This window comes from Wyeomyia smithii, chromosome 3 (genome assembly GCF_029784165.1).
Source record: "Wyeomyia smithii strain HCP4-BCI-WySm-NY-G18 chromosome 3, ASM2978416v1, whole genome shotgun sequence".
Lineage (NCBI taxonomy): Eukaryota > Metazoa > Arthropoda > Insecta > Diptera > Culicidae > Wyeomyia > Wyeomyia smithii.
In genome coordinates this window covers 264,955,136-265,016,083 of record NC_073696.1, presented here as the reverse complement: position 1 = coordinate 265,016,083, position 60,948 = coordinate 264,955,136, and the positions used below count along the sequence as shown (strand labels likewise).

Below are 60,948 nucleotides of genomic sequence, written 5' to 3'. Positions count from 1 at the left end.
ACGATGTCAAACATACGAACCTTCAATAAGTCGGAACGGACTCCGGTTCTGCCCAAGAAATTGAAAAACTTGCAGTTCCAGTCTTCAACTATCCCAAACTGTATTTAGTTAACCATGTTGTTGTTTAAACTAGATCTCGTCCGAATTCCCTCATCTGTAATTTGGCTTCATTGCTAACATTTTCCAAGCCACTCTAACGGGCACTGTAATTCACCTAAACCTACATGCAATCACACTAGTATTATTCTCTGTGTTTACAAAATTCCAGAAGATTGCAAACTAAACGGAAGTTTCTTACAATTCTATCAGCAAGTAACGAAATCTTTTTCAAAGAATGCCTTCGCATTCGTCAAATATACTTTTAATACATGTCGTCGTCACTGTATCGACTATTTAAAAAAATTACACAGTAAGAGTTTTCCCAGTGAAGCAAACGCTATTGATTTCCCAGGGTCCAATAGAGCTACTACGTTTCATACTTACTCACAAGCTGGGCTGAACGAAAAAAAAACCTCACATCAGTATGCTTTCCTCTACGAGCGCAATGCGGTAAACTGATGGAACACATCTAAAATGTGTGGATCGATATCCGACGTGAACAGAAGACTTTCGAGTGTACTGCTGTATTTCTGCACTTGTTCGTGATGCTAAAATGTCACAAGAGTCCCATTGAAATTCGACCGATTATCACTATTGACAACAAAACCTACCAGCATGAAAACCTGCTGCAATCGCCCAACCGTCCAACGGTACCAGTCGGTATCGTAGTCCCGGCCGTCAGTGTCACACTTAACCAGATGTTCGGACAAAATCATGATGAAACGCTGGAAAATAATCAGAAACAGTCGTTTCTGGTCAACGTAAGCTGCCTCCAATCGCTCTTCCATCCGTTCTACTTGCTCCTCCGTTGGTTTGTCGGAATCATCCCCAGCAGTCTTCTTACGACGGCGTGCGGGTGCCGTTGCCCCCGGTGTTGCTTCTTCCTCAGATTCACTCGAAGAGGACTCGGCGTTCCGATCTAAGCGGTCTTTTGCGTCACCAAGTTCCTTGCCTACAACAAAAATCAATTACCTCTACATTTAAAATGAATGAAATGTGATCGCTATTACTAAGTTTGGTGACATGTTGATTCATCTTTTTTATGGTCAAATGCAAAATCTCCCACAAGTACATCTTGGTGAATTCTCCGACCATTTCCTTTGAAAATACCCATGTTGCGACCGCCGAACATTCGACAATCTGTGTCTTCAGAAGCTTGTCGATAATCACCACCATCATCTGCTGATGGTAGCTCCACAGCTCGTAAACATTGTGAAGAATGCAAATTTGCGCTTCTTCGGTTTCTGCCAGAGCCTGAAAGTTGGAATAGTTGATAACAAAAAATTCACCCATGGGTAATAGTAGAACTAACCTTAAAAACCTGATGAAACTTCGAGATGGCTGCGAAAGTATGGGAGAAACTTTTCGAGCCGAGATTAAGTAACGTTTGAACGAATGCATCAATCTTCAGCGGATTGAACGTCGACTCGACCATATCGTTTTCCGAAGTCTCTCGCGGATTAGGTAAATCCTTCAGCTCGTTCAGCACATCCTCCGGAGTGCACTTCTGACGGATGGCAACCACCAGCTTGTGGGCAGTAGCCGTCCCTGGTAGGGCCGCTGAAAATAGAAACGAAAGAGAAGAACAAAAACATAAGTACATAAATCTGCCTCCGGTATCCAGTAACTACAACCAAAAGCTTAACAGATTATACGGGTAAAAGTGAAAACATACAGGCCTTGCACATCAGCCAGTCGCTGGTCCGTTGCATTTTCGCGCATCAGACCAATTGGCGCTAGATGCCGCAGGAAAGGATAGCAGAGGTGTAGAAAAGATGGTGCTAACAGCAACCGCAGTTGCCGAGAAGAAAGTACACACTTCACTTTTACTACAAGATCATACCGTTCAACATAAAGGTGGAGAAATTAACTTTTCACGTGAACATAAGGTACAAAGCTAGTATTTCGAATTTCGCTTCTGTGTAACACAGTGATCAGTTGCGTTTTTTTGCAAATCATATCTTATAATCAGTAAAGCTACTACTTGATCTTCTCTCAGACACTTGACCTTTGTTATAACGTAATTAATAAATCACGTTGAAAACTCAAAAAAGGATACACTTGAGTTTACGTAGCGCGATTAAAAACCCCGTAAACTCCGAAGCCATTTCATTAGCTTTTCCTATATCATGAAATCACATGAACACAATCCCACTAGAAAAAAATGGCTCGCTTGGATATGAAATTTAATTATACATTTCAATCTCTGTTTTCACTTTATATCAACCATTTAAACATACAATTAAACTCATCTTCAGTAGAAAAGAGCCAACTGAAGGTTGAAATCCTCGCTAATGAAAAAAAAAAATAACAATGAAACTAAACTAAACTTCTGAAAGTCGATAGTTAGGATATGCACCCAATTATGTAACACCGTGTTTTCATAATCGAACAGCAAGTAAACCCCCTTTTTTCAAGTTAATTTCCTTACAAAAAGTCCCCCGCCAAATTTGCAATTACAAATTTAATTACACGTGTGATTGCATAATTATCCACCGCCTAACTGCTGCACATATCATGATGAACCATATCCGGGAAAACCGCGGCAGCCCGTAACAATGGTTCACCGAAAAGCAGAAGCAATTTGTCATAAAGGCAAGCACCTTCCGTCAAATAACAGCCAACACTCGACAGTAAACCCCCCGGTGCAACAAACATACCTTCGACTATTCTTCTACTGCCGCCGCTCCAAATGAGCGTGTTCGATGTAAACAGACATAATTTTCCGCTGTTACAGTTTCCCCCCCTCGATAGCCAACGCATTTATAACAGTTCGCAAGTTCGCATGCAGGTATGCATTTTGCGAGCTTGCAATTGCTGCTCTGTCCATTCAGCAAGTATTTTGTTTTTATGATTCGACTTAATCGACACAAGGCCGTTGCAATTTTTTTTTTCGTAATCAATCTCACAACGCCCAACAAGTCACGAAAAGCCTACGAGTGATACGAGAGATCGTTCACACTACGATGAAATACGCTTGCGATTGATGGAAAAAAAAAATACTGCAGGATTCAAAGCCCCCCCGGTCGAATGAAAACTGACCGGATAATCGGCTCTACCGCGGTGGTGTGAATGCTTTCCGAGAAATGCTGATCAGGAGCGGCTGACGAAAATTCAACGCACGAAGAATTGGAAAGCTTGTGCTGCGATATGGCACGCGATTTGTGTTCGCATCGAATGCACGCGAGGTATTTCGTATCAATTCTATTTTTATACTTTATAGTCTCAACGAAATGTCTTCGGTTAGTTAGAATTTAAAGTAACGAATTGTTTATCCTTCAACATTCATGGAATGTTTAGATACGATTTTAATCGAGGAAAACATACAAAAGTCAGTTCCGTAAGAAGTGAAAATTACCAAAAAAAAAAATTACCATCTTTTTTCAATTATCTTAATTCCACATGCTTAAGATTGCAACGAAATATTTTCAAAAATTCATTCGAGCTAGATTTGAAATCTCTAGACATCCAACCAGCAGAAGATTATCTCGAAGAGCCATAACTGTCGCATTAATTGGTTTCCGGCAAAAATTGATTAAGCCTTCTTGCAAGGTTTACTAGAAAAAATAAAAACTTTACTGTAATTGAAGTCAACACTGTATAATCAATCAAAGAAAATTTTTGTCTATAAAAAGAAAGTTTGATTAGTAATAGTACAAGCATGTCAAGATTCTAATTAACTAATTTAATCGATTTTTTTTTATTTGTGGTTCTGCAAAGGATTGCCCCTATAAGATCCATGATGAAAAGTCATTACGCTGTCTCGTCCAAAAATGCCATCTGACCCGAAATTCCTCAATATTTTTCTCTGTCAACTAATGGAGTCTCAGAGACCAAAAACCATTGCCATACGCACGGCTTTGCTGTTCGTAAAAAAACACATATGTGAGTGTTCGTTTAGGCTAAGTGTTATTGAAGGGCCTTGCAAGCTTTTCTCAATGAAATTGGATTATATAGGGTAGGGAACGGCTTAAGCAGTAGCGCCTATTTTAATCAGTCGAAGGAAACAGTCCTCAAACTCCTGAATTTTGATCAATATCGACAATTTCAATGATGGAAACGAAAACATAGATTGTCTAGCTGTCTTACGAATATAAGAAATACCGTTAATCACAAAGCAATCTGTGAACAATCACCAATTGAAACAAATCGAGCTATATTGCAGCCATTCAGGAGCCACTTCGGGAGCTGGAGAAAAACGCCTGCAAAACAGATGCAAACTGCTTAAAATAGGTTCGGGGTGATTGGAATAGTGTCCCTCGATTGGTAACTTCAATTGATTATTGTTAAAGTTTCCTAACTTAGTTTACAAACTGAAAACAAGTTCTGACAGAGAAAAAGATAGAGAGATGATTGATATACTTCTGTTTGAATTTCACCCAACACATTTCGAGTATTTCGTCTGAATACACAGGCGGTTCCTAAAGCTGCTTAGAATATGTTCCCTACCCTATGTTCTTTTAGATTAAACGAAGTTGTAGCCTGATTAGAAAAATAAGTTAAATAAGTAATGTGCGTAGGGCATTTAATTTTGTAGTGCTAGTGATTGTGTTGATGTTGATTGTTGCAATATTGTAGCTTACAAAATCCATTCTAGTTTTCGGAGTTTTTGTGTGGCAGTTTGTTGGTTGTAGTGATGGTAGTGACGATACTTCTCTTACCAGTTCTGTTCTACAGATATCGAAATAAACATTCCCGATATGGTTGGTGAAACTTGACAATTTCATTGACCGAAACAACCTCGGAGGAGTTTCATCTCTTTCGCTTCATCCTCCATGCGCGGACGCAATCTGTAGAGTTTGCCATCTGCAGTCAGTTTCGTCGACTATGCCTTGTGCTATTTCATGGTTGATCGTCTTAACGAAAGTCCGACCTAAACTTCGGTTGAGGGCGTTTAATTTTGTCGCATTTCATCACTTGAACGGTTGCCACAAATTCGTGGAGATTATCGAATGATGGTTTTCGCAGTTCATTCGCGTAATCGATGCAAAACGTATTCTGACAACGGTTGATCCCGCAACACTTTCGCGATTTTTTTTTAATTACGACTAATGTGCGGAAGAATTTAACGTTTGCATAAAAAAAATTGACTTCTTTTCGAATTAAGTTTCCCATGGGAGGTATATCATATTAGCATACCTGCAAATAAACTCTACGCCCTTGCAAGCAGCGTTCCAGCAGTTAATCCGACCATTCACCATGGCGAACTAGAACATGCGTGAAGGCATGTTTTTTGAGTTCTTTTTTGGTTTTATTCATCACGACAAAATTTTTGGAGTAGATCTTACGCTTCGGGTTTGCCCAGAAATTATCGATGGGACGTTGGGGTTCACCGATTTGGGTACCACATCGATATTCAGCCGCTCCATCTCCTTCAATGATTGCTTCGAGTGATGGAACGATTCAAGATCCGGCCAGAACACCACGTCTTCGCCCTTATGGTTTTTCTTGATGAACGACGCAACTTCCATCAGACACTTCATACTATAAATTTTCCTGTTCCTGTGTGAAAGGAACTTCACCTCTGAGCTTACTTCCTTAGTGGGTGAATTAAATTACGAAGTGCCCTGCCAATCGTTGCCATCCAAGATGAGATAGGTCTCGGCGTCCATCACCACCGCTACGTTGTGATTCGCCGGGAAAATCGACCTTACGATCTTACGGGACCATCTGCCACTTTCTGACTTGTATGTCCATGTTCGCCAGGTACTTTTCCACTGTTTGGCCGGTTGCACCGACCTCCTAGCCAAGCGCACGCAGCGATAAAGCCACTTTTCGCTTGATCTTCCTCTTGTTGTTTAATAGTGTTTAATAGTCGTTGTTTAATAGTGCCAAGATGTTGTAGATGCCAGAACCGGTGTATCCGACGTCCAAGAAGTGCTGCACGATGTAGGTTTTCGTCCAGGGTACCGGGCACACTTCTAAACGGAGTAGCTTCACTGTTTTCGCCATGACGGTAATAGTGCGACTGATAGAGTTGTCAATTGTTTTTTTTTTGCTGACTCATGGGTTACTATGATTGATGCTGCATGGGTAGTTTCATCAGTGCGTGTAAAAGTAAACCCTTGAAAAATCGACAATTTAGTAATTTTAAAAGCTCAATATAAAAATTTTCAATGAAAATCACAAAATATTTACTAAACATCATGGAGAATAAGAGAAAAATAAAGCAAAAACATCCCAAAAGAATTGAAAACAGAACCAGAGGTTTGTCTGATTTGTATTTTGTCTTCGGCAAAGTTGTTGACAGTATTTTGAGGGTAAGTAATTGTAATCTGATAACTAAAATACTAAAATATTATAGAAATTATTCATACGTAAAATACATATGCAAAATCAAGACTTTTTATGCTTAATTTGCTTTTAAATCAAAATCTATTTACATTACAAAAAATGTTGATGTTAAGAAACGACATGTATCCCAAGTAGCAATATCCGTTTTACGATGCACTTGAAGAAGTTTCAATAGGCTGTCCTTCAACTTAATAGATTCAGTAATGCTTTGATAAAATTATCATGAAACGTAAATAAAACCAATCCGAATTTGAATTGTTGCTTGGGATGGGAAACTTATCGTTTTCTGTTAACTAAAAACTGAGATATTGCAAACAAAACTATTCAAAACATGCAAAATCATGACTTCTTGTGTTTAATTCACTAGAACTCGAAATTCGAATTGATAACATATGGGTTTTTACACTAAATATTCGTTGATACCCAGGAAAAATATTTGAGGAGAAAAAATTCGAAACCTGATAAATAAAAATTGGGATATTCATGAAAAGCATGCAAAATCATGAATGCCAATTATGGATGTTAATGATAATCATTTCAATCACATGTTATACCAATCTAACAAACTGTTCTGGCTTGAATATATTTTAAATAATTTCAACTTTTTCCTAATTTCTCTATGATTAGAAAATAATGTTTAACTAACGTTACATAGTTTTTATACAAGAAAAAAAAACATTTTTGTGATAAGTTTTTGAATATTTCCTACATCGTTAAAAAAAATTCTACGGCGTACATTTTTTTTCGGAGACAAAATCATTATCTACTGCGATCGAACTAACCGTGCTTACTCTAAAAACATTTGTAATCTTGGATACCTTTTTTTTTTACTTGAGTCCTTCTCAAATATGAGTCGTGATCCAAAAAAAAACTAATAGCACAAAATGGCATTTTTAGCTCATAGGATCATCTGTGCAAAGTTTCAGCTAGATCAAAAATGGTCATTTGAAATGGTTGCCCCCTGTTACGTGGAAATACTCCCTGGTTTTTCCCATTTTTTGAATAAGAAATGAAGAAAAGTTGTAGTGGTTGTATATAAGACACAGCCTGTCTTCTGTCAATGTATTTCCGGTGATAGGTTAGGGAATACATTCGATTTGTTAATTTGGTAATATTGAGCGGGAATTTTTAGTCCCCTTTTTAATTTAACTCTATTTTTTTTAATTACATACTGGTAATTGAATTTCGAAAACACTAGTATTTGGCCACTTCGGGCTGTTTTCTGTAAACTAGAAGACACAATCTTGGATTCGAAAATAACGTCTGGAGTCGATTTGCGAACTCTGAACCAGGCATTCCAATGGTACTGTCTTTTTTTTTACTGTCTGCTAAGGGTTTTCTTTCCTGTTGCTGTTTGTTCGTGATACCCACCCACCATGCTGGCAGTCCGAGAGTGACATTGAGAACGTATTGGCAACAGAGCACCACAAAAGGAAATGAAAAATGTACTCCGTGTTTCGATTCGGCATTATTTGGAGGATGTCTTCGGGATTGCGAATGTAGAAAAGAGAAGAATCTGTTTTTTATACAGACGTTAGTGTCCGCACTACACAAACAGCGCGTTTCGATAACAGCACGCATCCACCGGAGACGTTTTTCCTCTCTTTTTTTTATATGCCTTTGATGGATGTCGGGTGCCGGCTGTCAAAAAAGGCTGTGGGAAGAAGAAGCGTAAGGACTGCTCGGCAACAACCGGCAGCCTTCGTGCAAAGAAAAGCAAACTCGGCAATAGAGCGGCTGTGCACTGAAGGGTTTGTGTATCGCATACCGAATATTATATACAACCACACATGCTATATCGACATGGGAATAAGGTGAACATGGGGAACTAGACGGCAACGTTATAGTCCGGGTCCGGATACTGGGTGGTATTTCGTTATTTCATGCATATTTCCGAAAGCCGGAAGTTACAACCATGAATTTTAAAATAACGTCTGATGTTTATTTACCGCCCTGGGCATCATCTCGATTCAACACAACAACAAATTCTATGCATATTTTCAATGAATTTGCAGATACAAGCTCAAGCAAATGTCAAATTACAATTTCATAAATTAATATGCCCCAAATCTGTCCGCTTCTACATTTTCACATTTTTTTTATCAGAATACGCGTCTTACAACTCATTTTCAGATTTCGTGTGAATTTCCAAAATTCGCGTAAAAAACGAAGACGTAAAGACTTAGAAGTACCTCACAAAAGCATCTATGGCGTATTGATTCAGTGTTTTTCGATTTTTTTCTATTTTGTTATGTAAGAGTTTATCGCCACCTACAAACATTGATTAGGGTGGCGAAAAACATTTCAATACAAATTGCCTGATTTTCCCTGACTTTTTTTTTTGTAAGATTTGGACCACTGCAACCATTATTTTGATCTTTTGTGGTTTCTGAAAAAAAAAGAAAAGCAAATGTTCACAACCGCAAATAAATATTTTTGAATGAGTACTAACATGTATTGAGCAGAATCCTGCTGTTTTAAAATATGCTTCGAAATCTTCACACCAATCATAATTCCGGGGTGATTTTGATCATTTTATTGTTTTGATGAATTTGGAGTGCCTTAACAAAATTCAAATCTTAAACGACTTTAATGAGATTTTAAATAAGAAAAGCAATTCGAGTGCTATTCACATTCCACATGATCAGTTTATGTTGGTGAATTCTAAGCCTGATACAAATTTTTTTAAATATATATGAACGATTGTCAGCGGAGAACAAAGGGGCTCTAAAATCATCAAATCTAGAACACGTGCAATATGGCTTATCCAAAAGTCCAAAGTGGCATGTTACGTGACGTCGTCGGTTGTCGTTAAGAATAAAACTTTTAATGCGCTATTGAGATTATTGGGACTTTCAAAATTAAACTCCCTAATTTTCCCTGATATTCCCTGAAATTGGGGTAGCGAACGACTTCGGCAGTGGTTTTCTGCAGCAATCTTATGCAAAAACCTGCCGAAGAAAACCACTGCTAAAGCCGTTCGCTACCCTATATCCTCAATTTCCTCGGTATTTTTCAGCATTCAGAACAAAAAAATGCAACGTATAAATTAACGCAACTTTGATATCCCAATGAAACAAAGTATTTGATCAGATACAAAAACAAACAGTAGATATTCAATATTGGACTTTAACCCTCTAGTGCCCAAATTAATTTCTAAACGAACTTCGATAAAATCATTATAAACCATTATAAACACTTTTTAAGTATTTATTGAAGCTTTTCGGGACTTCGACTGAAGCCCGCCAAATGGCGGCATTGGGCACTAGAGGGTTAATGCTAAAAAATCCGTTTTAGTGCTGAAAGCTGTTCAAAAAAGAATCGTAATGTAAGAAGTTTTTCCCCGATTGTTTTCCAGTTTTCAGTAATATTCCCTGATTTCCCTGCTCGAAAATTGAATTTTCTGACATTCCCTGATTTTCCAGGATTTCGGATTTCTGAACATTGCTTTTGAGAGAAACATTACAAAAATTATAACTTAAATCGTTGAATAAATATCTATCGTTTATCGTCTATATATCTATCGTTTATCTTAAGAACTATTCTGGGAACAAAATTAAAAAAAGTACGTATCGCAGCTTGATGTTTTGTCTCTACTTAAACCGATTGTTTATATGCAGTAAAAATCGCTAAAAATCCCCTTCAGATCGAATTTATATTTTACCATGAAAAACACTCTTTAATTAGCAGAAAATGCATGAAGAGTAGCTTTGTAGATATATTTTAACAAAATCGGTGGAGATTACAACATAGCCCAAGCTCTAGGAGCACTTTTTTTCACAATTTCAAATAAAGAAGTAGAATGATTACAAATCACCCCGGTTATTCTTACAAAAGGAAAAAAGAAACCGAACAGTTTTGAGAAAATCAATATTTTATGGTTTTGAACAAAGTTCTTCAAACTTCCAATTTAAGCGAATGAAAATAAAAAGAATAAAAAATAAAAAATGTTGGAGCAAACTTTTTGATCATTGTGCAAAAATTTTCTTCTGTGGAAAAAAATCAAGCATGGAGTTTTACGTTTTGAACTGGAAATGTTGGAAAATTTTTTAAAATTAGGTGTCCCATCTATACCCAAAAATATTACCAGTTATGGCATGAACTATCCATTGAGGGTAATGAACACGCTGACTACCTAGCAAGACAGGGATCAGCTCAGCGGTTTATTGGCCCTGAGCCGTTTCTGGGTACGTCCAATTCCGCTATCAAAAGCGAACTACTAACTTGGGAAAGGCTAGAAATAGCATCCCAATGGCAACAGGTACAGGGTTGTAGACAAGCCAAACAGTTTATCTATCCGAACCCTGGAACCGCCAAAGAGTTACTTAGTCTAAATCGTAGTGAACTACGGATAATCACGGTACTCCTCAGCGGACACTGTCCTGCTTTTTAAAATCATTTAAAGAAGATCGGTGTAGTGTTGAACGACACCTGCCGATTCTGCAAATCTGAACTAGAGAGTTCAGAGCATTTACTTTGCTCTTGCGGAGCCCTTGCTTCCTCTAGGTACAACTTCTTAGGAAGCTACCTTTTAACTCCATACCAAGTGTGGAGCTCTTATCCCAAGCAGGTTATTAGTTTCATCAACTATGTTGTACCTAATTGGGGTACAGGTTTACAACAAAACAGTTCTACTCCGTCAATGAGTACGAGCAATCCGTAACCTGTGCACAGCAATCGGGGCCTGCCACAAAAGACAATCAGCAAGAATGTCGCAGTGGCATTTCAGTACCCAGTCCCCTTCAGGCATACAGGAAAAAAAATGAACCATCCATGGTCGCATGAAGTAGTGCCATAAGTGATAGCAGTGCGCTTATGCGGTATGGCCATAACTGGGGTTCTTGCCATGACTTGTTTATCTACTCTAGTTAAACTATTGTTTTAGCTACTTGTCGATGAAAATTTTTACATATTCTCGCGTATTTATTTTAAAATATTTTTTTTATTCAACCGATATATTTGCTTTTTATTAAACTATATTAATATAAAAAGGAATGTTTTATCGAAATAAATTTGGCAATCATCAATAAAAAACTTAAAATAATAAAAATAAAAAACTTCGTTAATAATCCCTATGCTAATGAAAAGTATCTAACTGAAATTAGCCAGGTATGAAAAATACATCACAAATAAATTAACCGATAAAAAATATTTCATTGCGCAAACCTCATCAAAACGTAAAACTTGTTCGATATCAAAAGTACTCAGCAAATGAATGTACATACACTTTCGAGTCGGATAGGCATCTCGCCTCCTCCGAAAACAAACGAAACGATTTCCAGACGAGTTTTCACCAATTTCTCACTCGACTGATCCTTTTCACTGATCCGCAGCGGGCCTGCCAGCCTGCCTGCCGTAAAACATTAGATAGAAATTAAACAAATTTTTCTCGAACTGTGTTGTTAACCAGCAGAGCACATTCACTACCTCCGTCGGGCGGGGAGGGCGTTTTGCGCGTTCACGCAAAAGAAAAAGTAACATCGTATCACCTGCACCATCCCCGAGATGGAAAGAATGTTCACTTTCCTTGCAGGGCTGTGAGGCAACAAAACTGAGAAAAATAGACTCGGTTGGTGAAAAATTTCAAACCTAACATTACGAACAAAATTTTTCCTCGCGAAATAAAAACATACCGAACATATATTTACAAGAGCCTGAGCTCTAAGCTGGTAGTGAAAAATACACCCCGTATTAAGCGGACAGCAGTACATGAAAGTTATCACGCGATGATCGATTGGCGGCTACTATCTATCTGTTCAATGTACTTTCCATTGCTGCATGTTAGATGCAGGCTAGATAGGAAGGAAACAAATGCACGTACTTCTTCTTATGGTAATGCGAGGTGGAACTAATTCAGCGGAAGCGCCCTCGTCGAACTGCGGTTATGTCAACAATAACAATGCATATAATTTCGAAGCGAAACGAACCATACCTAATAGCACAGTCATAGTGCACAGTTCGATGATTGTTTGGATGACATGACCCGAGGCAGAGTTAAGAGCTACTCAGATACCGCGCTGTCGTCACTCGGCAATTGATTAGATCAACGCATGCTTTTGGTATGGATTTGTAGATTACCGTGAGAAAGACTCGCAAACGAAACCGTTAAATTAGGTAGCATACGGTGTGTACGGAAAACTCCAGAAGAACTCATCAGCCAATTGTCTTTTAACTCTCTGCATGCGATCGCAGTTGACTTCCATCGCGTTGTTAGATTGCATAACATCCGTACACGCGATTTTGAGTGCCGTTCTGCGATCAACTGCAAGAATTGCACCGAATAATTTATGCACAGAGAAGGCCGTCACCCATAAGTCAGGTTTATAATTAAATGATTATAATAAAATATGCTCACACCTCACAGCTTGTACTGCTGACCGAATTATGAAGCGAAGAAAATTGACATAAAAATGCGATCGCATGGAAAACCAAAAAAAAAAGTAACAGAAGACCGACTAGAGGCCGGCCTTTGACCTTGCCGTGCGGTGCCAACCAACAGTCGTTCGTGGGGGTCTCGTTCGACGACGCACTGTCGGTCGACACCATACAAATGCTGGTCAAGCAACAAGAGAAGAATGTTTTAAAATTGCACAATTTCATATAACTTTTGATAGTCTTTTTATAATCTTAGATATCATCCTGAAAACATTTTTTACTACTTCGAAAAAAAATGTAGAAAGCTGATATTCACTTTCAATTCGTAATCTGAATTCCAACTCTCGTGAAATCTGTAGCGAGTTTAAAATCATGCATTTGTTTGAGAAAAATACTAGAAAAAAGTTATTTATATTTTAATCAATGATCAGCGACTCCCCACTGTGCGGCGGTAGCCTACCGTGCACAGAATGAGACCCAATTTTCGCCCCCTAATAATCGCCAGATTGTGTCACACGAACAATTAATATGATAATGGTGATATAAAATCAAGTGCGATTCTTACAACATAAATCCAGCAAATCTTCGACTCCCGCGACGGCACTTGGGTTCGCAGTGAATTTTTGAATAAACATTTGCAATTAATAATTATGACCCCCCACCGTTTGACCCTCTACAGTTGAAGCGCCATGGCGCCATAAATTAATTTGGCCTTTGCGAAAAATCTTACTTTTTTTTCTTCGAATATAACAAAATTAACACCATTTTACATTTCGAGTTTTTGTGTTTCGTCTAATTTATACAAACATAAAAACAGTATGTAACACCTCCTAATTAGTGCAACAGTTTGCTTACCAATAATTATAATCGATAAAAATGTTGCTTTTCCCTCAATAGTTAGCACATCACCTTAATGGCAAACAAACGCAACACACATACGAAAAAAACGCAAAAATTGAATCACCCATCAAAAAGTACACAAAAACAACGCAAACAAACACACCATTTTTTCCTTATTCATTATACAACCCTATGACACAGTGCAACATAAGTAAAGCACTCGCGACGATAGTGTCAATTACGGCAGTGCGCCATGTTCTGTTTCCCAAACTACCCATTTTCACTTATTAAACCGCCGACTCATTGCTTATCGATAACACAGAAAACAAAAACTGTGCATAATCCGATCACTCAACTGCTGCTAATGGCACCGAACCACACTAAAATGTCATCGCGCCTCACTAATCCTACGGCGGTACGGCAGCGGAAAGGTGGAGTTCTGCGCGAAGACTTTAACGAGTGGGTGGCGAACGGAAAAGCAGCGACGAACCTCGTCTGTGTTGGACGGGCGCGCGCGATCGCAGAACCGCAACCGTGCATGCCACTTGTTATGATATGCATTTTCCCGCCAACGCTCTTCGTACTGGGCTGTACGAGGGAGGCGTCCCGACGGCAACGACGCTAACCGATGATGGTTCCAAATCGCCCATGCGGTTACATGATTTAGAAAATGCTTTTCGCTATTGTTTTCAGTTGATGAAAAACGCTCGCTCGGAACGGTTTGCAATCGCGGAGACCTCTCCGGTAGTCGTTACTAATTTAGTTGTCTAATATATGCGCGCAGCGAAGGAAAAACGGATCAGTCGCGGGGCCGAGATGAACCGCGGAAAGTGAAAAGTGTACTGCTGCAGGGCAGAAGACCACAAGTTAAAATTAGTGAAAGAACCACACTGCGACACAAAATGATCAAGTGAAGAACGCGTTTTATGTTTGTGCCTCAGTGAACAGAGAATAAGGTGTTGTTTTTAGCTGTAAGAAACAGACCCCGCTTAAATGTTTTGTGATTTACTGGATTTTATTTGTCCGCCGACCACGAAGCAGTTGTCAGCAAAGTCCGAGAAAGATTCGCAACCGCAGCGAGAACAGGAGAACGCCGAGGCGATCCGCGACCAAATCCATCACTGTCAGCAGCCAATCACGAACCGTCATGGATTACATCGGATATACAATGAACATTTGTTTAATTCTTTTCATGGTAAGCTGACCAGACGATTGCAGAATTAGCCACCCGAAGAGGCAATCTTCGAGAGGTGCGATATCTGGAGATGCCATCGGGGGTTGTGTCGCTATGCGCCGTTACGTTCTAAACGGGGGTTGATTGCGCAGAGACAGACGAACATAAGCGACAATGTAATTGTTTGACAAGGTTTATTAGGGGTTGCTACAAGCCGAATGTCACTAAACATTACGGTGTAAAACATTTCGGCCTATGAGAACAAGTTTGGTTGATGAATTTCAAGTAACTTGGTTAGCTCAAACCGTTTTGTTCATTCCATTGGTTTTCCGACAGCATAAATGCTTAATTTAGCAACAAACAAGTCAGGTGACAGCGAGAGTGTCGTCGAAAGGCGAGCGAAATAAATAATAATAATAATAAAGTGTTATTTTTCAACATTTATTTGAGTGCAAGTTACAAACGTCATAACTTGCACACAAACTTTGAGATATTTCTTTTTTTTTTCGTCTCGGTGTTATTTATTTTTTGCCACCCCCTTTGCTAACTTTGATAACCTTGGACATAAAAAGAATTCGAAATTTGTATCAGCCTGACTTACATTTTAAGTTTAGTAAAGCGGGCAGTGTATGTAGTTTTTCGAGAATGCGAAATTGAACGGGAAAAGAAGGTGTGACTTTTAGGCTTAGAAAAAATTTTCCCTCGTCCAGACGGGACTCGAACCCGCAATCTCCGTTGTCTCCAGCAAGGTGTTTTGGCCAATTAAACTACTGGGAAAGGTATAACTCATTCTAAGCCAAAGTCGAATCACCCTCTACTATTGTGTTCCCGTATCCCAGCACGCCACGATGAACTGTATTTTGTATTTCGAGCTAATAAAATAAAAACATATTCATATTATGCACGAAACACCAACAATAAAATCTTAAGCAAATCGAATTATTCTTGACACTAAAAAATTGTTTATGATGCTTTCAGAACACACGCAATATTTGCAATTAGCAGACGAAAATAGTGCATGATAACACAGGTCAACACAGGTGTGACCTTGAAAGCTTCAACTGGAAGAAAATGAACAATTCCTGTTTATTTTGGAATCCCTAGCCACCAACATCTGTCTAGAGCAACTATTTTGAACTCTCGGCTGCATTTTTTCGCTTTTGTCGACCATTGCAATATACGTTTTCAACAATAGGAGTCTATTCTATATCAAATTGATAAGATTACTTCTTGTTCTGAAACATTCATTGTTTAAAAACTTGTTGTCCTACCCAAAGCTTTTCGAAAATTATTACATGAAAAAAAAACCATAACCGCAAATGTGAGCAAAAAAGTAACTCAAAGTTATTGCCAAAAAGTATTTGAAAGCTTACATTTTTTCAATGTGTTTCAAATGCTCGGATTAGAAAACTTTACTGCAGCTTACAATTACTGTATTATTACAAGTCATCACTTAGGTACAAGCTGGTTTCTTTTTCAACACAATGGGTAGCGAATTCCTAAAGAATAAAATAAATCAAATCTTCAAACTTGCTAAATAATTTTTTTTATTTTTTTTTTATTCTATTTTTTATTTTTATTCTCCTTTTCTTATTTTTTTTTTATTTTTTGTTTTTATTTTTTTTTGTTTTTATTTTTTTTCCTCGATGGGAAACTTCACTTTTCAGAAAGAGTCGAAAAACACTATAAGCTTGTTCCTAAAACGCACGCGAGAAATGAGATATTAGAAGTGAAATTTTGTATATTATGGTAAGAGTATACATTATCCAAAGAATGAATTTGTTCTTAAATTTGTCGAATATTTGGATTGAAGCAATCCTGTTTGGAGATTAGATTTGTTTTTCTGTCTCTTGCTATTACCTTGATAGGAAAAACTAATTTAAATTCACTATTATTAGTAATGAAAAAAAAGAAAACACATGTTCAAAGCAGTGTGTATTTGTCATCATTACAACAAACAAGACAGTTTGTCAATCAAAAACTAATAAAGAATGCTTTATCACGCCAGGTTAACTTTGCACAAATCAAGAAAGTACAAGGCTAGCCTATAATTATATTGTTTTGTTAATCAGATACGTTTCAAACGTTTCAGATATCGACCATCTGTTGGAAATATCTTTAGAAAATCTAGTTCATAGAATAAAGTTGTAATATTTAATCTACAGAAAAGTAGTTGCCCCATTGTTGAAAAAAAAAACATAAGAAACGAATGAATACACCAAGTTATTAACCCTATCCCGACACACTGTTTCCAAAGCTGCAAAAACGTGATCGAAATTATTTCGACCCGAAAAGCTAGATTTTAGAGCCATAGTGCCTACAGGAAAGTTGAAATTTTAAGTATATTTGATAAACAGTTATCAAAGTTTATATGTCATGAGATGCCATATGGCATCACCCGCGGGAAATGGCTTAAGCTATTGAAGCTTTGACTTAAGATCAGAGTTTTACTGTTATGATTCAAAATGCATAAATTTAAATTATTTAACCAAATTTTTTGCTGTCAAAGCGTAAATGCTTATTGCTAGAGAACCACGAATAACTTACAAAACAGGTGTAATTTTGTAAAAAAATTCAAACCTAATACTGAAATATCTCAAAAACGAATTCATATTTCTAGTTGGTCGCCAAGAGCTTTATGATTTGAGATTGTTATTGAAATCACATTGCATTTAATTATTCCCGGAAATATTGAAATTGAGAAAATTCTTCGAAATTCAGCTTGAAAGCAAACAAAATCTTCACCCTGAACATTTGGTAAAATGTTTTGGAATTAAGTCAAGTTTCAAAAAAAAAAATTTTTGTTGCTCTATTGCAAAATTTAGTGTTTGTTGACTAGTTTTCAAAACTTAAATTCATTCAAGAAGTTAATCATTGGAAGCTCTCGATTTCAAATAACTGCAAAAACAATTCACATTCGAAAAAAGTTATTCCGTCCTGAACTTATTACCAAAAGTTTTGTCATAACTTCAAATTTTTTTTTTTAAATATGTTAAGAGAAACTTCCACTATCAGCTAGCAAATAAAATTGCTGTTGTTAAAAAAAAAAAAACAATTTTTACGGTGGATGATGCTTAACTCAGAGACCATGAAGTAGCGCATCATGCTCAGTGTGCAACTATTGGTGATCTTACTTTTTTATGATCAATAACGTAACTGGTCTCGACTAATGCAAGTCAGTGGAAGAAGAGATTTTAGGAACTGCAGCTTCTAGAGATCGTTTAGTTTTCTCGTACATACTCCACAAGTATCATAAGGATAAACTAGTAGGAAAGTACTGATCTGGATACATCGATGTTAATGGTGCGATCTTCATTAGGCGTCGTACACAAATTACGTGAACGCATGACGGGGGGGGGGGCACAGTGGTTTAAAACGCGAAAAACGTGATCGTCAGCCTTTTGAGTATCAAAATGGCATTTAAATGCTACAGTATATTCGACAAAGTTTTTGTAGATGTTAAGGGACATCTTTTGATGTAAATGAAATTTCGATTAATTCACCTAAAAGTGAGATAAAAATTTTATTTTTTTTTATTTACTTATCAAATCAAAACGAAGTCTTCAGCAAAGTTGTAGACAATCTTATGTAGAAAAACTTCTCTGAAGACACTTTGGTTCTATCTCTTGAAAATCGACCACATGCAGGTAGTTTTATACACAGACATCCTAAAAGTTTCTAAAAATCGAATAATACCAAATAACTTTTTCCGAAGTGATTTTAGAGGCCTACTATGTTCAAGACATTTTTTCATATTTAAAAAATACATCATTCGGCCGAACATACCTTGGGAAAATTTTCGACTTTTTCATAGGGTTTAGGACATTTTAGATAAAAAAATGCACTTTTATCAAAATAAAATTTCTCGAAAAGCTGCAAAAAGCTGCAAAAACAACAGTCTTCACTTGGAAGACGGAGATTAGTACTAGCTTCCCCAGGTGGTTTCACTAGGTTCTTGCAGTCTCTTAAAGACTTGGGCGTGGGTGAAAAAATTAGTTTTTTTTTGTTTTTCGGCGTTTTTTCATGTTTTTTTTTCAAAAGATGTACAAAATCGAAACGATTTTTGATTTTTCATTAAAAAGTGCAAATAGCATTTATATTTACGGCACTGTGCATTATTTGGAAAACATAATATATAGAAAAAAATGATTTTTTACGAAAATAATTGTTATGTCACTACTGTATGCAAATGCCAAGTTTTTTTTAACAAAATTAGCAACATTCTTTGACGTTTTTCCAATGCTTGAATTCTGAAAAGAAAATGTCTGCTCAGAAACAGATACCCTTATTTATTTTTTTAATTTGGACATACGGAGGTATTTTGGTATGGATTAGGTACTTCCGTATGGACAAAATTTAAAAAAAATAAGGATCTCTATCTCTGGAAAAACGTCAAAGAATGTTGCTTATTTTGTTAAAAAAAACTTGGCATTTGCATACACTAGTGACATAACAATTATTTTCGAAAAAAAAAACAATTTTTTCTATATATTATGTTTTCCAAATAATGCACGGTGCCGTAAATATAAATGCTATTCGTACTATTTAATGAAAAATCAAAAATCGTTTCGATTTTGTACAGCTTTTGAGAAAAAAACATGAAAAAACGCCGAAAAACAAAAAAAAACTAATTTTTTCACCCACGCCCAAGTCTTTAAGAGACTGCAAGAACCTAGTGAAACCACCTGGGGAAGCTAGTACTAATCTCCGTCTTCCAAGTGAAGACTGTTGTTTTTGCAGCTTTTTGCAGCTTTTCGAGAAATTTTATTTTGAAAAAGTGCATTTTTTTATCTAAAATGTCCTAAGCCCTATGAAAAAGTCGAATATTTTCCCAAGGTATGTTCGGCCGAATGATGTATTTTTTAAATATGAAAAAATGTCTAGAACATAGTAGGCCTCTAAAATCACTTCGGAAAAAGTTATTTGGTATTATTCGATTTTTAGAAACTTTTAGGATGTCTGTGTATAAAACTACCTGTATGTGGTCGATTTTCAAGAGATAGAACCAAAGTGTCTTCAGAGAAGTTTTTCTACATAAGATTGTCTACAACTTTGCTGAAGACTTCGTTTTGATTTGATAAGTAAATAAAAAAATAAAATTTTTATCTCACTTTTAGGTGAATTAATCGAAATTTCATTTACATCAAAAGATGCCCCTTAACATCTACAAAAACTTTGTCGAATATACTGTAGCATTTAAATGCCATTTTTATACTCAAAAGGCTGACGATCACGTTTTTCGCGTTTTAAACCACTGTAGGGGGGGGGGGGATTAGGTCTACGTTACTTATTGTTACATAGGGGGGAGGAGGGATGGAGGTAGTTGAGACCTTTACGTAACTGTGATGTTTGCTCACAATTGCCAATTTGGAGGGGGGCAGGTTGTTCAGCGTTACGTAATTTTAGAGGGGGGGGAGTCACATCGAACGTTACTTATCATTCCATAGGGGGGAAGGGGCCTGAAATCTAGGTTTTTAGCGTTACGTAATTTGTGTACGACGCCTTATACATAGGCTGACCAGACGTACCGTTTTGAACGGGACAATACCGTTTTTTCGACTGTTTTTAACCGTCCCGGCTTTTTGCCATTTTGTACCGTTTTCGGATACTCCTTGAAAAATCTTAAATAGAGCTTTGCATTGAAATTTCCCCAAATGGAAAATAAGTTTCCAAGCAGCCAGGATTTTCTTATATTACTGAGTACGTTTTGTGCTTTCCTGACAGTACCGCACCACTTGAAGGACATCCTCAATCGTGAATTGATGAAAAAGTCGCGATTGAAAGTTGATTTGTTAGTCAAAACCTCGATCATCATGTGACAAATTTTAGGAACTCATTGCAAAAAATCACACTCTTTAGTATCGGGCAAGTTCATCAAAGCAATGAATAATTGTTTGTATGATTTGGTTGGTAAACATTTTCAAAAATCAATTTTATCATGTGTCCCGTTTTTATCCCGAGAAAATCTGGTCAGCCTACTCATACAATTTCGTGCAGAACATGTGTATTTTACAGTCTCTGGGCATCCGGCCACCGTGAAGCAATGTATTTGAAACTGTATCAAAATTATTGAAAACCTTAGAACTTCATACAACATTCGTGCGCCTAACACGAATAATTGGACACAAAAATTATATCACGTATTTTTTTTTTTTTCATTAAATGATGGATTATGCACTCGCGGAACTAGTGAAGTGCAAATAATACGGAAAAAATCTTTGTTCGGACTGGACACAATCAGAATAGGTTGGAGAAATTTTTATCAATCTCCTATTCCTATGTGAGAGCAACGTTGTCTCGGAAGCATATGAAATATCTTCACCCTATCGCGTGAAAGCAGACCCAAAAGAGGTGGTGGTGATGAAGAGCCTGAAAATTAACCCATGTTCAACTCGTGTGATAATCAAAAATGGTGTACTTCTATAACAAGATTCGAACTCATGACCATCTGCTTGTTAATACGGACTCTGTAACCTTGCGGCCACCAGCTTCCCCCAGAATTAATGATAGCGGGATGTAGCAGCAAGACTTTGTTTTATTTCAGTATCCACCGAGAGTAATGCACTTTTTGTAGAGGTCATTTAATATTTCGATGTCAGTTTTGTAGTGCTACGCGTCTTTCAAAATAGGCGTTTGTTTGCAACTCCACCTCTTCATACGAGTGGAATCACTTGGAGGGGGGACTAAATCTTGCGAATATAGAAGGTGAGGTACCAGTTCGTGGCTCAATTCCTTCCATTTATCGAACGTATCGTAAACAGAATGTGAAGGAGCGTTGTCTTGATGAAAACGCACTTTTTTTGGCATATGCAGCCGTCTCACTTTGATTGTAACGTACATACAGTCCAATGATAAACAAAAATATTGTTTATTTGTTAAAGCAATAAATGAACAATATTTTTGTGTGTCACTGGTCCGTGTGGACGTTGCAATCAAGGTGAGACGATCGCATGTGGTGAAGAATAATATGTTCTCCAGGAAAGTCGATGGATATTATGCCTTGTGAATTCCAGACAATACTCTCAAAGAAAGACTCTTACCGCGAAAATTCCTTTTTCATTGCGCATAATCATTGCCAGGATCTTCGTTGATAGTTTAACACGCTGACCCTTTTTGATCAATTGTTGAGAAACGCGACACCCATTGCGCCAACTTTTTCAAGAACGATATGACCAACGCGTTCCTTTGAGATACCTATGGTCCTAACTAACTAGCTAATTTTACTTTGCGGTCACTTAGCACGATTTTTTTTTTGATATTTTCTACCTCATTTAACTTTTCACCGAATCTGCATAAACTTTATATAAGGAGGAGCTTTTCCAGTCTAACATCGGGTGATAGCTGAAGTTCTGGAATTTTTACTTCTCAACAAACACTCGGAGAGAAATGAGAATATGTATATACATGCTCTTTGTTCTATATTATTAATATATTGTTCAAAATGACATCGAAACAAGTAGCAATGCGCAAGCGCGTTCTAATTAGGCTTGTAAAAGGTCACGGTAGAACCCTTTTCCACTGCGATAATCGTCTTCTTTTTGCTCTAATCGAGGCAAGGCTCGCTGTCTAAATACATTCTTGAACAAACATGTCAAACGAGTACTCGCCACCTCGACGTTTTTTCTCACAAACGTATTTTGACTTTTTAGAACGAATTACATATCTTTGATGCGCGAGTGTTGAATCACCATCCTGTATTTTGTATGAGAGTCGATGGTTGTTCTACATTTACGAGCAAAAGCCTACTATGACGAACGCTAAGGAGGCGAGATCAAATAAAAGTGTTGACCGTTTACAAGCCTGGTTCTAACACACAAATCACAGAAAAACCTTCACGATAAACCATTAAAAAGCGAAAATTGTCCGGTTTCGATTGTGTATCATCCTGCAAACCTAGTAGAAGATCACCCGGAGTTTTGAACAAATAGAACTTTGTTACGTATACGCATAACTGAGATGAGATAAACATATGTAGGGTAGGGAACATATTCTAAGCAGCTTTAGGAACCGCCTGTGTATTGCGACGAAATACTCGAAATGTGTTGGGTGAAATTCAAACAGAAGTATATCAATCATTTCTCTATCTTTTTCTCTGTCAGAACTTGTTTTCAGTTTGTAAAACTAAGTTAGGAAACTTCAACAATAATCAATTGAAGTTACCAATCGAGGGACACTATTCCAATCACCCCGAACCTATTTTAAGCAGTTTCCATCTGGTTTGCAGGCTTTTTTTTCAGCATCCGAAGAGGCTCCTGAATGGCTGCAATATAAGTCGATTTGTTTCGAATGGTGATTTCTGTGTGATTTTTTTTCGTGATTAACGGTATTTCTTATATTCGTGAGACAGCTAGACAATCTAAGTGTTCGTTTCCATCATTGAAATTGTCGATATTGATCAAAATCCACTTCCCATAATTCAAAAATTGGCTAATATGCCATTCTTACCAAAATCGAGAAAACAGTTTCTCGTGATGGTACAAACCCTAAACAAGGTCCCTACGAAAGCCGATTGTCAAAAAATGCATTTGGGAAGGCAGTAAACGTGAAACAATTTTGGCTAATATCCAAAATAATTGAGAATTTGGCTAATATCCAATATCCAATATAAACCTGTGGCATGTCCACGAACCAGTGTATTATTACTGAACTGTGTTTCTTCTAACTTTCGAAAGTGTGCTGTAGCTTGGTGGTTACTGGCGACAGGTGAGCGATCGTAAGGCCCTTGCCTCAAATTTGACTTTTTCACGAAGAATATTTGATGCTACAAGAATTTATTTGTTGTACAGCGAAACCCAATGATCAAAACGTGTGACTGTTTTCTTCTGTCATAAATCTTTACATTTAAAAAAATGATATTTAGCTCTTTGATTAGGAGTAATAATAATAAAGAGAAGATTCAGATTTCATTTTGGATTTGATGAGAAAAAATAGGAAAGTGGATTGTGAGATTACCATGAATGATAATATTTTCGTTATATTATTATATTGCTGCACGTAACAATTGTCTCCTCGTCCTTTTCATCCTCACTGGTGCTTCCGTGTTGTTTTAGTAAATTTAAAACCATTTTCATCACCAACGAGTACGATATAATTCACATCGTATGGATATTAGCCGAATTGCACACCGGTTTGTCAACTGACTTTTCGTTTATAATTGAAAAAACGGCTACTGTGTTAAAAATACGTGGCGGATGGAATTTTTCTACAGATTTCTCTGTTTCAACTCAACGGCAAGGTTCCAGCATATATGAAGGGTGATATACTCAATAAAAAGTTGTCATGAACAGTCAAAATATGTTGTACCGACAAAAAACTTTCAAATGCGTTTTTTTCGATTTGATACCTATGGCATATTAGCCAATTTTTGATTTATGGGCAGTCCAGGAGTTTAAGGCCTGCTTTCTTCGACTGGTTAAAATAAGCGGCACTGCTTAAGCCGTTCCCTACCCTATTATGTTTTCTGCACATGATAGCTGGAAATGTTGGGTACAAAAAATCATACCCCAGTCCGCACAAATGACATGTTGGTGACCTTTCAGAGAAGATTTATATTCGTATGAAGAATATGTTCTGTAAATGGTCAGGAATGCTGAAAACGCGTCGAAAAGGCGGGGCTTAAAGCCTTATAAAAACTTTTGGTAATTGTCACAAAGTGGTTTTTTAGAAATATTCTGCTTTATCGTATTAACAACTTGGTGATATTTATAGGAGAAACCAGAAACTTTTCTTATTTTCGAATTATCACCGCGAGTCGTATTTTCATTAATACATTCATGAATATTTTTCGTGACAAAGTTCTAGAATAAATGATTATAATCGTGACAATCTATTACAAACTATGTTATGTTTTCGATGATGGAAATTAGAAATGACTGAATGTGTACATATAAACTAATGACATACAACAAGTTGAAATTGAAATAAATGCCTAAATTCTTTCCCAAATACAATTCCATTTTCGTGGTGAAAGTATATCGTCTACCCCTTAAAATTTTCATGCGCCCTTAGAAAAAATAGATTTAGATAATATCCAGAAAATCTTAAATATTCCAGAAACAAAAAAAATAATTTCATTTCTCTTTTTAATCATATTTCTGTTCGGATTCAACTTCTGGTTTAACATTGTTACAAAATATATAAAAATTTTCGAGGAAAATTTACAAATCATTATAATTTTATAACATTTACATATAATGTTTTTGGTAATCATCGCCTCCATCTTGATGAACCAAAAAACTAAAGGTATTCGTCACCAATATCATTTGGTGACCTCTCTAAAAAGATTAATTGTTTTCGAGAGTGATCATTTCTAGATCCTTTAATGAAGATCAATTAATACAGGGACTCTTGTGAGACAATACTAATCGAACGTTGGACTGAGGACATATACCCTCCATATTGAACTAATATTTTCTTTGTTACTTGATTGACAAAGGATAATTACTTGAATTCATGTGACAATGTTAATAAGATATTTTTAAAAAGGATCACATATTCTTCTTTAACAACATTCGACACATATTTCCTAACTAAAGTCACGGTGACCAAACAGTAACATTTGTCGGTCAAAGCCCAATGTTTACTTTTGCTAATATTTACTAAAACTAAAAGAGATAATTACCAAAGTCACCGTGACAATGCTAATAAGTTATAAGTTTTTTTCAAAAAGTCTCAAATTTTTTTAAACAAAACTCTTGATGCATATGTTACGTATGATTTCTCACGAAAGTCACCGTGACTAACTGAGAAAACTATTCCTATGATATGTCACCATGAATTTATTAGGAAAACATTCAACCGTACCTCTTAACGATTTGGTGACTATCCTAAGACAAAATATACTACCTTATGAAAAAAATACTTATGCTTCCAAAACAAAACAAATCTTTCTGTGACTCTTTAGAGAAAAATTAATAAATTGTAATTCAATTGTCACAGAGACAAAAATAGGAAGTATTAGTTTTTTGATCGTAGCTTTAGTGTATTCTGTAAAAAAAATTCATACAAGTTTTTCTATAAAAAATAATAGTTACTCTATTACAAAAACTGCCTTCATATCTTTTTCAAATCGTTTGGGGGACAATATTGAGACAAAAGGCTTATGTCATTTGTGACCCTCGTGCGGATTGGGACTGGGCACCCTCACGCCCCCAACCCGTAGTGACGTTTTGCACAAATGTTATTTTAGCATATTTTTTTTCTTGATTAGAGTAATACAAGCCCGCGTCACGAAAATCACTTTGGAGAAAAATCTGAATCTAGGTCCGTTCCATGATGAGTTAAGCATGAATAAAAACATTTTGCGATTTTAGTTATCCGTATAAGGTCCTATTCAACAAATTTACTCACTTCTTACTTATTTCTCCAGAACATCCTCGAATTTCTTCGATGAAATGAACCGGTCTGTGTGGCTGTTGGACACAATGTCAATACAGAACAACTTTTCGTCGGAGAACAGGACTTTTTTTTCTTGTTTCAGCAAAGAAAGCAACCTCTTAATACGAGTCCCTCAAAGTTCCTTCACCCGCTTCGTAATTAAGTGGAGCGTTTCACTCCACCTCTGAAAGATGCATGCAATTCTTTGATGATTCTATGGTATTCTTGGCAAGGTTTCTGATGGAACGTACCATGTTGCGAGCAATCTTTGCACGGACGGATCACGTTTTGCGTACGAAATATTGTCAGTTGTAGAACAGCGCCTCTACTGGTCGGATTTGGAATGTTTTGACAGTGTTTTGTCCGGAAGCTTTTCACCTTTCAGTGTTGAAAGTTTCATCTTTAAAGTTGTGCTAAATGAAAGACGAAAGAACAAAAATATTTCTGCACACTTCCGTCGAAAACCTGACGTGGTCCGCTCCGAAAACGGCAAAAACACCTAAATTCGTCAAATCAACTGTGAATGATGTGAAACCAACTGTGAATGATGTGTATTGAAGGCAACTCAGATAAACCCAGGATCGGGATATCGGCCAAAAAAATCTACAGTGCTAACAACAGTACTGTCCAGAGGATCCGTCTACGAGGAGGCTCCCTTTTTCCGTGTCTGCAAGCAACCCAACAGGACACTTAAACTAAACCTAGGGAATAAAACACTCCTTTGACAGTTGTACGAGAAGGTTTCGACAAAGCACTCAGGATGCTTGCTTATGGAAAAAGAAACATACGTAAAGATTGATTTTGGATGACTTCCCGGGACGAAACTATATCTCGTTCTCGCCAAGTTCAAGTTTCTAGCACTCAACGGAATACAGGAGAACAAGTGAACTCTATCGTTTATTAGGGCACACAGAGGTTATGTTAAGTTTTGGCCGGATTTGGCAAGCTGCCATTATAGCCAGGAGGTAGTTCAGTGGTAACGTGACAGCCTTGTGCAGAAAATGACGACGCCAATGCAAAGAAAGCTCACTATTTCATCCGACGGCTAACAGAATAGTTTTCTTATATTTTTTTCTCTGAAAGTACAATGAAATACCACCATTGTGAATAATTAGCATGTTTTTTCAAGTCAAAGCTCTGAGCTCTGAAATAGAGCCAATTCATTTTTTCCGGATTCTAAACGTAGCAGGCTTTACATTGTCGTTAGATAGTCTTTTTTGAACTTTTTTATGTTTGAGTCATCCGAAAAAATATGACAGCTCGCACTATCTTGCAGAACTAGTGAGCAACTACCTTGCAGTGCAAGATTCACAAGGGCAAAACTTTTTCGATTCAGTTCAATGATGCTGGATTTCATGAATCCGGGTAAGAATTTTTTCATGAAACCAAATTAGTAACGTACGTGTACGTCGGTGAATTTTTCACCAATATTACCTAACTACTCCAATGAATACTCAGCAAGTTATAATGATCTGCCGAAGACCTAATCGAAGTTTCTCAACTGAATGAATTTTTGGCAAATGAAATTTAATGTTGTTCGCTTTCACTTATGAATTATTTTTGAATTCCGAAAATTTCATTTTTTCGCACTCTTACTTATTACTTCCCTCTTTGACAAATGTATAAAAATACACAGGAGTTTACAGTCAGTCGTAGCTTTATCTTTATGCAGTAAGATTAGGGGAAAGTAGGTAAAGACGGACACCCTAAGGTTTAATCTAAATAATTACTTAGGTATTGCTATTTAGATCGCAGTAGTCATACAAATTGAAACTTAAGGTCATTAGTTTTCATAATCATTTTTGGTATTAATGAACTTCCTCCAAGTTTTATGTGTTTTGGGTCTTCAAAAATAAGACTACAAATTGCTGTTTTTTGACATGGTTGGGAAAGACGGACACTTGGGGTGGGTAAGATGGACACTACGAAGGTAAAGGTGGACACTCACAAAAAAGATGTAGTATGTTAAGTATTGTTTTGATTTATGTGTTAAGTGATGGCCATACATTACTCTACGTTATTAGTAGGGTGGTCGGTATTACCGACTTTTCGAAAAACCGGTATTTCGGTATTCATGTAAATAAAAACCGGTAAAACCGGTAAAAACCGGTATTTTTATATTTTTCGGATTAATACAAACCAGGGGTGACTCGTGGTCTTTGAACCTACTTTTTCAGCTACCAAATTCTTAATATCATAGTTTAGGGAAGTAATGATGATTGTCCGCGAAAAAAAAACGCAAGTCACTCTCTCTGTACTATTTAAAAATAAAACTGAAAAATAATAAAAGGTGTACGTCTCCGGTAGTGGTTTTCTTTGGACGGTTTCCTGCCGCAGTCTCATGCAAAAATCTGCCGAAGTAAGCCACTGCCGAAGACGTTGCCTACATAAATATGGATTTGAAATTTATATTTTGCTTTTAGGTTCAGCGTTTCAGGTTGCATCTATGCATGGACGTGTCGCTGAATGATTATGTTTTTGCATTTATGTGTATCTATGCTTCATTACGATCCAGATTTTTTAAGATTAGGACCTCTGAGACTATTGTTTTGATCTCTTGTGGTATACGATCCAGATACAACACTGGATAACAGTGTTTGAAAAACTCCAATGAATGAATCTAGTGATATGATTACGTAGAACATAATTCCAAAACTCATGTAATAACAAAAAAACATGCAGATTTTTATTTATAATATTTTCTTTCACATCGCAAAGCTTAGTTTCAAATTAGTGAATAACTTCAAAATTCGTAGAAAAACAATATTTTAAACTATTGAGAAGAGTATATGAATGGAGTAAAAAAAAAAGAAATCACGATCAGACCAGAATTTACTTTTTACGAATCCGAATGAATCGAAGGTAAATACTTTTTTATTCTGTTCGATGCTCTTTGAACAGTTCGTCCAAATTATATATTATTAACTTTAACTTATTTTATTAACTTTAGCTCCTGATGGAGAAACGAAAAATGTGGCATATGAACAAGTTTGTAACTGAAATCGAAATAAATATTTGAAATGAGAGGTTGGTAAAAAATATATAAAAATGATAGAAAAAGCATAAACTTTTACACGAGTGAGCCTGGGTACATTCAGCGAGTTGCTAATAAAAGCCCGCTGCGGTACGGGCGACGAAGCTTCGACCATGCTACAGCTATTTAAATTTTACTTTTTCAAGGAGCAGTAATTTTTAGGATGAAATTCTTCATTGGTTGATTATTTCATCCTGTGAACACTTTGTATTAACAAAAAATAAATTCTTAATCCAAATTTATATTTAATTATATTTTTTTTAGTTTTACTTTTAAATAGCACAAAATGAATAATGACTTGCGTATTTTCGCTTTTCGCTTTTTGATTTTTGCCACAAACTATGATTTTCTTAATTTGTATTTAAACTGTAGGTTCAAAGCCTACGCGTTGCCTCTGTGAGTATGAGTGTGTAAGGAGATTAGCTGTTCTACTTGAACAATAAATATTTTGCTTTGTTGATATGAAGTTTTTTGACATATAAGGGTAGATTAATAAGGATAAATTAATTTTTAATGTTGCTTCTGTCTAAATGTATTTATTATACAGGGTGTTAGGGAGCTCACATAAAATCCTTCGAGGGGCGATAAAGGATCATATTTGATGAAAAAAAAATCCTTCTACGCATATGACCAAAAGTCAACTACTGCAGAGTTATTCACTATTTTCAGTTTTCGGTTATGTTTGCCTTTAACGAGCCGAATTGTGAATTTTTGAGACACTATTGATTACGAAATTTTCTCAGCTCTCCTAGAGAACCAACAGAACTGAGCTAGCTATCATACTTCTTGTGATAGACCTCGTTTAAGGTGAACATAACCGGAAACTGGAAGAAGAGAATAACTCTTCAGTAGTAAAATTTTGACCATATGCGCAGAAAGATTTTTTTCATCAAATAGGGTCCTCAATCAGCCCTTAAAGGATTTGATTAAAAGTGAGCTAACACCCTGTATACATCATCATGTGATTTGTAACGCTTACTTAAGTGAGTAGCATTCATTAGCCTAACAATGGTTTATGAAAATTGTGAAGTTTTTTTTTTTTCAATATAAAGAAAAATACCGAAAAAACCGGTTTTTTCGCCTCTCCAATACCGGTATTTCGGTACTGAAAAAAATATCGGTTTTACCGGTTTTTGTTTTACCGGTAAACCACCCTAGTTATGAGAGTCCATCTATACATCACGTGAACAGTTTGAGAGGATGGGTTTCGATGAAGGCGAAAATTCTCCGCCTATGTTCCAACTGCGAAGTGATTAATATCTGCTGGTTTCTCTCGCGGGTGTACTTTGTGAACATCTGTAGTACACAACAGATACTACACGTGAAAATTCTTGGAAAACCCGTGTGTCCATCTTTCCTTAGCTTAGTGTGTCCGTCTTGCCCGACCTGGTTGTAAATTTTTCAAACGATCGTAGCTCTTCATCGAAACATCGAAAATCTGCTGGATTTTCACTAGAAAACCGAGGAAAGACTAATTAATCACTCAACTATTGTGAACAAATGAAAACACGTGTGTTTCACGAGTTTTTCACTATTTTCCGTGGAATAAAAATTACATCAAATTGCGCGTTCAAGAAAATATTCTTTGTTTTACTCAGAAATTTGATAGTTTGTTTGCTGAAAACTGATAATGCAACTCAAAAGCATTAACACACTATAAAGAAGGTATTCGCATCACTCAACTATCATAATACATTCTAGTTTGTGAAATATTAAAAGTGTCCATCTTACCCGCAGTGTCCGTCTTTACCTACTTTCCCCTATAAAGTTTGCGTGTTTTTTAATATGCACCTTCTAATACTCTCGAAAAAAAAGGAAATTACTGCGGACAGAAATTTTAGTCATTTTCAAATGACATTTGTTGAAAATTCGTCGATGACGAAACGATCTCCAATGAAGACCTTACTAGGTCTCGACCTGTTTATTTCAACAAAAACAACTCAGCGTGAGATCTTACGAACTTCGATACATTTAACTGAATATAGCAGTTCCATCTGTTAGGTTTTCGCATGACGAAATAGATTAACCGCGTTAATTCCTAAGGTGCGCGTATCTGCTATTCGATCTAATTGGTCACCACCATTGAAAAAAAGACACGATAAAGCCTTCTACGAAACAATGCCAAGTGCACCCTTTCTAGTTTCCAATCGTTTGCATGAGAACCGCCGGACTTGTAACGACGGGGCATTGTTTTCAACGGGCAAATTCAGTCAGTCGACACTGCGCCCCTGACACTGCGCGTCGGCACCAATTATCATCGGCTCAGAATAAGCCACCTGCGAAGCTCGCGTCCATTAGGTGTTTCCTTTTAATTTTATTGCCACAATTGATACCGCACTGAAGACAGGCACTCCCACCGTGAAGAGAAGGCACGAAACGCACTCGGCTAGCGCTAAGTCTAGTTCATACCTCCATCAGTAGCAGTCAGCAGTCAATGAGCATAAACGACTGTTTTGTATATGATTAGTGTGCACCAGTCAAGGTCGAACGCCGATGAGCTGCGTTCGGTAGTTAATCCATCGTGGAAAGCTCCGTGTTGATTGCGGTTTTGCGATCTGCGTTTCTAATTTTTCTTCTTTCCCTTTTATTCCACGCAGATTTCCGTCACCGGCAGCCACTGCCAGTACTACAGCAACCGTGATATCATTCTGACACCACACCAGCTTAAAACCTACCCGGGCAAGATTTTGTACTACCGACCCACCGAGTTTGCCACCGGTCCGGGGGTCCTGGACAATGTCGTTCCTGCACAGCAGGGAGGAGCCATCAGTACGACGGCGGTACCCTGGGAGGAGGTACTGAAGGAAACGGTTTTCCTAGCACTGAACGATAATAAAACTAGGTAAGCCCGGAAGGAGTTTGGGTCTGTTTTAAAAATGCAAATGAAAAAGACTGGTTGAATTTCGAACAATGGTCGTGGCACCGGCCTCGAGAAATGACATAACTTTCATTTTTGTTTGCATAAAACGGATTGAGTAATATTTTAATTAGAACTCGAATCCATTGAAAGTAATGGATTGGAACGTTTCGTTCTGTTCCTGACACCTCCTCTGTGGGGTGGCGTAAATGCAACCGTGACAGCCAGTACCTTTCTCTCTTGTTTGTTTTTCTTTCCTCTTTCATCTCGCCAGTGCCCAGTCAACCGATGGGAATAGCATGACCACCAATCAGCCACTGTATATTACGCGGCAGCAGAAGGCCATCTATGCGGCACCGTATATCGGTATGGTGGACTTGAGTGTGCCCCGCTTCGGCGATATTGTGGAGTTGGCCCATGGGCGGTTGGAAAAGGAGAACGATGATGCGTACTACTTTGTCCAAGATGATTCCGCTAATCCGCACGCGAATGGGCGCAATGTGAGTGCCTACTGGAAGGTGGAACGCATACGACATCGGGACGAACAGCGTGGCCATCGGTACGAATTGAAGTTTACCGTTGCACCCATCAAGGATTACTTGCTCGACGAGAATGCCATCGTAAACAGAAGTTTCGTTGTTCGTGATGAGGATTATCCGCGTTATTTCGGATTTGTGTCCCCGAATTCGATTCCGATGACGAAGAAGAGCGATCAGTTTATGGATCGAGCTGTGTTTGATCCGGTCATGCCGTATCATCCGGCATACAGCAACAGATTATACCGTCCAACGCAGGCCACAATGACCCTTGGCGAGTATCTGATTCAGTCGCTTTTCTCCAGTGGTGACAATGCACCGAAGCTAAGTAAATTCGCCCAAAAATCGTTCCGTTCGTTCAACAGAGTTAAGTTCCCGGACAGTGCCGTCTTCGACAGCCGAACATCTCCCAAGTATTATCACCACATCCACTTCCAGAGACCGTCGATTGCTCCCCTAGCGCCGACTCTTCCACCGAGTCCACCGTTGATCAAGGACCTTCACATCCCAGCTTCAAGTAATATCCAACAAGATCAAGCACAACTGGTAGATTTCCGAGGAACTACCGAAAGTCTGGATATTAAACAAAGCACTGAAAGCAATTTTGTAACCAAACCGCCCGTCCAGCAACCTCAAGTGATAATGCAAAATGCAAGATATCCTTCGCCCATGCTGGCTATACAACCGTACGCTCATCATCACCATTTACAACAACCTATTGCTCAACAGACTCAGCAACAACAGCAGCAGTTTCTACCACAACAACAGCAACCACAACAACAACCATTGATAGCACAACCATTCCCACCAAACATGAACACGAACGCCAATTTCAATCAATTGCAAAATAATCCCCCTCCCGCACTGCAACCACTCCCACCGAATCTAGTTCAATCGATCCCAATCTACAACCCTCAGAGTGGAGTCATGCTAAACCATATTCCCATCTCCCCGAACCACATGATCCAAATGCCACAAGCTCCAATCGCAATCCCAGTGCACGTCCAGTTACTGCCACAGCAAGGACAAGTTTATACCCCTCAACAAGACGGACAGCACGCCGTTCCCATTCGCATCATGCAACCGGCTCCCGTTCAGATCTACTCGCCAGTCAATCCTTTCCTTGCTCCTCAGCACTACCCTGCCTTCATGGTGCCCAGATATCACAACCAGACAACGCACTTCCCGCACCACACGCCCAACAGTATTCCGACAACACTGAAATACAGCACACCTAACGTGGCCTACCAGCCTTATAAGTACACTCCTCAGCCATCCACTAGTCCAGTCGGTAGCCCAACCGCCGCCCAGCATCGCTATTCACCACAGCCAACGGTTCAATCCTCAACGGTTGGTCAGCGGGAAAAGTTCACCCCGTCAGCTTTTCAACCCGTCACGAACAGCACCGCTTCGCCGTATAATTATAACCCGGACGCCGACACCGCCGGAAGCTCACCGATCGATTCTGCTTCGCCCAAATTTCAATCATTTGGGATAGAAAACGCAGTCACACCGAAAACCACAACCGTACTCCCAGTCGCCACAGCTAGCGACAGCTCGTTCACACCCTCGATCGGTCACACATCCTCGGTTCACAGTGGCTTCTTTAGCAACTTCCTCGAAGACAAGGGGAGCACCGGGGAGAGTGGCAAACTGTTCTCGGACCCAGATCCACTGTACCACAAAACCGCAGGAACCACAACGCCAATTTCCATAACAAGTCCTAGTCCGTCCGCGTCCTCCACCTCCTACTCATCCTTCTCTTCCTCTTCATCCGCTTCCTCATCCTCATCCTCCTCAGGAACATACACAAACACCGCAGGTCCCAGCTTTACGCCCAAATTCACCTCACAACACCCCTATAAACCCTCAGCAACGAGTGTTCCTCAACAGATAGAAACGCCAATCTCGTCAACGCTCAAGAGTTATCACTATCTGAACCACGACAGTTTCGATTTCGTACCATCCCGAGTAGTTGAACTGGCTCACGTCAAAAAGATCCCCAAGAAACAAGGTTCCAAACGAAAGAACCCTGCCAACCTTCACCAAGTGACGGTGACCAGCCATAAACCGTTAAAATTCAGTGAATCGCCCGACCACGCCTCTACTAATCGCCCAGAAGCACAGCTGAGCGTTCAGCTACCTCCGCCGGACAAAGAATACACCACCTACTACGGAACCCTCAAGCAAAGCCATAAGGTACAAAAGCCTAAAAACTATGTCACTCAACCCTACATCAGTTCCTCAACAACGCCGTTCCCCACATCACTGACCACGCCGGCATCTTCGATAAGCACTAGCACAACACCGAGTCCAGCGTCTGTCTCCGCTACCACCAGCAGCCTGCCGACATCATTAGTTTCTGAGAAACCATTCACTCACTACCAGCCGTACTTTAAAAACAAGAACGAGAAATCCGACGATATCATAACCACCATGCGACCCCGTCTAGTCATCAAAACCATCTACAAGCCCTACCCGAGCTCATCGTCCACCATTAACTCACTAGGTGCGGGTGTTTCTACCGAGAAACCAATCCTCAAGTGGGTCCCCAAGCGGCTACGAAACAAGACCAACAGCACCAGCACAGAACGTTCCAGTTCTAGCTCGTCTTCGGCAAGCATCGAGCAACTGTCTGCTTCCGCAGAGCACTCAACTACCATAGATGCATCCACCAGCAAACAAGCGCAAACATCCACCACCGCAGCAGGTATCTCCCGACCAAGCCTCGAAAACCAGGTAAACCGACTGCGAGCTTCCCGTGGCCGTTCCCGGTACACCCATCGTCGTTTCACCACTCCAGGAACACCAACGGCATCTCAAAACGCAGTTAAGGTCAAAAGAATTCGAACGACTCCATCGACTACCACCACCAGCACTACGGCCCCTACCATAGCATCCACGGTCAAACCAATCTCCGGTGTAACCTCATCGATCTTCGACAGCAGCCGACTGGAAAGTCCCCAACAACCTCCGGTCACCACCGAAAGTAGCCACAAGGAAGACAGTGGTGTCGCAGTTCCCCTCGTCAGCGAAAACAGCAGTAAAGAGAAATCGAAACGAGACGCGGAAACCGAAGAAAACGAAGTACTGGTTGCCGAACCGCTAGTCTCCAAACTGGCAATAACAACCGGCCCCGCGGCTGATTACGACATGATTCAGGCAGACATTAAACCCGTTGAAACCAACGCCACCAACATCCTGTTGTTCACAGCTAGTGATGCCAGCGTAGGTCCCTCCTCATCATCATCCCGATCCTTCCAATCCCCATCGTTTGACGATTTGACAATGTCCATCATCAACCATGCTCGAGCTTTGGCCAATCAAACGCAAAAGCCGGCGGACGCGGATGCAAATGCGGAGCAGACATCTCAAACCGAAGAAATTCAACACAAGGCACCCGAGATAACGGAGACCACGGTGCCGATGACCACGGTGACCAGCACCAGCGCGCCGTCAGTGGAAAGCACAGCGCACGACGGCAGCAGTGAGGCGCAGACGGAACCAACCGACGCTACCGCAGCGACTGTCGTCGACCAGACCGAGTCCGACAGCGACAGCGATAGCGGGAGCGAAACGACTGTTAGTGTAGACGTTTAGTGCGCGAGTGAGTGGATACCACTGAGTGTGAAGTCGAACAAGTTATTAGCTAGAGTTAAGGTGACCCCACCCGGGCAGCAGAGTAGTGTAAAGCGTAATTTATGATATTTAACATTAAAGGAGTAAGAAGAAACCAAAATAAGAAGAAGAAAAATCGTTATCTAGTGGACTGTGAAAGAGACAAAGAAAAATAGTAGACATGTGAAACCGAACAGAGAACTGAGAACCGCCGGATGCAGCCGATCCGAGAGCGACGAAAACAGAAGAGTGAGCGAGTAGAGCTTTAAGTCGACGAAGAGAGAAGAAGCTGTGGCGCAACTGTTGAGAGAGAAAATTGTGTTATTTTGTTTATGTCAAAATAAAACGATAATTTATGATTTCCTAGTTTGTGGTGCGCTTTGATTTTCAGCGAAAGTTGTTTTAGCTGATGACAAACTCCATGATTTTTGCCTTTCTCCTAGAAAGGTATAGCAATCACTTGCAAAACCGAAAGTATAAAAATGCTCCAAAGGGCCGAATGGCATATATCACTCGACTCAGCTCGACGAGCTTTGCATTTTCTATATATATATATATGTGTGTGTGTATGTGTGTGTGTGTGTGTGTGTGTGTGTATGTGCAGATTTTTATTCTCACTCATTTTTCTCAGAGATGGCTGGACCGATTTTCATGAAATTAATTGCAAATGAAAGGTCTTGTTGCCCCATAAGACCCTATTGAATTTTATTGTAATCGGATTTTTAGTTTAGTGGTTATGTTTAAAAATGTGAAAATCATGAAACATCAATATCTCAGAAACTACACAACCGATTTGAACAAAATTGGTCTCAAAAGAACGGGTTACCTAGAAAACCCTTAAGTTCTGATTTTCATAAAGATTGAACATATGGTTCAATCTGTTTAATCTCACTCATGTTTCTCAGAGATGGCTGGACCGATTTTCGTAAAATCAGTGTCAAATGGAAGGTCTAATTGCCCCATAAGACCCTATTGATTTGTTTTGCAATCGGACTATCACTTTGCCTGTTATGTTTAAAAATGTGAAACCCAGCTATGCAAAGGAACATATTCCGAAGACTACTTGGACTCACTCACTTTTCTCAGAGATGGCCGACCCGATTTTCACAAAATTAGTGTCAAATGAATGGTCTAGCTGCCTCAGAAGACCCTATTGAATTTTACTGTAATCGAACTGTAACTTCATCTGTAATTTACCGACTTGTGTGTACCGAGTCACGAAACTTCATTATCTCAGAAACTACACAACCGGTTTGATCAATATTGATATCAGATGAGCGGGCTAGTTAAGGGTTAACTGATGATTTATGATTGAACACGTGGTTTCAAAGTTCGGCTGCCCTACACGTTCCCATTGCATTTGATTATAATCGAACTTAAGCAACCGTTATGTATTAAATTGTTAATGTAACAACGAAAGTCTATTATCTCAAAGATTACATGACTTATTTGAACATAACTAGTGTCATACGAACGAGTCATCTCTCAAACTTACAAATAACAAATTTCATAACAATTTGATATGTGGCTAAAAAGTTATGGAAAGAAGAGAAATTCAAAGACTATTTAAAACTATACCTGCTTTGATCGATATATGTGGCCTCAACATAATTTAAATGTGGTGTCGTACTATTTGAACGTTCCAAGTTCATTGATTCCTTGCGGTTTGTTTGGAGTCTGCGAATGCACGACGAATCGGCCATAGGATATGATCAAAGTCAAATAACAAATCGTTTGAAATGATTGGTTTTATCGAAATGACAACATCCTCGTCTTTTGGCTTCTGTACATCGCCTTAATTCTGAATACATTCATATTGGGTGGTATTCTGTCATTATCAGCAGACTTTCTGGCATCAATCTGACACCGGAAATACCCATATTGGGAGATATTTTTGGTTGTTTTCCAGAAACTGAAAGTGGTCGTCTTCAAATTCAAAATAGTGTCCAGGGTCAATGTTTGGTTTCTATGCATCATCACGTTTACGGAAATATCCATATTGAGTATTATTCGGTCATTTCCGACTGTTGCCTATAAGTTGCCACTTAGCAATTAAAAATGGTGCCTGAGGTCAATTGTTAGCTCCTTGCATCATTCTGGTTCCAGAGATACTCATATTAGATAGTATTTGTTTATTTTAGGCTGTTTTTCACAAACCGGTAGTCGCCATCTTGGATTTCCAAATGGTATTTAGGATACTGGTTAAAGAAAAACTCATATTGGGTGATATTTGATCACTTTGGACTGTTTTCCAGAAGCCGAAAGTCGTCATTTTGGACTTTAAAATTGCCTGTGAAATCAATTTCTGTCATCTGGGCGTAATTCTTGTTCCGAAAACATTCATATTGAATGGTATTTGGTCATTTCCGGCTGTTTGCCAGACACCGGAAACCACCATCTTAAAATTCAAGATTGTGTCTGTGATCAATTTTTAGCTTCTGTGCATCTTTCTGGTTCCAGAAATACTAATATATAATGGGAATCGTCCATTTCAGGCTGTTTTCCAGAAACCGGAAGTTGCCATCTTACAATTCAAAATGTTGTCTGAAGTCGATTTGTGGCTCCAGTGCATAATTACGGTTCCGGAAATACCCATATTGGGTGGTATTTGGTCATTTGCCGCTGTTTTTCCGACACCGGAAGTCGCCATTTTGGATTTCATAATGGCATTTGGAGACAATTTCTGGATTTTGGTTAAAGAAAAACTCATATTGGGTGGTATTTGGTCATTTTCTGCTGTTTTCAGAAACCGGAAGTCGCCATCTTAGAATTTAAAATGCTATCTGTGGTCGATTTTAGCTCCTGTGTATTATTCTAGATCCGGATATTATTATATTGGGTGGAAATCGACCATTTTCGGCTGTTTTTCCAGAATCCGGAAGTTGCCATCTTACAATACAAAATGTTGTCTGAGGTCGATTATGGAACATATTTGCTACCACTAAAAACATTCACCTGCCAATATGGTTCCATTTAGTTGATTAGTTCGCGAGATGTGCAGAAATTTGTGAAGAAACATGTACTTCCAGAAGAGGGAGGGGCGTCAAACCATTATGGACATATTTGTTACCTCTAAAAACATTCACATACCAAATTTGGTTGTATTTTCTTGATTGGTTCTTGAGCTGTGCGAAATTTGTGTTTCATTTTCATGGGATCCCTCCCTTATAGAAGAGGGAGTTGGGTTTCAAACCATTATGTACATATTTGTTACCACTAAAACAATCAGGGGTAAGCGGGGTAAGACCGCCACCTTAAGCGATTTCGTTTATAGAAAAAAAAAATTCGGCTGCAATTTCATTTTTTCTTCGCTAAGAGGTTCTTTTATTCAATACCTGCATTCGAAAAATAAAGACTGAAATACTTATGCATATTTTCCAGCTTTTTTTTGAAAAGTCATTGAAAATGTGCAGATCTTTTTCATGCGGGGTAAGCCCGGTATAGTGTCTTTGGCAAAGTTGTAGATGGTATTTTTTTTTCTTTTTCAAAAAAATATACACTGTGAAAAATCTGAAAAAAAATCTAAGTTTTAACTTTGTTTTATTTTTTTATTATCCAATTTCAAAACAATGTTTAGGTAACTTATTGTGGTTTTCAAAATAAAAATATTTTTCATAATTTTTCAATATATTCAATTTATAATATACCTGTCTTAAAGCTTAAAATAAATACTCATTAATCCTGTCTGTATGATTTTTTTGAAGACTTATTATGTATAGAGTAACAAAAAAATAAAAATCTTAAAATTTATAAAAAAAATAACAATTGTAATTTTTTTATAAATTTTAAAATTTTTGTTTTTTTTTTTTTTTTTGAAGAACAAAATTACCAACGACTCTATACCAATCAAACAAACAGCCCAAAAAAAATTTTCTTTACAAAATGTGAGCTAATAATATTTCTATTACTCCACGATCCAACAACCATCAAATTTTAGCTACCTTTTGTAGATTTTGCAGGCTAAAACATGTTTTTTTAAACTTTTGAAAAATTTGATTTTTGGTTCTATTTTTTATCATTTCTTTCTTTCTGTGTATACTTTTTTCGGAAGGAGAAAACTACTATTTTTAACTTTGCCGGAGACGTCATACCGATCGAATAAACCGTCCTGGCTCTAAAATTATTTTTGTTCATTAATACCATTTTACACAAGATTACTTTTTTCAGAAATAAGTCTTGTTAAAAAAATATTACTAGAAAAGCTTCAACCAAATTGAAAATGGTCGATTAACATCGTTGTCTTATGTGGCTTGAAATTGCTTTACTGACCCTGTAAAGTTCCCTTTTGTAGTGTCGAGGCATTTGGGTCTTGAAGTAAAACAACAAACAGTTGTATACGTGGCGGCTTTACCCCCAGTGGAACATTTTCATATTCCACCGAAAAAGTAATCAAAATTACATGATTACTCACAACTTTCGATATTTACGAAAAAAGACAGGTTCAGGCAAGCGATTAAACGTATATTCACAAACAAAACAATAGATTTTTAGACAGAAAAACCTTAAGTCCCGTTGCCGCAAAACAATAGCGCATTGACTGGTTGCCAGCTAAAAGGTTGTTTTTGATTTTTTTTTTTTTTAAGGGGGGATTTGTTAGTAGCTTAAGTATTTATGATAAATATTAGTAAATAATGAGTATGTGTGTCCAATCACAAATGGTGACTTCTCAACACTGTTAGAAATTTGTAATTTTAATTGTTAGGATTTGTTTGCTTTCGCAGTTAAGACTTATCATTCGTAGGGATTTAAACCTACTTGTCAGAAAAGGGGAAGTAAACTTACAACTAACTTAATTGCTAACTTATTGGCTATAAAGAGAGCTTATCGTAGCAATTGAGGATTGCAACGATTTTTTTCGAAAATTGTTAATAATTTTATTTGACATAGCTTCTAATGGTTCAACACCAGTAAGTCTATGTAATTGGAGTGTACCAAACCAAGGAGGACGCTTCAAAATCATTTTCAGAATTTCATTCTGAATCCTTTGGAGCGTTTTCTTCCTTGTTGAACAGCAACTTGACCAGATCGGTACAGCATAAAGCATTGCTGGTCTAAAAATTTGTTTGTAAATCAAAAGTTTGTTCTTTAAACAAAGTTTAGAATTCCTGTTAATGAGAGGATATAAACATCTCGTATATTTGATGCACTTGGCTTGTATACTCTCAATGTGCTCTTTGAAAATAAGTTTTCTATCATAAATTAGTCCCAAGTACTTAACCTTGTCGGACCAACTTAAAATAACCCCATTCATCTTGACAACGTGATTATTGTTTGGCTTGAGGAAAGAAGCCCTAGGCTTATGCGGAAAAATTATCATTTGAGTTTTAGAAGCATTGGGAGAGATTTTCCACTTTTGCAAGTAGGAAGAAAAAATATCTAAACTTTTCTGCAATCGACTGCATATGACACGAAGACTTTTTCCTTTTACGGAAATGCTTGTGTCATCGCAGAACAATGACTTTGTGCATCCTGGAGGCAAATCAGGAAGATCTGAAGTGAATATGTTGTACAGGACTGGACCCAAGACTGAACCTTGAGGTACACCTGCTCTGACAGGAAATCTATCAGATTTTGAATTCTGATAGACAACCTGCAGAGTTCGATCAGTAAGATAATTTTTTAAAATTTTGATTAGGAAAATTGGAAAATTAAAAGTTTGCAATTTCGCAATCAAACCTTTATGCCAAACACTGTCGAATGCTTTTTCTATGTCTAAAAGAGCAGCTCCAGTGGAATAACCTTCAGATTTGTTAGCTCATATCATATTAGTAACTCTTAGCAATTGATGAGTTGTGGAATGCCCATGGCGAAATCCAAACTGTTCATTTGCAAAAATTGAATTTTCATTAATGTGTGACATCATTCTGTTAAGAATAATTCTCTCAAACAGTTTACTTATTGAAGAAAGCAAACTGATTGGTCGATAACTGGAAACTTCAGCTGGGTCCTTATCCGGTTTTAAAATTGGAGTAATTTTTGCATTTTTCCATAATTTGGGAAAATATGCAGTTTTGAAGCAGCAATTGAAAATGTTTACTAAAAATTCCATTGTGCTCTCAGGGAGATGTTTGATTAGTATATTAAAGATTCCATCGTCACCAGGTGCTTTCATATTTTTGAAATTTTTAATAATTGATTTAATCTCATGCAAGTTAGTTTCAATTATTTCTGCAGGTAAAAAATTCTGGGAAGAAATTAAATCAAATTGACGTGTGAGTTCATTTTCAATTGGACACACAAAATTCAAATTTGAGTTATGAACACTCTCAAACTGCTGAGCAAGTCTTTGAGCCTTTTGTTCATTGGATACAAGAAAACGTTCACCATCTTTTAAAACTGGAATAGGCTTTGAAGGTTTCTTAAGAATCTTCGACAGCTTCCAAAATGGTTTTGAATATGGTTTCAATTTTTCAACTTTAGTCTCAAAATTTTGATTTCTCAGAAGAGTAAATCTATGTTTAATCTCTTTCTGTAAATCTTTATAAATTGTTTTAAAAACAGGGTCACGAGAACGTTGATATTGACGTCTGCGGACATTTTTCAAACGAATTAGAAGTTGAAGATTTTCGTCAATTATTGATGAATCAAATTTCACTTGAGCCTTTGGAACAGAATAATTCCTGGCATCAACAATTGCACATTTTAATGCTTCCAAAGCGGAATCAATATTCACTTCGTTTTGCAAACCAAGCTCATTATTGAAATTTCTCTCAATATGAGTTTTGTAGCTTTCCCAATTAGCCTTGTTATAATTAAAAACAGAGCCCATAGGGTTTAAAACTGATTCATGTGATAAAGAAAAAGTTATTGGAAGATGGTCAGAATCAAAGTCAGCATGTGTGATCAAATCACTACATACGTGTCTTTGATCTGTTAGCACCAAATCAATTGTTGAAGGGTTTCTTACAGAAGAAAAGCATGTAGGACTATTCGGAAACAAAATAGAATAGTATCCTGAAGAACAATCATTGAATAAAATTTTGCCATTGGAATTATTTTGAGAATTATTCCATGAACGATGTTTAGCGTTAAAATCGCCGATTATGAAAAATTTCGAACGATTTCTGGTGAGTTTTTGTAAATCACCTTTAAAATAATTTTTGAGCTCGCGTGTGCATTGAAATGGTAAATATGCTGCGGCAATAAATAAAATCCCAAGTTCAGTTTGAACTTCAATTCCCAAAGTTTCAATAACTTTCGTCTCAAGATGGGGAAGAGCACGATGTTTGATTCGGCGATGAATAACAATTGCAACTCCACCGCCGGAACCCTGAATCCTATCATATCTATGAACCACGTAATTGGGATCATATTTTAATTTTATGTTAGGTTTCAAAAATGTTTCAGTAATAATTGCAATATGCACATTATTTACTGTTAAATTAAAAAGCTCATTCTCATTGGCCTTCAATGAGCGAGCATTCCAATTTAATATTTTAATTGTTTTATTTAAAATCATCGCTAAATTTTAAATTAGAAACAATTTTAATAGTAAAATTTGTGCCTATTTGAATGGCTTCAAACATTGATTTTGCCTGCAACATGGCGTTCATAAGATCGAACATTGCCTGTTGCAAAAAAGAAAGTTTTCCTGCCGTAATAGGCCCCAGGCAGTTGACATTAGAAAAAATATTTTCGGCAGCAATATTAGCTGGAGTAACAGGTGTACAATTATTTTCTAGCGTGTTTTGCTTACCCATATTAACGGTCATTTTCGAACTACCAACACTAGGCGGTATAATGTTCGAACTACCTGTAACCTGTGCATAAGTTAAACGGGTATGCAAAGGAGTAGGTAAACTATGCGTCACTGGTACGCTTGGAGAATTTTGTTTTGACGTTGGTTTTAATTGAGAAATTGAATTTTGTTTACCTTGCCTTGCCTTAACAATTGCTAAACGGACTGGGCATTGATAAAAATTTGACATATGGTTGCCGTTACAATTCGCACAGCGAAAATTTTTACTCTCTTTCACAGGACATGTGTCCTTTTTGTGAGAAGAGTCTCCACAATTAAGACATTTTTGGTCCATGTTACAGAATTTGGAACCATGGCCATAACGTTGGCAAGTACGGCATTGGGTGATATGCTTTTCACCTCCGCCATACTTCCTATAAGTTTCCCACTTTACACGCACATTATACAAAGCATGTGCTTTTTCAAAAAATTTTAAGTTGTTAACCTCATTGCGGTTAAAATGAATTAAATAATTAACAAGGGAAATTCCAGTTCTCTGACTGTTTTCGCCTCGTGATTTTTGTTTCATTAGAATTACTTGGGTAGGGGCTATGCCAAGTAATTCTGTTAAAGTAAGTTTGATCTCATCAACGGTTTGATCGTTGGTGAGACCTTTCAAGACAACCTTGAACGGCTTGGCGTTCTTGGTGTCATATGTAAAAAATTTGTACATCTTGTCAGTTAAATACTGAACAAGACGATCACGACCCTTTACTGAGTCGGCTAATAAGCGGCATTCACCTCTACGGCCAATTTGATAGGTAACTTTAACGTCAGAAACAAACGTTGAAAGTTCCTTTTTGAATATATTAAATTCAGAAGAAATAGTTACCACAATAGGTGGAACTTTCTCCTTTTTTAAAGATTTTATATTTTGTATAGTTTCATTATTAATAACTTCCATTTCACCAGCTTCTTGCTCAGGCAAAATATCAAAAGGATTATCACTACAGACACTCGATGTGTCAGAAAGAGATGCCTCTCTTTTCCTCCCCGCAGCGATGCGAGGTTTCTTTTTCCGTCCAGCCATTTCAGGTGATACGAAAAAAGTTAAAACAAATGTTAAATTCAAAAGTAGGTAGTCTTGAGAAAGACTGATGGGAAATAACTTTCAGGTAATCTTTAAAAGACACACTGACAAAACACAAACTTTGAAGCTATAGGCAGTCAAAGACCAGTCCACAAGCAACCGAAAAAACGTCTGATCTGTAGGACAGTTCAAGACGCACTGGTTGTTTTTGATTATTTCTGTGACCGTTCGCGCACTATCAAAACAGAAAGGGGTGCAAAATGTTATGTAATTATACTGTAAAAGACACGTTAAAGAAATTTTTCAATTATCATAAAACTTGGTAGTAAAACTACAGTGGGCGGTCTTACCCCGCTGGGCGGTCTTACCCTGTTTACCCCTACCTGCCAAATTTTGTTCCATTTGGTTGATTAGTTCTCGAGATGTGCACAAATTTGTGTTTCATCCATCTATTATGGAGATATTAATTACCCCTTAAAACATCCACATGCCAAATTCGGTTTCATTTGCTTGGTTTGTTCTTGAGTTGTGCAGAAATTTATGTTTCATTTGTATGGGACTCCTCCCTTCCAGAAGAGGGAGGGGTCTCAAACTATCATAGGAACCTTTATCGGCACCAAAAACCCCTACATGCAAATTTTCACGTCGATCGGTTCGGTAGTTTTCGGACCTATATGGATCAGACAGACTTGACTGCATTTTTATATGTAAAGATTACAACATCAATATTTTAGAACCTAAAGAGTGAATATACATTTATTGGATTGAAGCGTTCATGTAAATCTATTTTTACAAACAAAAAATTGAATGAGAAAGGCTGGGTCTGACCGCTAGGTGGATTAATTTAGGTTTTTCGACAACTCTTGCTTCCTGGTATCTCTCGTGCATCTGACAAGCCACACGGTTTGCTACGCCTAACGTGTTAGCGTAGGCCCGGTTCTTTTCATCCCTCATTTCTAGACACTCAGCATCAAACACCCCACTACGCGTGGTTCCTATTGCCATGCCTATCACGTCTCGCGCTGTTTCACTGACCGCGTCATGAATGTGCTTCCACTGCTCTTTCAGGTCAAAATTAATTCCTCTTCAATCGTTATTTGAATATGTTTGAATATATTTTTCGCTGTATGGACTGCTGGTATCTTTTGCAATATTGCTTTTACCCTTCTTTTTACGCTGACTGTTCTATTATACGTTCCTCCTGCCAATATTATCGCGAATTATAATTCCCTGGAGCAGTTTCAATGAAAGGTCCACCTTTTACTGGTTGTATTGTAAAAGGTTTATTTTTGTCAAGAGGAAGTCATCAAGGTATTATAGAATTCAAAAGGAAGTAAGTAGTTTAGTGGGGAGAGCCAGAGAACAAACCCGTGCTTAAGCTTATTGACAGCAAATGACCTAGATTCTATTAAGATTCAAACTCACAACCATCCCTTTCTCAAAACGAGCTCTGTAACCTCGCTGGCAAAACAAACGCATTGAGAAATAGAACAAGCTTTTTGCTATCATTAGAAAACGGTGCATTAGTAAACCCGAATTTGTTTTGGTTCATGAGATTTTTTTTCATTTTTTTTTTGCAAGCCAATCACGAGGAAAAAATATTCAGTCTTTCCTCGAAAACAAATTGCTGTAAAGTTTACATTAACATAATTTTACTCGCTATAAGTAAAGGAATCTCAAACCTATTTTTCCCTTACGATGATCTTATGTTTGAAGGCACCTGTCTGCTTGTAATTTAGCAATATTTTTAATCCATTAGTCTCTAGTGCACAAGTTGCATTATCGAAAACTGACTATTTGTCAAAAACCGCCAAAGAATTGTTGGATGTTTTGACTTTTCATACATTTCTATACTCAATATAAAAAGTTCAGCTACTCACCAGCTCCGTCCATCGTATATTTATATCTAGGAGTAGGCGGTTTCGGGATCAACTTCGCATAAGTCTCCGGCATCATTTCCTTGAAACGATCATGATACGAGAATCTAAAATAATTCCCCTATCAACTAATATCCAAAACAATTACCTACACACAAGCTCACCTCAAACATTTGAGCAACACTTCCTGAATAAACTTCGGTCTCGGATGTTCCATCTCCAGCAACAAACAGCTATCCCAATCATCCCAACTCCAACGGAACTGGAAGTTACTCAAGTGATACGAGAACCAATTAGCGAACCGATCGAAGCAACTAGTGTTCATCGAATCGATACGCATAAACAAAATTTCAGTTGCCTGAGCCAAAACCTGAGGCATTTTTGACGGCTGAAGTTTGCACAGTTCAATCAAAATCGATCCATAACAAATTTCCAAATAACGCGGCGTAGGCATATGGAACAGCTCGGCGAATATCACCTCCACGATGCAATACTCCAGAGGAATTTTATCCTTGTAGGCCAGATCCAACAAATGCGCCGCACAATCCTTGCGCTCCCAATGATGGGTCTCAATAATCGAATGCAAATGTTCTTCAATCAGAAAACGCTCGATCGAGTGAGCACCTGGAAGAATTGGTCCTGCCGGACAATCAGTGTAATCGAACATCCGATAGACGACCCACGGCATTGGATACTCGAACGAGTCCTGATGCGGAGGTGGATGAATTAGCGGCAAATTGTGCTGCAAAGCTTCACAAAGAACCGAGTCGAAGGCCAGATATGGTCGAGGAATGTGCTTCTCGGCCCAGTTATCTTGTCTCAGTTTTCGAATCTGTGCCCACAGACAATCCAGATACTCTTCCTGAGGATGCGGTGCATCTACTGACCATACTCTTAGTGCATTATGATGTTTCTTGGTTCGTTTGTTTAAAAATACTTCAATGCGTACCAGCAGATTCTCCAGAGCAGATTCTTTCTTCTCGTACAACTCTCGGCCCACCCATGGCAGGGTGGACAATACGGCAAAAACGTACCAATCTCGACGCACCTGCGGTACCGAATCTTCATTGGCAGCGTCTACCATATTATCCAGCAGTTGAAGTAAAGAATTCGTCGAAATAACATGGCAATTAACCAAGTCGGACAAGAAACGCAGCGCATACCGAGCGGCATCCCACTTACACTGTTTCAAGCTTTCCTTAAATGTCTTCACCATATGGTCAACAAACTCTCCGCCGAAGTTGTAGTTCTTGGCATTCATCAATCCCACCATCGTTGAGTAAATCGTACATTTCTCAGGCATCTTGATGGGACACTCGGACAAAATACGCAAAATCTTGTTGCGGAAATTACCCAAATCGGACTCAAGCACCGAAACCAACCCTTCCAGGTTGGATTCTAGCGAAGATGAACTGTTTTCGCCGACTCGCAATATCAGCGCCTCCAAACGTTCTTCCATCTCTTGGTTCTCCGAAACCCGGCGACGTTTACGGGAACGTTCTGCAATCGAAACGCATAGTTAATTATCATTCAATATTAGCATTCCAAATCGATACCGCTATGAGAATCAGAGCGAAACTCAGGATGCCCCCATTGGAGGTTGTGGTTATACATACTAAAAAGTTAGTCGCGAGCAAAAACTTACCACCGTAAAAATCGCCGTCATCTTCGTAAGCCCGGCGACGGTTCATGATGGAGCACTAGTAGAAAGTTCTTTTGTAAAACAAGCGGCACCGATTATACTTTTGTTCGCAGGATGAAAAAACAAAATTCAATTCGACCGATACGGCAATCAGCAACCTTTTTTTTCAGACGCTTCAGTTTCACTTGCAGTCAGCTCAGCACGTACAGCACGACCGGACCGATAGTCAGCTCGCAACGAAATGTCAAAAACAGAGATGCCAGATGTTTTTGAAAAATGTCTGCAACTGCTCGAGAAACCAGAAAAAACTGCTTGAAATTTGACAAAAACCTATTCGTGATTCGTAAAAAATTTCGCTCGCGCTGGTAAAAGTCTATAAAAATCTGCACACATTTCGAGAAAAACTTCGCAAATATAAGGAGACTCTGACAAAAATCCGCGGAAACAATGGAAAATCTGTGAATATCTGCAAATCAATAAAAATCGGCACACGGACTCTAAAAATCTGCGTTTTGCAGACAAATCTGCACATCTGGTATCCCTGGTCAAAAAGTGGTATAATTGTAGAATGGTTCATGCGATAACAGGCGCTCGATGCAGTTGGACACAGAGAAAAATGTCATGGTAGTTGTTTTTGCACTTGACTCAATTCGTCACGTCGCACTGCAAATTGAAGTGATTTAGTGTTGATTTCACAATGATTAACATTTTCCAACGAAATGATCTTGCGTTGAAATCTGTTCAATGAAAATCACCATCATATTATGATAAATATTTCTTGTATTTGCACCACTGTTTAAATCAATTGAATTACAGCTGCAATTCCAATTGACAAACGTCAAAAACTTGAAAGGAAACAAAAATAGTGCCGGTGGCGAAAGGCGCAAGTAGCACATTTTCCCCAGAGATTAACAATTTGTTTGAAAGTAAGTTTTATTGAATCTTTGATATTAAAATAACAATAAAACAACTCTTTTACAGATCCTGAAATCGATTGCACCGACACGATGGTAGAGATCATTTTGTAATCAAATTGAAAATATAAAATAAAATAAAATTGAAAAAGCTAAAATAAATAGCAATCAAAAGATTTATTGTGATTAGCTGATAATATCCAAATGACCGACATTCCTTATTTCAAACATAGGCATATCAAAAGAGATGAACATAACAACAGAAAATTAAGTGATTCATCGTTCTTTGCATTAACATGTTTCGAAAGATTTTCTTTTCACTTTGAAATGTTAGGCAAGTAGTGCGAATTCAACAGCAAATCACTTCACTTCGACGTGAATTTTTTTCATAGTGTACATTCACGACTACGAAACTCAAACAGATTTTAAAGGCTGCTCCCGAAAAAAATTTACGATGTATTTTGCGGTGAGAACAGTAAATGGACAATGTTTTTATTGTAACCATAAAAACATTGTATTTTTACTGTAAGCCTGCAAACGATTTTTGTCATAACCATGTCTTAACAACGTTTTTTATTGTTGAATTTTCCACCGACAATAACTTTATCATGAAGAACATTGTCAGTGACTTATGGGAAAAATTCCTGAAAAAATGCTGTTAAGATACATAACAACCCCCCTTTTTCATAGTAAAAATGGCTAAAACCATGTTTTTATTGTTCTAGGAAAAATTTATGTATTTACAATGAAAAACATAGTTAAATAATAGAATAACTATGTACAATTATCCTAACTTTTAAGGTTGTTTTGATGTTATTATTTCCGGGCTAACACTCACATAAACTCTCGCATAGGTTGTCAGGGTATGCGTGATGACAAAAGCAAGAATATTTCTATCCTTTACTCTCTTATGCGAAAAACTTAATAAATATCAGCAGCTTCGTAGTCCCGAATACGGAGATGTGGATACAGATGCGCAAGTAGGACTAACATAAATCTGAAAACATTTTTGTTGTTTGTTATCATGGTGCATGAAAAGTTGGATTTTATTATCAAAACTGTCGTTAGAAAAATTACGTGGTCATTGAAAGGGAAATGGAGGTTTGTCAAAAAAACACGAATGACCATAGAGAAAAGGGATTTATTTTAGCCTTATAAAAAAGATTTCATTAAATCAAGAATTATTTTTGTTTTTATTGAACAACAATGTTGAGTGTTTTTAAAAAAAACGATAAGATTAAAATATATATTTGCTTCTAAAGATCAGAAACTCTCTTAAGCTGTAAAAGTGACTATTTTTTATTGCACTACCAGCAGTCTTTGCACTTTCTTTTATTGCTTCTGAATTCTGCTGTTGAATTACAGGTTGGACTCGATTATCTAGTATCTAGTGTTATGTTACTTGAACGATGCAGTGTCGTAACCAGAAATAGTTTCTGTAGAAAAAAGGGGTAAATTCTCGAGAAGCAAAATAAAAGTAGTTTGACACTGATTGGTTTTACTTAACTCGGACATGTCCCAAACGTGCCAGGAAGGGTAGAAATGGTAACAAATGTGCTAAAAGGGATAGTAAAGATGAAATTCCAAGTAAATATTAAAAACAAACAACTAAAAATATTATTCTGGATAATCGAGTTTAAAATTCGGGATCATCGAATCCCGGATAATCAAGTCACCGGATAATCGAGTCCGACCTGTGTTAAAAAGATTTACAAGCACTGTCACCCGAAATGCACAATTTCTCATTCTTTTTTTTTCTAGATTAGCGCTATTTTAATTTTTCTTCTCGAAAACTAATCACATTATTCTTGAGAAAAGAAAACAAAAGTTTAAAAGCATGAATTCGTTCAAAATAACGACAAAGATGAAGATGTAGATACAGTCGGATTTTTTACGCGTTTTTTACGCGGGCTGCTTTTTTAAGTTACTCAAAAACGGTATATCCTTTTTATTCCAAACACGTGTTCCATTTCAACACGTAAAAAATTTATAATATTTTATCTTGGCCTCAAGAATGACTACTATCATATTCAATCAAAGTTTAAATGTTTTGGGGCGGTTTGCTACGTTATATTTTCAACTCAATTTAGTCTTCTTTTCGCGGTTCCATACGAATTTGGAATGTATCCGCCGCGTGAAAAACATTACCGTATATGAAGTTTCTTTTAGGAACAAATTTGTTTAAAATAAAGTAAAACAGCTATTTATAGTAATTTTTGATTACAAATATTGGAATAAAGGTTCACTCATACTATTTTCCTAAGCTTTTCTATTTTTTAACAGAAGTACAAATTTTACTATAACATTTATTTAGAAAGTTCTTCATGAATGTTTTTGGTCTAACTATTAATAAATAAAAAATATAAATAAATTAAAAATAAATAACTATTTCTATAAACTTTCATTCACTAAAACATAACCAAATAACAATCGCTTTAGCTTTTAGTACAAAAAAAACATGTGCCTTTTTTGTACTTTTAGTACAAAAAAAACATGTGCCTTTTTCTCTTATTTCTAATCAGCGCTTGTTGTATGAAATGGAGACGTGGAACTAAACGCCGGACAGCCATTATTCCCCCCGTGTTGGGGCAGCATGAAGATTGCCATCAGGAAATCCAATTTTGGAAATCAAAATGCCTTTTTCAAGGCAAATAAACAAGTCATTGAAAATTAATAATTTTTGTCAACGCAAGCAAGCATTCTGTGTTGCATCCTAGCAATTTAATTTTGTCGCACCCGTCGAATTTACTGGATGTAAAATGTGTTGTCCGTGCATGTTGTCCGTGTATCTGGATTCCCCCAATGTTAGGACAGCTCAAAGGTTGTAATTAGCAACCGATTTTGAACCGCAAAATGCTTTTTTCAAGGCAAATAAAAAAATAATTGAAAGTTAATAATTTTCTGGCATCAACACAAGCAGACATTCTGTGCGGGATGCAATCAAAATCTGTTGTACTTGTCTAATTTTCACTTTATTTAGTAAACCCCCCACTGTAGGGGCAGCGCAAAGACTGCGATCAGCATAACCGACATTGAATAATAAACTGCCCTGTTAGAACGCATTCACAAAAGCAGTTAGTTCGACTATGCAGAGCTAATATGAAGTCGATTCAATCAATCAGCATAAACAGAATTTCGTCGTCCCAGCTGCCAAGTTGCAACATGATGCAACACGCAACAGCGAGCAAACGAAATCGCTTGATGTTACAAACCGCAATAAGATACGGGTTAAAACCGTTGCCTGTGTGAGAGCACCATCGGTGTTTATTCGCTGGATACAAAAATGAAATGCGAATTGTGGAATAATTTGTCTGAAGAACATTAGGGAATGGAACAACTGAACTGATAGAGCGTGGCCTATTTCGTAGCACCCTTCGGCTTTAAAAGAGTGTTTCTGGGAAAACTAGCTACATTTATTAGTCGGAAGGTGAGCTGGATGGACCGTCCACAACGTTGACAGCAGTAGCAGCAGCTATCAGCACTCACAGTAGTAACAGCGAGGATAGCAGCGGGTTGCGCCTGTGGCTGCCTTCAAATTAAACAAACCACTTGCCCTGTGGTTGGCCACCACGTCTCGTCGCGAGATTTTTGCCGTACATCAGCCGGCACTTCCTCTAATGGAAAAGTTGGACCATTTTGTTCAGAAAAATTTTACTGTCGGTAATATTACAGAGATGCGATTGCATTATATCCGATATGGAATTGAACGATTGTTCTTTTGAGGACAAATAAAACACTTAATTTGAAAAGTTAATAGCTTTGGGTGCCAGTAGCAGTATGGTAACAGCCTCAGCGGTAGGTGCAGCCGGTACTTCCATGAGGCGGATGCTATAAGGAAGTAAATGGAAGCGGCATGGCGAAACAGTTCGCGCGTCATTTTTCGTTGTTGATATTATTCCCCACATGAAACGAAGCGCTTTCGTACGATAGCGGCGGTATTAGCGGTAGATGCATTAGCCAACACTTACTCCAGTAAAACCGTGTCTAATTTTCAATGTGAAAACACCTTTCTATTGTGTTGGCCGTGCACATTATGCCTCTGCCAGGCTGAACGCGAAAAGCGGCGTGAACCGTTTCGCCCGGCCGTAGGTTAATGTGCAGCCGTAAATAGAGCTGTGTAAAAGTATTCTACTTCAACCTCGCGGTCGTGGCTTTGCACACAACCCTCCTGTGATTTTTTCGCTTGAGGTTGTCGTACGTGATCCGCTTTTCATCACCAGTCACCATCCACTTAAAAATGGGTCGAGTTCATTCCGTTTCAGCAGTTCATCGCAGCTGCATCCGCATCTGCATATGTTTGAAAAATTACATCCGTAGCATCCCTGGTCTATTGAGGCGCATTAAAGGACTAGAACAATTGGGTTGTTTAGCTTTCATGGATTTCTGATTCTTATATATCAGCTAAAAGAATGTAATTTTCTGAGCAAAACATGATTTTTTTATGTCATTGACCTTCGATTTTTAAATGAAGAATAAAACTCGCTCCAAATCGCTATAATGACAGTTGGTATATGAGCGGGTATATGTCATTGAAGCGGTTCCGAGCAGTTTTAATTCGTGATTCAAAAATCGAAGGACAACGATAGCAAATTTTTGAAAATCACAGTTTGCTTAGAATATACAGCTATTTCAATGATATAAAAAACCGAGCCTTTGGCATCCCTACCGAGTAACAGTGAATGAAATTCAAATTAATTTATGCCCGCTGTCAGCAGTAAGATAAAGATGTATGAAAAGAAGCGGTGATATGCTAACTCATTTTTACATATAAAACATGGCGTGATGCCAAAGGGGTGTAAGAAACCGATATAGCTAAACAACCCAATTAGCCTAATCAGTTCGCCCTTTTTTCAAGTTTGCGCACGTTTTATCAGGGCTGCCAAGTAAACAAATTTTTCTGTATTATACAGATTTGACCACGTTACAGAAATGATACAGAATACAGAATTATTACAGAATTTTGACTTTTAATACAGATTTGTACAGAATTTCAAAGTGTTCGAACTAAAGAACTGGTAGGTCGGCCTCACAAACATTTCATCCGAACAGATCCGAGCATCAGTTTTCATTTGTTCGAATGCATTTCCCAAATAGCGGCCATACTGGCCGATTCGCATAAGGCAATCCACGGGTGGCGTTTAACTGCTTGTACGTTTGTTATTGTTGTTTTTCAATTTGCAAAACCCCACCGACCGAATACAGAATATTTTAATGTCGGAGAAAAATAATCTGAAGTAATATTTTATTATTGTTTAAAGGATTGCCATTGCAATACTAGAGCAACTGATCGGACAACGTTTGTTTTTAACGCTTCTCGATCCGGATTGCATTCACGTTGCGATCTCTCAAACATATCTGAGGCTGTAGAAAAAGTTGAAGAAGAAAACGGAAATCAGTTGATCGTAACTGTCTCGTGGATTGTTTGTGTTAGAGAAAAAGAAAGCAATATATTTGCTTTGATTTCTCGGTTTTCACAAGCAGTCTGACAGAAATGGAAATTCGTATTGGTGCGAGCAGGCTTTGAAATCCGTTTCTTCGCCCAACGTAGAATATTTGCGGCTGATTGTATTTATATTGTATTTGCGTTGACGACAACCAACTTTTGCCCTTTTATTACTTCTGTTCGACTTTTGCTGGGCGTCCGGTATTGACTTAGCGAGAAATTGCCTTTCTCATTTCTTCTGGACATCTAACATTTGGCTAAGCGGGAAAGCTTTGGAACAAAAATACCTGATTCGATTGCTTTCATAGGAAAAAAACACGCTTATAGACCTGAGTTTTCTTTCAAGAATTTTACCCAACCTATTTACGGTTTCAGGCGAAGTTTAGGGTTGGATGCCAAGCCCAGTTACCCCAAATCAGAGCACTTGTAGGCACACGAACAAAATACAGAAAAATACAGATTTTTTTTACGGGTGCATACAGATTTTTCAAAATAAAAACTGGCAGCTCTGCGTTTTATACCAGTCGCATTCGAAAGGTCGACCGACTCGAGCAAAGATAAACCATTTAAACAACAAAGAAACGTCAAAATCTGTTTACAGTTTCGAAAATTCCAAGTCCAATGAATTAGTTTGCATCGCAATTCTTGTACAATTTAATTTTTACTTTGAATACGAAGTGCTCTACTGGCTGGTTGCAATGGTAACGATAGTACCATCACGATTCGCCGGTCTACGAATTGAGGATGATGAAGAAGACCAGCCGAAACCAAAACAAAAAGCTGCCGTAAATCAGAAATCTATCGCCGCCTCAGGCAGCAGCGGCAACAAACAGTCCAGTATTCACCATAATCAGAAAAAGCCCAAACCGGTAAAAGATATTTGTAGTGAAATTACCTTTAAAATGTTATATTGTTTGATTTTACAGAAAAAGCCTAAGAAGTCTTCCAACGAGGGTGCACAAAAAGAGCAATGGTCGAAATGGCAGGAAAAAGACACCGAAATCGTTGAAAGTCATTACGAGAAAGATTTGGAACAGGCGTTGCTGTTATCCAAGCTCGAATTCGAAGCAAATAAGACTAAATCTTTCAAAGCGGAACGAGAAGCCAAGCAATCCGCAAAACCGAAAAAGTCGCGTCCACTATCGTTGCAACAGTTTCAGTCGAAAATCGACAAAGATTCAATTGAAAAAGAGGCAGAAAACAGGCGAAAAGCCGACGAGATCGAGTACAACAAGAAAGTTCCTTTCTTCGATCAAATTGACCGAGAGACGAAACAAATTATTCAAAAGGAGCAGTACAAATCTTTGGTTTCCAACCGCGAGTACAAATTCGTTGCGGACGAGAATAAGAAACCGGAGGAATCATCTACGCCGGTAAGTGGCGAGTTGGATGAGCTCAAAGCCGAAAATGCTACCCTGCGGGCGCAGCTGGAATTGGCTAGAACAAGACTGAAGAAGGTTTGCACGATGCTCAGGACGGGGGAGATGAAGGATAAAACCGAACTACTGGTCGAGATTGAGAAGCTCAAGAAGACACAGGAAGACATGTCCGGCGAGATGGCTGCTTTGTATGTGCAGCTGGAGCAGGAAAAGTCTAAAACCGGCAGTTCAAGTCACGAGCGTGGTAAGGAGCGAGCAAGTGGCAGGAAGTCCGTTCGGTTCGATGCGTCCACGGAGATTCATAACGGGAGAAATGAGTAGTGTGCAAATAGTTTCGTTTCAGTTATTACTTCTAATGTTTCTATAAATTAAACGATCTCATGAAGTGTCCATGATGTTTTGTGAACAATTAAATATAGTCAAGCGGTGCAAATAAAAAAAATGGTTGACGCAGAATATTTGCGCTTTATATGAATATACTCCTTCATAAAATTTTGTGAATTGTTCATATACAAAAATCATAAGAGTTGAAGATTCATCTAAAGAGAGCATCTGGTTGAAATTGTTTTCCAAAACATTTTAAAATTTGGTCAGTATAAAGAACCCATCAACCAGCCGAACGCGTGAAACTTCATCAGTCATTTCTAATTGATTTAAATTGGTCACTGGATCCCTGTCCATAGGATGGTACGTTAAGATTAATTGAGTAAAATCATCCCCTCCTGTCCAAGTAGCAGGGAAAGCATTTGTGGTGCAATTTCCCTCATCCCACTTTGACGAAGCAAGCCATTTTTGCTTTCACGGCAACTAGCGTGGGGAAAGCGTATAGCAAGCGCGTTTTTTGTTTTTCACAGTTCACTAGATGGCGATGGAAAGCGTTCTGCATCATTCCCTGGTATTGGTTGCAGTGAAGGGCAGTTTTTCTGTTCGACGATAAATTTATTGGCAAGCGGTTAAAAGAAAAATCAACAAATTCGCTGGTCATGCTTCATAAACGCAAAAACGATTTGTAGCGTTTTACGGCCTGTCCTCGTGAGAACTTTTAGGCGGAAACTTCGATGTTTAATTTAGTAGAAAAGTTGCAACGGTGGTAAACTACCTTCGGGAACGATGGTTCAATGCCGTCGTCCAGAGAGTGCATAAATTTGCAACTTTTGGTTTGTCAGTTGGTAAGTCGGTCATACGCGTTTTTTTCTGCTGAGATTTGATTCGTTTGGAATGTCATAACATGAAGTTTGCGGGGTTGAACATTTTGCTCCTCATGAAGTAAATTAATTTACTGATTGAAATATTTAGCCCTTTGTGAAGGTATTACTACTTTTGTATTAGAAACAGTAACAAACATCTAAACTTTATTAAAAATAGTATTTAGATTTCTTTGAAACCTTTATGCATTGAAAAATCAGGAAAAGTGGTTAGGGAACGAACAAAAATCTTTTTAGAGAGAATCTTCATCGTTTAATTCTAGTTTGAAACATTTCGATCGATTTTTTCTCTGATTTTAATAGAATTTGTGGCTATTTACGCTGCGATTACTATCATATTTTGGCAGTTTCTACCTGTGGCTTTGGGTTTTTGAGAGTCAGGTGCCGCCACACGGACGCTATGTCGCTGCAGCACTAATCTGCAATTCGCTGGTGAGTCCAGCGACGCGAAGATTTCCAGCGATGTCATTTTGTATGATTATTTCTCGCACAGTAAAATGCAGTTTTAATGTTCTTTGATTAAATTGACTAGTTTTGCGACTAGAATACATTCAAAACTATTAGAAAATATTACAGTGGCACATTTCGGGACATTTTATGTTGAATCAATTGTTGTTGTTGTTGTTGAATTCGCTGGACTCGTCGCTTCCGATTTTTCGCTGCATGTACAATAATACACCACTTCAATAGTTTCTATGTCATAGTTGATCGTATTGAGCATTTTTCATGGCAGAATAGTAGGCTATGAACTATTCCGTCATGACGGATTAGTTCAGAGTCTCTTTATTATAGCTTTCGACAGTACAATCCCGCTCTATACCGTTATACCTCATACTATTGAGCCATTGGTGTCATAGGGAACTATGTCATTTTTGTTAGTCTGTTGCTGCCTTTGAAGGTATTTTTTTTATTTCGGAGCTATATTTCTTTCAACTTACAGGCTGTACAATGATTTCAAATACAACTTTTCTTCACTGTGTAGGTGCGAATCAAGTTGCTATAAGTCCCAATTCTGCGTGTTACTATTGGTGTCAGCTTTAGCCTTATATAGGTTAACCGCCGCGGACGGTGTCGATTTTTAGAGTGTATTCGAACTTATTGAGCACCCTGTGTATTGGCCTCTTCGTTATTTTAAAAGTGATTTTAAGAGGGGCTCATCTTATAGCAAATTTTTTTAATCCACTGCTGTCGGGATTTTCGGTGATTTGTTTATCCTTTGATGTTATTGTTTTATATTTTGTAGATGCTGACAGGCCGTTATTAGCCCAAGTGCATGGGGTAATCTGTTTCTGTCTCCTTCTTTTTGATTCCATCGATCGCTCCTGGTTGCTGATGAGGCTCCTTGTTGCCTCCAACTGTCCTCACCAACGTTCGAAAGCGAAATGAGTATGAAAGCTCAATCGCTGCCGTATTTATAGCTGGTAGGGCGCCTTGTTGCCACTGGTTCGTATTGCTGATGGGGCTCCTTGTCGCCACCAACTCTCCTTGCCGACGTTCGAAACCGGAATGAATTCACAGCTCAATCGATGTCGTATTTATACTAGAGAATTTATATTTGCAACCATTTGCTCTTCCTTTCTGATGTTCGTGTTAGGGAAGTAACTCTTCAATACAAAAGAAAGTAAGAAAGAGATGCCAGATGATTGTTTAGGAACCAAGCACGTGCAGTGCAATGGAATATAGAAAGGTACGGAGATGGTTTGAGTCTCGGGTTTAAAGGGCTTCTTTTTTTGTTAACAGTGGTGACGTAGATGTCAAAAAACAATGTCAATCAATGTTCGGTACATTTTTCCAAGAATTTTTTACAAGTTTTTGTGGGAGATGAATCGAGATAACCAAATAAATACACAAACAAGGGTAATGAACATCCAAAAAGAAAAATCGATTAATATATATTTTATAATCACTCAAGAAATAATTAGTGTGTAGCCAAATTCATGCAACATATATATACACCTTGAAATTTGTTTGACTTGTGTGTAAATCGGAATGATCGTGTGAAAGCGGAGTCGAGAAAACCTATTCTTTCGACGAAGTTTGCAGCGCATGGACGCGTTTGGAATGTGAAAAAAATAATCACCACAATGGCGCAGTTGCTCCCAGAGGGTAAGAAAAACACTCAAACTTTGAAATTCGGTGAATAGTGAAAGAAAAGTGATTGAATGATTCGAAGATCCTTGGTGGTTCCTGTAGACACAAAATTCGTGATTGAATTTCCGAAAAGAGTGGTCGCCATTTCGATTGTGCGGGGAGGGAAGTGATTGTAACTGTTTTGAGTTTAATGGAGGCAATGTTCAGCTATTTTCTGATTTCAAATTCCCACGGAAGAGCGGATTGGCACACTTCTGACTCCGACGTAGCAATGGGCGAGATCAATCCGTTTTTTGCAGAATCAATTCTCGCAGGTCGATTAATCGATGTTTAAAATCAATGTCTTTTGTGCGATCTCTTGCTGAATCGATTCTTCACAAACAAATTTGACAATAAACGAGGTCGATCCGATTTTTAGCGGTATCGATATTTTTAGGTCAATTATTCTATTTTCAGAATCGATCTTTCAAATATTGAATAATCGATTTAGGCGAAACGATTTTTTTTACGAAAGTTGCTTAATGAAAGGTTGGTAAGCAATAATAAACCCTCGAAATGGCGGTAAGCAAATAAAAAAAAAGCGACGGAAGGGAGGCAAGCAAAAAAAACCGACGGAAGGGCGATACGGAAGGGCGGTAAGCAAAAAAAAAACGACGGAAGGGCGGTAAGCAAAAAAAACGACGGAAGGGCGGTAAGCAAAAAAAAACCGAGGGAAGGGCGGTACGCAAAAAAAAACGACGGAAGGGCGGTAAGCAAAAAAAACAGTTGGAAGGACGGCTAAAAAAAAGTTGATGAAAGGGCGGTAAGCAAAAAAACCGACGGAAAGGCGGTAGGCAAAAAAAAAAGACGGAGAGCGGTAAGCAAAAAAAAAACCGTTGGAAGGACGGCAAAAAAAAACCGACGGAAGGGCAGGAAGGCAAAAAAAGAACGACGGAAGAGCGGTACGCAAAAAGAAAACGACGGAAGGGCGGTTAGCAAAAAAAGCTATAAGAAGGCCGGTAAGCAAAAAAAAAAAACAGACTGAAATTACCGCAAAAAAAGTACCAAAGAAAGGGCGGATTTGTGTTACGCAACTAGCAATTGCAGCAATTGGTCCGGATTTGGGTGTTGAAGTCTAAGGACAGATATTGCAGGCAGATATTGTGAAATAACTTCAAGATACGCTGGAAGATAACGAGCAAACTCAAAAGGATTTCACTTGATTTTCCCGTCTGTTATGCTTTCGAGTGGTGGTGTGCATGTCTGGTCTAGGGCAAAGAGGTCCCGGAACATTTTCCCCGTTGACCGCTCGTAGCCTTAAGATTACAGAGCTCGCTTCGACAAGCAAAGGTCATGAGTTCGAATTGAAGATAATCAGATTGTTCGGTGTTAAAGAGACTTTTACGCATGGGTTTGTTCTCAGATCCCCCGCAAATAAATGTGAAAT

General features: G+C 38.0%; 3 protein-coding genes across 3 annotated transcripts; 2 read left to right on the top strand and 1 right to left on the bottom strand.

Moving 5' to 3' along the window:
* Nucleotides 1–323: 323 nt before the first annotated feature.
* LOC129726514 (nuclear cap-binding protein subunit 1) lies at nt 324–48,739 on the bottom strand. The gene is made up of 7 exons (XM_055683326.1): nt 48,494–48,739; nt 47,013–48,348; nt 46,852–46,955; nt 1,412–1,659; nt 1,110–1,353; nt 711–1,051; nt 324–647 (listed from the first exon to the last, which is right to left on the bottom strand). Exons 1-7 carry the CDS (start codon nt 48,537–48,539, stop codon nt 534–536), a joined length of 2,433 nt encoding a protein of 810 aa, XP_055539301.1. The 5' UTR covers nt 48,540–48,739; the 3' UTR covers nt 324–533.
* LOC129726513 (mucin-5AC-like) lies at nt 14,291–36,572 on the top strand. The gene is made up of 3 exons (XM_055683325.1): nt 14,291–14,803; nt 31,790–32,034; nt 32,324–36,572. The coding sequence occupies exons 1-3, from the start codon at nt 14,756–14,758 to the stop codon at nt 36,183–36,185; spliced, it is 4,155 nt and encodes a 1,384-aa protein (XP_055539300.1). The 5' UTR covers nt 14,291–14,755; the 3' UTR covers nt 36,186–36,572.
* Nucleotides 48,740–55,436: 6,697 nt separating the features above from the next.
* On the top strand, nt 55,437–56,682 carry LOC129729542 (G kinase-anchoring protein 1-like). Its single transcript, XM_055688178.1, has 2 exons — nt 55,437–55,716; nt 55,774–56,682. Exons 1-2 carry the CDS (start codon nt 55,546–55,548, stop codon nt 56,545–56,547), a joined length of 945 nt encoding a protein of 314 aa, XP_055544153.1. The 5' UTR covers nt 55,437–55,545; the 3' UTR covers nt 56,548–56,682.
* Nucleotides 56,683–60,948: the final 4,266 nt, after the last annotated feature.

What these genes read in the sequence shown, in the direction of transcription:
- LOC129726513 (XM_055683325.1), top strand. Translation starts at nt 14,756, where the DNA reads ATGGATTACATCGGATATACAATGAACATTTGTTTAATTCTTTTCATG. An exon ending in TTTGTTTAATTCTTTTCATG is followed by an intron (nt 14,804 to 31,789) that starts GTAAGCTGACCA and finishes TATTCCACGCAG; the next exon opens with ATTTCCGTCACCGGCAGCCA. An exon ending in CTGAACGATAATAAAACTAG is followed by an intron (nt 32,035 to 32,323) that starts GTAAGCCCGGAA and finishes TCATCTCGCCAG; the next exon opens with TGCCCAGTCAACCGATGGGA.
- LOC129729542 (XM_055688178.1), top strand. Translation starts at nt 55,546, where the DNA reads ATGGTAACGATAGTACCATCACGATTCGCCGGTCTACGAATTGAGGAT. An exon ending in ATCAGAAAAAGCCCAAACCG is followed by an intron (nt 55,717 to 55,773) that starts GTAAAAGATATT and finishes TTGATTTTACAG; the next exon opens with AAAAAGCCTAAGAAGTCTTC.
- LOC129726514 (XM_055683326.1), bottom strand. Translation starts at nt 48,539, where the DNA reads ATGAACCGTCGCCGGGCTTACGAAGATGACGGCGATTTTTACGGTG. An exon ending in ATATACGATGGACGGAGCTG is followed by an intron (nt 1,660 to 46,851) that starts GTGAGTAGCTGA and finishes TTCTATTTTCAG; the next exon opens with CGGCCCTACCAGGGACGGCT. An exon ending in TGCAGCAGGTTTTCATGCTG is followed by an intron (nt 648 to 710) that starts GTAGGTTTTGTT and finishes GTGACATTTTAG; the next exon opens with CATCACGAACAAGTGCAGAA.